The sequence below is a fragment of the Peromyscus maniculatus genome, chromosome 7 (assembly GCF_049852395.1).
Source record: "Peromyscus maniculatus bairdii isolate BWxNUB_F1_BW_parent chromosome 7, HU_Pman_BW_mat_3.1, whole genome shotgun sequence".
Classification (NCBI taxonomy): Eukaryota; Metazoa; Chordata; class Mammalia; order Rodentia; family Cricetidae; genus Peromyscus; species Peromyscus maniculatus.
This window is the reverse complement of record NC_134858.1, coordinates 68990142-69061842: the sequence shown is the minus strand read 5'-3', so window position 1 is coordinate 69061842 and position 71701 is coordinate 68990142. Positions and strand designations below refer to the sequence as shown.

General features: G+C 45.5%; 1 protein-coding gene and 1 long non-coding RNA gene across 3 annotated transcripts; one reads left to right on the top strand and one right to left on the bottom strand.

The window, feature by feature from the left end:
- Positions 1–3075: 3075 nt before the first annotated feature.
- Positions 3076–11146, top strand: Polr2m (RNA polymerase II subunit M). Of its 2 annotated transcripts, none has more exons than XM_042281224.2 (4): positions 3076–3355; positions 5406–6044; positions 8169–8373; positions 10053–11146. In XM_042281224.2, exons 1-4 carry the CDS (start codon positions 3243–3245, stop codon positions 10194–10196), a joined length of 1101 nt encoding a protein of 366 aa, XP_042137158.2. In that variant the 5' UTR covers positions 3076–3242; the 3' UTR covers positions 10197–11146. The 2 variants fall into 2 exon arrangements, with proteins under 2 accessions (XP_042137158.2, XP_076432752.1); XM_076576637.1 differs by lacking the exon at positions 3076–3355 and adding an exon at positions 3395–4382.
- Positions 11147–35702: 24556 nt separating this feature from the next.
- Positions 35703–46073, bottom strand: LOC143274274 (uncharacterized). The gene is made up of 2 exons (XR_013052811.1): positions 45924–46073; positions 35703–43995 (listed from the first exon to the last, which is right to left on the bottom strand). It is a non-coding gene; the product is annotated as an uncharacterized LOC143274274 (long non-coding RNA).
- Positions 46074–71701: the final 25628 nt, after the last annotated feature.

Genomic DNA, 71701 nt, shown 5'->3' with positions numbered 1-71701 from the left:
GGGAATCAAGTCAATCACAGAAGAAAAGTGGATTTGCTTCATGCTTGTTAATGACCTTTGGGAATTTTAGGTCCATCCTCTACCTCCACTATCCCCTCAGTCTTCATGGATTATGCCAATTGTTCCTGGAGAGAGAATTACACACACACACACACACACACACACACACACACACACACACCTTTATTCGTTACTTGTCTGGTTGCTGTAACAAATATCCGACAACAGTAAATTCAAGGAAAGGTTTACTTAGGCTCACACTTTGAAGATACAGAAGATCACGGTGGAGAAGCCATGGTAGCAGGATTGTGAGGGGGTCACTCACATTGTATTGAAATCAAGAAGCAGAGAGAGAGAGATGACTGCTGGTCCTTAGCTCAATGTATCTTTTTTATACAGCTCTAAACCCCAGCCTATGCAATGGTGCTGCCCACAGTTAATATGGATCCTACCATTTCATTTAACCCCATAAAAAAGCTCCCTCGAATGCTCAGAAGTTTGTGACAAGCCTGTCCAGTTGACAATATTAACTAAAACAATACCATAAAAATGTTTAGTGCAAATTCTGTGCTATTTCTTAAGTGTGTCCAAGCCAGGGCCCTTGGGCAAAGGGCTAATGGCTAAAATTTTAAAAACAAAATGAAACAAAAATCAATTGATGAGGAAGAGGAGGAACAACTGGGGTCATATACATTGCCTGTGGAGTGAAAAATGACAGGGACACTTTGTAAACAGTTTGGCAGCATCTTAGAAGTTAAACATTCACTTACCCCCTGGCTTCTTAAGAAGTTAAACATTCACTTACCCCATACTGAGGCAGGATAGAAAGATGGGAAAAATTATGGGGACACAGAAATGGAAAGGATCCCCTACCCTGGAGTCTGGTTGAAGTCTCTTGCCAGCTGAGAAGTAAGAACTCTTGCACATTGCTGCAAGGGCTGCTGGTAGAGATAATTAATATTCCTTTCATATGGAGAGACTTTATGTTAAAATAGCAACAAACCAGTCTTAAGTCCTAAATGTGTTAGACTTGGAGCAGGTCCTTATTTCTTCCCTACACATTTTCTGGGAATCTCAAACAAGACTATTAACTCTGTTTACAGTCAAGGTGCCCTACCTTCCCGCATCCCTCTGGTCTATATTTTTACCTGATCGGTTGTAATCCTGTCAGTACATGTGAGGGGGCACAATAAAGAAACTTTCAACATTACTGCTCCATTATTAGAGGCAGGGTTTTTTTTATTGTGAATAATCGAGAGAGAGAAACCATTTGGAAGAGTCCAGAACCAAGAGAAAAAGCAGACTGGACATGTCGAGGGTTAGGGAGGGGAGCAGGGGAGAATAATGGAAATAGCAAGAGACAGAGCACAGTGAAAGAGTGCTAGAGAACGTGTGTGTGTGTGGGGGGGGGGTAAATCATGCAGATTATAAATAGGACAAGTAGCTGTGGGGAGTTACTCCTTCTGGGGATAGAAAACCCAGCTCACAAGTTCTTGAAAAATTCTGGCTTTTATCTAACCACCAGAAATCCTTCTATAGTCCAGCTTGAGTTCATTTCTGGATATATGGACTTCCTGAGACATAACAAACAGGAACCATATCTGTGGCCTCTTTTAGATTTCTTAGCAATGTTACAAAGACAATAACTTCAAAAACCCTTAAGTATAAGTATTGTAAAAACAATGAATGGTGACTCTCCCTTGAGAAGCCTATGTCTACATCTGGGTATGTCATACATTCCATCAGATAGCCTCTCTTAACACTCCTAATTAAGCCTACGTTAAAAAAGTTTTTTATTAGATTCCTACTCTGCTAGTCCTGAATATTTTCTGCATTAAAGCTACAAATCCTGGGATGGCCTGAAAGTCCCTAAAAGATTAGGGGAACTTCTCAGGCTGTGGAAGGCAATGCAATGGAATGGAGCTGTTCTTCCTGTCCCCTTTGATAATATGGCCTAATAAGGCTGCTCTTAGGAGAAATGAAAGTTTATGTTGACTTGAACACCTACACAAAAATGTTGATAGTAATTTGATTTATGATCATTAATAACTGAAAACAACTCAAATGTCCTTCAGCATAAACAATCTCACACAGTGCAATACTACTTAGCAATATAAAGAAACATTGACATAGAGGAACTTCAAGACCACTACACTAAACATTAACAAAACCAGACTCGGAAATTATCAAACTATTTTCCAAAGAGGTTGTACTATTTTGCAAACCCCTCCCCCATTAGCAGTCTATAAGAATCTCAGTGGCTCTTCATTTTTTCTAACAGTTGACATGGTCAGTCTTTCTAAATCCTGATATTCTGACTTGTCCAAATATTCAAATCTTGTTGTTTTGTTTGTTTTGAGACAGGGTCTCACTATGTAGCCTTGGCTGGCCTCCAATTCACTATGTAGACCAGGCTGGTCTTGAACTCACAGAGATCAGCCTGCCTCTGCCTCCCAAGTGCTGGGACTAAAGGCACGCACCACCACACCTAGCTATATTGTCTTTATAATATGCATTTTATTACAGCTGGTTATATTGGTCATTCATTATTTTTTAAAGATTTATTTTATTATGTTTAAAATGTGTGTGTACATATGTGTATGTGTGCACACACTAACCAGGTGCCTGCAGAAGCCAGAGAAGCTTCCAGAGATGCCCTGGAGGTGCAGTTAAAGGCAACTGTGAGCTAACCAACAGGGGTGCTGGTACCCAAGTTCTGGTCCTCTACAAGAACACTATGCACTCGTAACCACTGAGCCATTTCTGCAACCCCCTGTCATTTATTTTTATTGTGATTATTGTTCATTCAGGAATGCCTGTGAAATATTTGTCCAAATTTTGTATTTCTTAATTTTAGATGCGACACTATTACATCTGCCATATTTCACTTATTAGAAGTGAGTCAGGAAGTCTTTGACATGAGTGTCCTACACTTACTCAAAGCGCAGGCGAATAGCTGGGAAAGCAAAGGACCCACATCCCGAGAAAGCGCGCCAAAGCCAGACACTTCTGCGGTGATATCACTTCCGCCCCTGCGCGCTTCCTCGGGCGCCCCCTGCTCCTGGGCTCTGTCCGTTTCCGGCCTTTCCCTGAAGCTCCGCTCGGCTGGAAGAAGCCGTTCTCTTCCGGGAAAATGGCGACTCCCGCTCGCGCGCCAGAGTCGCCGCCGGCCGCCGAGCCTGCGCCCGCCGTGGGCCCCGCTGGGGAGCCCTGCCCGCCGCGCCAGCCGCAGCCCGTGCACAATGTTCTCGCTGCCCCGCGGCTTCGAGCCCCCAGCTCCCGAGGACTTGGGGCAGCGGAGTTCGGCGGAGCTGCGGGAGAGGTTGAGGCGCCAGGAGAGACTTTTGCGCAACGAGTAAGCTGGGGGGCTCGGGGGCGGGGGGTCGCGGTTGCCGGGGACGGGGGATCGAGGAATAGGCCCTCGGGGGTCGGGATCCGGGACCAGCCTCCCGCGCCCCAGCGCGGCCTTTCGGGCGAAGGTGACCTTGCGTGGGCAGGCCTCCTGGGCAGGCCCGGGCTGCGCGCGCCATGCCTCCATGCTGCCTGGCCCTCACTGGGCAGCGGCGCCCGCCCGCTCCGTTCCACGTTCCCACAACGGCTTGGAGAGAGTCTGGGTACCAAATCCTCTTCACCAGAACGTGTCGATCCCCTCTCCTCGATCTAGAGCCCCACTCTTCCCCAAACCAAAGGAGATGGGGAGAGGAGCTCTCAAGAGTGGCCAATCGGGCCTAGAAAGTTTCGCGCCCCCGTAGTAGGGTAGATGATGATAGCTGATTTTTTTCTTAAGGCAGCTTTGTTTAAGATGGGATTGAAGTAATAAGAGGCAGAAGACACCAAAAGGATATTTTCCGAGAGATTTTCAGCGGGGGGGGGGGGAATGAAGGCAGTCGAGGGACTGGAAAACTTAAATACTGGTGAACTAATTTGGAGATAAATATATAGTTGTTTTATTCACATATATGTATATATGTATGTATATATATATTCATAGTTAACAGGTGGCTGAAATTTCTGGAGAGCCACAAAGGATAATGAGAAAATTGGGAGAGAGGAATGGATTCAAGGTTAACTCTTTATTTCGGGTGTATGTAATTGAAGGGAGTAATGACTGGCGTTTAGTTAGTTAAAAGCCAACTGATTAAACCCTGAGAAATGGTACTAGGCTCGAGAGAGGGCCGAAAAAGCAGAGGAAGCTGCAATGCAGAGAGATGTTGGTACTGTTGAAAACCTGCAAATGAATGAATGTGGTGTGGTGGTAGGAAAAATAGGGACCTAAGAGGTCTCCATTTGTTATGTAACCATGGAAAAGAACCAGAAAGGGAATTTCACTGAGAGAAAGGAGCCAGTGACCACTTTGCAGGAGGGGTTCCTACTGGAGACAGGTAGGTGTTTTGATTTTTCCAGAATGGGTTGTTAATATTAGCAATAAATTAATGTTTTGATCTCAGGACATTTTTAGATTCTTTAAGAATTACTAGGCATCCCTAAGAGCTCTTGTTTATGTATGCTGAACCTAGAAATATTACTGATTTATCAGAAACAACTAAGAATTCTTTCAAACACAAAAACACATAAGTCCCCTTCCTTTGTAAGATGGTGATGTCATCCCATTATGTGACCTCTGGTAAACCTGTGGTACTACCTGTTGTACTCACCTTCTATGACAGAGATAGCAAATAGTGCCTTTGACCCAACAGAGCCATTCTTCAGCCCCAGGGGTTCAGAGACAACATTTTAAAGACCACTGGTCTTTGACAATGTGTTTATTGTACAGGTTGAGTATCTGTTTTCCTAAATGTTTAAGACCAGAATTTCATATTTTTTTTTTTTTGGTTTTTCGAGACAGGGTTTCTCTGCGTAGTTTTGCGCCTTTCCTGGAGCTCACTTGGTAGCCCAGGCTGGCCTCGAACTCACAGCGATCCGCCTGGCTCTGCCTCCCGAGTGCTGGGATTAAAGGCGTGCGCCACCACCGCCCGGCTCAGAATTTCATATTTTTAAGGGACTTGGAATATACGTGTGAGTGTATATAGAGACAGTGTAGAGTTAAGACCCAAATCCAAACATGAACTTCGGTTGTTTTTATACATGGCTTGAAGGTAATTTTGTACTGTGTTCTTTATAGCTTGGGTTTGACTGCATTTCATGATGTGGTCAGGTGTGAAATTTTCCATGGGGCAGTCAATTGCAGATTTTAGATTAGGAAGATACAACTTTTATTCCTGAAATTCTGATTCAATGAAATAATTCCCCAATCAAAGCACTCCCTTGATGGGGGGGGGAGATTAAAAAAAATTAAAAGCCAGCTTTTCTTCAAGGGTTACATTTTGCCTTTTGAATACTGTGTTTTCATGTGTCAAAACATGGCTCTAATGTGTACCTGTTGGTTTCTTTTTTGCATTCGACAGAAAATTCATTTGCAAATTGCCCGACAAAGGTAAAAAGATTTCAGACACCGTTGCCAAACTGAAAGCTGCCATTGCAGAACGTGAAGAAGAGGTTAGAAGGAGACGTGAACTGTTTGATCCTGTTAGTGTAGACTGTAAGCTAAGGCAAAAAGCAACCACAAGAGTTGATACCGACATAGACAAAGCCCAGAATTCTGACCTGATGCTTGATACTTCATTAGTTCTTGACTGTTCCTCTGTAGACGTCAAATCATCTAAAACCACCTCAGAAACACAAGGACCTGTCCACCTCACTCACCAAGGCGATGAAGAGACTTTGGAGGCTGGCTGCACAGTGAACACAGGCGCAGCTCCCGGCAGCAGAGCCAGGGCACCCTCATCTGAAGTTGACAAACATCCCCCCCAAAGCCCTGTTTCAAGTCAAGCGGAAGACATTTCCAGCAGCATTGACAGTCTGTTTATCACTAAGCTGCAGAAGATCACGATCACAGACCAGAGTGAACCCTCAGAAGAAAACACCAGCGCTGAGAACGTGCCAGGGCTCCAGACTGAGACTCCTAAGAGGCCTCATTACATGGAGGTGCTAGAAATGCGAGCTAAAAACCCAGTGCCGCCACCACCTAAGTTTAAGACCAATGTGTAAGTGTCGAGGAACAGGCTTGTCCTAAGGCTGTTATGTGGTGATGTCAGTTCAGAGAGTGCTGTGAGGAGCTTGTAAGCAGGAGTGAGCATACTGTGAAAATAGACCAGCACGGCTAGACTGGAGAACTGCTTTTGAAAGAAATGAAGTTAGTTTTGAAGGAAGTCCTAGAAGGAGTTTTAAATAGCAGCCGGGGAGCAGTGTGCTTCAAGATACTTGGCCAGTGTTTCGTCATAAACACAGCGGGAGGGCGGATGTATCGTGACTTTTTTCAGTACCGTTTGCTAGTGTGCAGCTCCCCCTCAATTGCTGTGTAAGCCCAGAGAAGCAACTGCAGGAACTCATGGGCTGTTCATCAGGAAACAAAACAAAACAAACTGTGTTCACTACAAGTGGGCAGCAGAGCTCTGGGCACACAGGGAGGTAAAGATTTGCTCCTTAAAGAGCCTGGAATCTAGAGGACCACTCAGGGTTTCCAAACTTGAAGAAATGTTAGACTAGGTGATAGTAGTTTCCAGAAAAGGGACACTAAAAGGATTTTTTAAAGATTTAACTGAAAATAGATTTGGGGAGAATGCGGGGGGATCTTGCTTTTGAGTTCTTTGCTATAATGTTTCTGAGATCAGCAGGAAAACAAAGAGCTCTGTGAGGAGAAGAGAGTTGTAGTAGTACTTAGGCCGTCTGCAGGAGTACCGCTGGGTAACGGCCATCTTTACGTGGTGATGTCAGACACAGGGAGACCATCTGCTTAGGGAAGCTTCAAAAACCCCACATCATGTTTGTTCTTGCAGAGACTTTAAACCTACTCCACTGGGGTTGGGGACTTAGCTCAGTGGTAGAGTGCTTGCTAGGCCTCAGCTCTGAAAAAAAAAAAACCTACTCCACTAATGATTATTTTAACCTTAAATGGTTTCTTGTGTTTAGAAAACCAGGTCCTAGTACATTGATTTTCAGCTAGAAAAGTAACCTTTGAGGAAGGTGTCTTGTGAAGGGGTCTCATCTTCTCTGCCAAGCATTCTCTTCACTTCTAGGAGGTCACATTGGAAGACCAGGTGTGTCAGAAAGAGGAAGGTGGCCCAGTCACGGCCATGTGGCCAGGAATAGGGAGGGTGAGGAATGAGCAGTGAGGGCCGCCAACATTAGTGAGCTTGAGAGAGAAGGGGCAGCGAGTGCATGAGACCAGGAGAGGCTGCAGCTGGCCACAGATATGTGGTATTGGGCTTGTGGGTGAGCGGAGCTTTGAGCACAGTAAAAGGTGTGCTGGTGGCACTTTTCAACCTGTGGGTCATGACCCCTTGGGGGTTGAATGACCCTTTGACAGGGGTCACATCAGATATCCTGCATATTATATTTATGAGTCATAACAGCAAAATGACAGTTATGAAGTAACAATGAAATAATGTTATGGTTGGGGTCCCCACAACCTGAGGGACTGTATTAAAGGGTTGCAGCATTAGGAAGGTTGATGACCTCTGCTAGTTCCTCTGACCTTACCTTTCCTGATTTGTATACTATCTGGGTACTGGAGACTACCTCATCTGCTCATGGCTGACTTTGCAGAACTTCATATGTACATGGTCAGTTAGCTGTGAAACAGGACCACCTGGGGGTTCATTTCCAGTGCAGAATGCCAGTTCCTTCTGAGACATACACATTCATGAAGTGACTAATGACAGCACTGTATCATGTACCACCACCCTACCCCATCCATCCTGTTCTGCCCATGACTGTACGTGGTGTTTCCTTGATATCACCATCATCCTTGAAGGAGAAGGTTCTCATCTCTGGGGCTGTAATTGTCAATTCCACCCTCTAGCCTCAACTTCCAATGCCTCCCTTTCCTTCAGAACTGGTCAGGTTGTCAGTGCCTGTATTATATTCCACCGAAGCAGTATCATGTTTACTTCCTTTTACTGGGCATTAAGCTCTTTTACAAGCGTTCTCTGAGTGAGTGGAGGGAGTATAAGGTGTGAGGAGGAAAGCAGTGTTTGTATCTGTATGTGCGACCATTGTCAGCATCGAGCATGGGCAGACTTCATGCTATTACCCTGTAGAAGCAGTAGGCTCCTGGGCTAGGGACTGTCTTTGTGTATGGTTTGATGTGCCTGCTTTTCCTTTCTCAGGTTACCCACCCAACAGAGTGACTCACCGAGTCACTGTCAGAGGGATGAGTCTCCTGCTTCCTCAGAAGAGCGGCGACGCAGGGCTAGGCAGCATCTTGATGACATCACAGCAGCGCGCCTTCTTCCGCTCCACCACCTGCCTGCGCAGCTGCTCTCCATAGAAGAGTCGCTGGCCCTGCAGAGAGAGCAGAAGCAGAATTATGAGGTAATTCTGGAGTCTTGGGTTTTTCTTGTCTGTGTGGTGGCTGCTGCTTTGGGAGTCAGAATTAACTTTGGCTGACTAGACGGGTCACGTTTTAGAAATGTGCACTAGTTTTCAGTCACAAAGTTGTTAGAATTATAGGGACCCCAGTAATAATTCCCCAGTGGATGAGGGCGAGGATTGGAGTGACATGGAGCAGCTGTTTGCTGCTGCTGGGACAGCATATGTCTCTCTCCCGTGTGGCAGCTTCTCAGTGGTAAGAGCTCCCTCAGGGACCTTCTTAGGGGCACGGTTCCCAGTTCCATCTCCTGCAGTGCAGGGGCCAGCCCAGAAGGACAGGAGATCATGCTGGGTTGCCAGCCGCTGATGGGGTGCTTGAGACCATTACTCATGACCCTTGTGAATAGAGGCCTTTGTACTTTGGGTCTAAATCAGTTGTATATAGCACTGTGTTTTGCATAGAATTTTTAAAAATGGATATTAAGGTGTTGGTGGCACACACCTTTAATCCTACCACTTTAATTCCAGCAGTTGGGAGGTAAAGGCAGTCAGATCTCTTTGAGTTTGAGGCTAGCCTGGTCTGCACAGCTAATAAACGGTGAGACCCTGTCTATAAATAGAATGTATAACATTGTTGAAGTTTGTGTTCAGATTAGCAGGATGGGAGAAGTAAGCATGGAGATTAGTTATGGTTAGATTGTAACATTGTGAGTTTCTGGGAAAAGGCCATCCCCTCTCCTAAATTGCTTAGTTGGATTTTAGTCAGGTGCCTGCATCTGTTAAAGTCAAACTAGCTTTTACTCTGCTTGGCTTTTCCTAAGCATTCAGCTGGCATGGACTGGTATCTTTATGGCCCTTTGTGTTTCTTCCTCTTAGTGCATTAGAATTAGCATCAGATCCAACTGCTATGCTGGAGAAGTGACCTTTGAATTGTCTCTAGGGGGTTTTTAAATACCTGTCTTGAGACATTTTTAGGCTAAACCCTCTGAAATGGGTTGCCTTGACAGAATAGTAATAGTACGTACCAATTATTATGCCTACCCATAATGTTCATGGGCTGAGGTAAGGAGCTGCTGAAGTTGAGGAATGTATGGAGCTTGGGTGAATCAGAGATGAATCCTGAAGTCTACCAGCAGTTGGGTAATCTTGATGTGTGGAAAAGTCCCCTGACACTCCGAAATTTACTTGGACCTTTTGAGTGTTAATTTCTGAGACTTTACTTACTAAGGAACAGTCAGCATGCAGCATTAATGTCTTCACTCTTTTTGTACCATTGAGGTATACTCCTCAGACTTAGAAAATAAGATTTAATCTAGAGAAGGAAGTCTTTGTCTGTTGGAGACATTGGCACCACATTGATGATTTCTAATACAGACAGGTGGTTCTGTGTGCATGCAACACTTAGTGTATCTGTTTATAGCTGCCGTGGTGCTCAGCTGATTTCTCAGTTTCTTGTGCAGAGGTAAGCTGTTCCGATTGCAGCATTGCTTGCTAATGGAAGTCACTAGCAACTGCAGCAAGCGGACAGCTCTCAGATACATCACCTGTGTCTAACAGGACACAGCTGTCAATCTTCTGTGTTGCCAGAGACGGTGGGAATTATGCTCGTTTATCCCGGGTCTTGTTGAATATTGTAAGGGGAGCAGTACTGTGTAACTTGGGCTTTGTTCTTTGTTTTGAAGGAGATGCAGGCAAAGCTCGCAGCACAGAAACTGGCCGAGAGACTGAATATTAAAATGCAGAGCTACAATCCAGAAGGGGAGTCTTCAGGGAGATACCGAGAAGTGAGGGACGAAGATGATGCCCAGTCCTCGGATGAATTCTGAAGATGAGCACTGGGAGGATCTCTCTAAAGCTGACTGTATATCTCTATAAGCTATCATTGCCTCAGTGAACTTCCCAACAAGTATCAAGATCAGTGTCAGACTTTGTTGAGGGACAGCAGTTTTTAAAGTTACACAAAGGTAGCTACAAACTAAGAGCCCAGTTTGTCTTTCAGAAGATGATCTTCATGTGCTTGAACAGTTTAATATTTGAACATTGTGTTTGACCGTATTGTATTCCAGTTTTGCAGTATGTTGTGCATTGGTCTGATATTTTAGTGTGAGTAGAACACACTTTTTCTTTAAGATAGCTGCTTTTTCCTTATTCTTACTCTTATCAAATAGCATTGCTTATATCCTTTCTGGTGAAATACTTTGTTATCCCAGGCACCTAAATCAATTAGGAAGACCTGGTTCCCTTTCTTGAGATGTGAAGGGAGCAGTCTAGAGAATGGTACGCATGCTTGCATGGAGTTCCTGATGGTGGGTGTGAAGCACTGGAGGACACTCAAGTTGTCGGGGTTATTTGCTGCTCCTGTCTTCTCTGGGGGTGACTGCTACCTTTCTGTGGTGAAGCTAGGAGCACCTTGAGGAGGTGCTGCGTGGGGGAGGTCTTCTGAGCTGGTGTGGGGAGCTGCGCTTGGTTTCCCCTGACTTGACTCATTGCTCTCTTGGGTGATAGGTCCATATACAGGGCGCTCCTGTTTGGTAAGGAAACCGGTGTTTTTCTAAGAGTTACGGTTGAATTGTCAGCATACTGCTTTTTCCCTTTTTAAACCCAAAGAGGTGTTTATAGGCTGCAGAAACCACAGTCTCATGTATGTACACATTTGTGTTGTTTAAAATGATCATATGATCATCTCCAGCAAAGATAACAATATGTTATCAGAAAACCTTTGTCTATTATGTGGAACCTGTAAAAGAGAAATAAAATACCAATCAGAGCAACTTCACATGCTAATGGTTATATTTTTGTGGTACTTGTTTGAATTGGACTTCTTTAAAAGCAGTGTTTGCACATGACATTGGACTGCAAACATTTAGGTCGGATACCCATGTGAAGGTTCCATAGTGGATGCTTTTAGCTAACAGAAACAAGCACTTTCCATATCCCTCCCACTAAGCTGCTGTAAGAACCATATGGAACCTGTGGTTTTAAAACTACTAATAGATGATTTCAAAACAGATTGATATTCTCTACCTGTAGAATGAACTAGCGGTTCTGGGAGGTTGGTAAAGGAGAGCTCATGCACATGGCATGAGGTTGTACAGTCAGTCCCCTGTGAACTGACCACTCCATCTGTTAATATTGTATATATATTCTCAGTGTGCTTTGCTTTGCAAACATTTTCCTGTATTAAATGTTTCAAATCTCAGCCACAAAATGCTTTTCATGGCTGCTCCATAGCTTTTTAAACAATTGCGTATTTCACTAAATGATGATAGTATAATCAGTGAATGGCGATGTGACCACACCTCGAAAGGTTGTCACATCTTGCTTATTCCCAGACCTGTTCTAAAAATGAACGTGTTTTGTTCTTTCTCACGATGCTGGGGCTTGCACCTAGGGCCCGGTACAGACTGAGCCTGTGCTCTACCACTGACCTACATCACCAGCCTCAATAGACTTGACTTTTTTTTTTTTTTTTTTTTTTTTTTGGATTTTCGAGACAGGGTTTCTCTGCGTAGCTTTGCGCCTTTCCTGGAGCTCACTTGGTAGCCCAGGCTGGCCTCGAACTCACAGAGATCCTCCTGGCTCTGCCTCCCGAGTGCTGGGATTAAAGGCGTGCGCCACCACCGCCCGGCCAGACTTGACTTTTGAGACAAGGTCTCACCACGTTACCCAGGTTGGCTTTGCATTTGCTTTTCTCCTGCTTCAACCTCCAGGGTAGGTGGGGTTGCAGGCCTGCACCATCAGGCTCAGCTTAGAAGTGGGATTTCTAAGTGAGGATGCAGGTAAGTTTGAGGATCTTGGTGTATGTTACTCATGGCAGAGGTTATTTATAGTCCTTCTAGAAATAAACAATTTGAAGTTAATACTTAAAAGACATTTGCAGATTGCAAAGGGCGACAGTTCAAACACATGTTTCTTAATGAAGGTTGGGTTTGTTCATGTTAATGGCTTACTAGGGTAGTGGCGGCTCCTCTCTGAAGAACTTGTTTGAGAATGGCGTTGTCCATGTTTGCAGTCTTGGAGAGTTTGCCCCTTTCCTTGGCTTACCAGTTCTGATGAATGAAGACTGCCTTTTCACCCTTTGTCAGGCGATTCTTCTTCAGTGGGCCATTTGCCTTTCAATACAGTTTATGATGTTTATCTTGGCTTTATCCAAGAGTCTGCCTTTGCTTGTGTGCCTCAAAGAATTTTTTGTTTTGTTATCACCCCCCTTCTATTATGTGTCCATTGTGGTGTCCCCACCCCTGTCCCATCCCCTGTCCTTTGTGTGTTATGTCCATATTATTGCCCTCCCCCTCCCCCGACGATATAGCTCTGACTATTTTGGAACTCACTATGTAGACCAGACTGGCCTCAAACTCAAGAGACAGTTGTGGGTATTGGGAATAGAACTGGCATCTTTTGCAAGAGCAGTGTGGGGTCTTAACTGCTGGGCCATCTGTCCAGTCCCTTTATTCATGTTTTATGGTTAACCTTTCACTGGGAAGGAATTTTAATTTTTGTTTCCATACATCAGCTCATTTAGTCTGTACAGCCTTGGGGTGAAAGAGCAGTGTTTGCTCCATAACAGATTTCATCTACCTGGACACTGGCTGAGGGAAGAGCTGCATGTCATTTCCTGCAGAATGTGTAACAGTTGGTTCAGTATCAGAAGCCGCCATGCCTTCTGCTTTGTAAGGCTGTTTTAATGGGATAGTACAGGCCTATAAAAGTGCCTTTTATGTCTTGGGCCTATTTCTGGGCCCTTAATATTTTTAAACTGTTAATCATTATGGCTTTAATGGGTATTAATACTCAGTAGAACGAGTCCTCTTTAAGTTTTGTGACACACAACCTACAAAAAAGTATATAAAATCCGACCAGTTTAATGGATAAAGGCAGCAGCTGTTGGATCAAAGCAGACGCAGAGAAGCTGCTGGCAGCCCTCCCTCCGTATCCATGTGTGTGTCCCCTCTTGGCACACTCTCTTCCCCAAAGGAGTCGCCGCTGTCCTGACAGTGGCAGCATCTCCTGAATCCTCTTTTGTTATTTACCATGCATGCATGTCCACTTCGGACTTCTACAAAGATTCTGTTTAGGGGATTCATGTCAGGTTGATTAATTTTCATTGGGACTAATATATCATGTGCTGTCCATTAGTATGTGGTTTCTTCAGTGATTGACATCATTTGGGTTTAGGGCATGGAAAGCAGTGAGACAGTCTCTGTGCACATCTGAACATTTTTGGTTTTGTTTTGAGACAAGAGTCTCACTTTAGCCTGGCTGGCCTGGAACTCACTGTATAGACCAGACTTGAACTCACAGAGATAGGCCTGCCTTTGCCCTCCCACGGCTGGGATTAGAAGTGTGTGCCACCATGCCTGACTTCGAACGCATTTTATAGAATGTAGTCCAGGAGTGGAGTTGCTGGGTAACGCTGTCTGTCTGCCATTACATTTTATGCTCCCATCACCTCTTGATGGTATAAGAAGTTCATTCGGCCACATGTGGCATTGCCAGACTGTAGGTTCTTTAAGTATTCCTTGTGGCTGTATTTGTTATTTTCTGCTGTGGCGCTAGAAAACTGACAAAAAGCAACTTGGGGAGAAAAGGTTTACTTGGTTCACAGTTCCAGAGGGGATGCATTCCGTCATGGGGACAGGGGCCCAGGTAGCAGGAATGTGAGGCCCGGCAATCACATGTCATGTGCCAGAAGTAGAGTCAGGATGCAGAACATTAAAACCCACCTACAGGTTCTCCCTTCCAAACAGTGCCCCAGCCTGGGATGAGCGGTCAAACACATGGACCTGTGTGGGCATTTCATACCCAATACTGGTTTTCTTTTGCATCCCCTAATTAGGAATGACATTGAGGTGACATCACATACTTAGCTCTTTTCAGAAGAGCTTTTTACATACAGTCTATTTGCATATCCTTTTTATTGTGTTTTGTTAGCGCTCTACTTCCTTACTGGTGCATACATAGATGCATAGATTTAATTAATTTTTGGTACTCAAAGAACTTAATATTTGTTTAGTTATATTTGCTGTAAATATCCTCTGCATTTTTTGGTATTTCATCCTTTTTATGGTGTATTGATAAAAATACTTAATGGCAAATCTATCTAAATTTTTCTTGAAAGGGATCTTTTCCTGTCCTGAACTTATCAATTTTTAGTCTTTTGTAATGATTTATTTTTATCTTACGTGTATGGGTGTTCTGTCCGCATGTATGTTGGCACCACATGTGTGCATTGTCCACAGAAGTCAGAAGAGAGCGTTGGTTCCTCTAGTTACTTTTCTGTTTCTGTGATAAACACCAGGGCCAGGGCAGCCTAAAGAAGAATTTATTTGGGGTTGATTGCAGCGAGCAAAGAGTCCATCCTGGTGGGGAAGTGTGGCAGCAAGTGGCAGGCATGGTGGCCAGAGCAGGATGCTGAGCTCACATACTTAACTGCAGGCACGAAGTTAGGGAACTGGACAAAGCCTGCCTAGTGATGCATTCCCTCCAGCAAGACCACACTTAAGCCTCCCTAAACACTGCCACCAACTGGGATCAAGCATTCAAATATCTGAGCTTATGGGATCCCTGCTTACTCTACATGTTGGACCACATGGTGACTACCAACCATCTGTAACTCCATTTCCAGAGAGTTATGTGTGTGTGTAGGTGTGTGCTTGTGCGTCGGCATATGTGTGTGATGTCCTCATGAGGGTGACATGTCCTCCTCTATGACACTCTACCTTGTTCCTTTGAAATAGGGTCTCTCCCTGAATCCAGAGTTCATGTTTTTCAGCTAGGCTGGCATTCAATAGGCCTTTCCTGTCTCTGGCTCCTCAGTGCTGGAATTACAAGCATGCATGAGACTACATCCAGTGTTCTGTGGTCCTGGGATCTGAATTCTGGTCCTTACATTTGTGCAGCATGCACTCTAACCACTGGGCCCTCTTGCCAACAGAATCTTTATGTTTATCAAAACATAACAAAAAAGCTTTATCAAAAGCTTTATCCTTTTGCCTTTCGCATTAGATCAGTATGTCACCTGGAATACTGTCAGCACTGTGTGAGGGGGAGGGCAGGGCTTAGGTAACCTCTTGCCCTGGCATTGTGGGATGCAAATACAGTCCTCCCCTGCTCCCCTGCACACTTGTGCTACGTATGTCTGGCACTTTGGGCATTTTCTCTCCAGACTCATTAGCCTATTTGTGTTAACAATATATTGCCTTAATTGCTGGAGCAAGGCCTCCTTTTCTTCAAGTTGATTAGCTTTTTAAAAAGCTTTATTTTATGTATATGAATGTTTTGCCTGAATGTGTATATATGCACCATGAATGTGACTGGTGCTTGAGGAGGCCAGAAGAGGGCATCAGATTCATTGGAATTGGAGTTTGACGATTGTAAACTGCCATATGGGTGCTGGGTATTGAACCAGAATCTTGTAAGAGCAGCCAGTGCTTTTAACCAGGGAGCCACCTCTCCAGCCCCTGCTTTGTTATTTTTAAATGGCTCTCCATTTTCACAAAGATGCAGCTTGTCATGTTCCACAAACAATGACTTGGGAATACAAATTCACTCATTAAAAAAAAAAAAATTTATTCCTCACATTCTGTTCTGAAATTCAGGAGATGGGATTTGACACCACATTAACTACTGAAGTATGCTTTCATTTTCATGAGGATGCCTTCTATTTTCTGTAATCTAGATAGGAATTTCAGAATGCTGCATTTGTGTTAATATCTAGTGTAGTTTGGGCTAAGAAGAGGTAACAGTGAAACTATTTTAAAAAGTCAATTAGAGGCTTAAAACTGAAAAATGGAGTCTGCATCAGTCTCCATTTTTAAGTGATTACGTCAAGAAAAGGAAGTGAATGCTAAAGCTTGGACTTAAATCTGAACCACGGAAGGCACAAGAGTAATCTCTTTATGTAACAGTTGTCATTGGTACTAATTTTTCATTTTCACAGGCCTCTCTGTAATCCGCACTGCATTCCCAGGGGAGTCGGGGTGATGGCTGCAAGCCGAGGGAGAAGCAGAGGAGAGCTGGTGGGCTAGCTCTCTTTCCTGTAGAGGTGGTGAGGTGATTTGCTCAGGGCGACTCAGAAGCCACCAAGAAAGGAAACCAGCACTCAGGAATGTGGGGACCTGGGCTGCATGGTGTTGCAGCTGAATACCTGCAGTGGGCTTTGAAAGTGTGACTCCTTGGTAAGGTCTTGAGATAACCTGAGGTCATTTGCCTGTGACACTACAGAGACTTTTCATTCTATGGATTTTTCCGTTTAGAATGTTTTCTTATGTGGCACGTGCACATTCATGCCAGAGGTTGATGCTGAGTGTCTCTCTCAATTACTCTCCACTTTCTCTTTTGAGACAGTGTTTAGAGCTTACCCATTCTGCTAGAGCAGCTGGCCAGAGAGCCCCAGGGACTTTCTCTGACTCAGTGGGATCACAGACACCCTGCTGTCCCTGGCTTCACCTAGCTGCTGAGGACCCGAGGCGCCCCACGCTACTGTCTCAGTGGAGCTCTCTCCCAGCCTTCTAGGATACTTTCTTTTCAATCATACCTTCACTGATCATTTTAGCTACTGCTGGCATCTTTTTCTTCCCCCTTAATAATTCGCCACCACCCAGAACGATTCCAAAGAGCACTGAGGAATGGCGTGGGCATCGTAGACTTTGTTCAACCAGGTGGACCTGACAGTTTTACTCCCTGTGGGCTCAGTGACACAGTTCGTAATATTACAGGAGAGGAGGCTGTTAGAAAATAGAAAAAGATTTGTCTTTATGCAGGAAGAGTTGAGTGCCTGTGCTCAATAAAAGGATTATATTTCTAGCTTTTTATGGGGAGCATGAAAAATCATTTTTTAAAGCACGGCAAGCCTCATTATTGACCAGCTGCCTGACAGCAGGGAGAAACTTAAAGCTATTATTTTAATTTCTGGCTAAAGTGAGGAAGCTTTGATACTGGGCCGATGAAATAACCCTCGCGTTGGATAATACTGAACTAGAGCCAGACCACAAATCAGACCTGATTCTGAAAGCACAGCACAAAAGCCTGAACGATTAACTATGATCTATTACTTCCCAGATGACTTTAGAAAACTGGAATTTAAAAAAAAAAAAAAAGGCGAAAAAGAGAGAGAGCCACTGGAATAGCTGGGCTATTAGCTCCAGGATTTAAATACCACTGTTGCCTTTAACCCTATGGGAAGGCATGGGCTCTCCCAACTCCAGGCTGTAAGATGACGTCAGCACCCCTTATCTAATACATGGGCTATGTTTGGGGAGGACACAGCTTCAAAGTGCGGTCTTTATGGAACCCTTTGAAGGCAGGAAAGTAGATAAAGACCTTACTGTATCCATGCTAACAATTATGACTGAAGCATGTTAGAAGGTACCTGAGGCTGTATGAAGCAATATTTTCTGAAATGACCACCGCACGAAACTTTAAATAAGATGGCTCTGGGGCGTGGGGTAGAAACTTTAAATAAGATGGCTCTGGGGCGTGGGGTAGAAACTTTAAATAAGATGGCTCTGGGGCGTGGGGTAGAAACTTTAAATAAGATGGCTCTGGGGCGTGGTGGTAAAGCTGACTAGACTGCCAGCCCCGGAACCCACATGCTGGAAGGAGAGATCCCACTCCCACAATGTGTCCTCTGACCTCTGATGCATACATGTATGTGTGCTCTTGCATGCACAGACACACAAAGACATAAATAGGCAAATAATCGGTGCAAAAATTTAAAATAGAAACTGCCAATTTAAAGAAAAAAAGTAAACTTAAATTTAGTGTTAAAGTCAATTGAGAACTGGGAAGGTCTCATGAGGCTTCACCCCTCCCTGATCGTATATAGGCAGTTAGTAGTTGATGGGGGAGGGGAAGCTACTTTGTTTAGTAATGTAGTCATGAGCAAGGTGCCCCCATATTCCTGTAAGCAACCTTACGAAACTGCATGGGTCATAAAAGACAGACATGAAATAAAAGAGTTCGCGGTGATGTGAATGGCAAGTGTCCCCCATAGGCTCATATATTTGAACTCTTGGTCGCTGGCTGGGGGTCCTGTTATGGAGGTTTAGATGGTGGAACCTCAGAGGATGTGTGTCACTGAAGGAGGTGGCTTGGAGAGTTTGTAGCCTTTGCCTACTCCAGAGTGCTGCTTCCTGTCGGTGGCTGAGATGTGATCTGAGCTTCCTGCTCCTCCAGCCATGCCTGCCACTGTATCATGCCTCCCCCATCATGATGGACCCTCCCAGGAACTCTGAAGTCCAAATAAACACTTCCTTCTATAAGTTGTCTTGGTCATGGTCTTTTATCACAGCAACAGAAAAGTAACTAATGCAGGGCTCTATTTGGGAGGAGGAGGGTGATCAGTGGGAGTGGGGGGTGTACAAAAGGGGGTGGGGTGGGGGGGATGTGATCAAACTACATTATATACATGCGTGAAAATGTCATCATGAGACCCATTATGTAGGATAGTTTATGCTGACAAAAACAGTTGAGAACAATGGAGAGTTATTTAACAGCCATTTGGACGAGCATTGAGGTACGGAGAGCCGCTGCTTCATGTGGAAAAAAATCACAGTAAGTCAAAATAGAGGCATGCAATATTTTGAGCACTTGGGCACATTCCTTAAAGGGTGTGGAGGTGTTAACTCTGGGCATGCGTACTTTGTCTGAAAACATTGCTAGCAAATGTATGTCTTCTTTTTCAGTGCCATATGTGTGTTCCACACTGCAAATGGGGAAACTGAGGCACAAAGAATGAAGCCTTGCTTATGACTGTGAAGCTATGTCCAAGAGCACCAACTCTTTGTCCTGTGCCCTTACCTACTGAATCACCTTAGAATTAATTTCTCAACACATTTTTTTTACAATTACAGAAAAATTACAGTGTCAGAAGCCGCCTTTCTAATTTAAAAACCACAGAAAACATAGCTTTACCTATTGCAGGTAAATCCAATTACTAACAAAACAAGCTTTCTGTCTGGAGGGTGTGCTACCCATATTATCATTTATAAATACTTTCCCATTCTTTTCATTGCCTCACTTGGTGTTTTGAATGAGCCCAGCTTCACAACATCTCCTCCTGGAGATGGAGCTAAAATGGGAATAGAAACTAAGTTTTATAGGAATAGATGGGTGGTAGGAGAAACAAAGGAGAAATAGAAACTGGAGGGTAGAGAAGGGTAATGATGTCATTGTCTTAGTTTTAATCATCAACTTGACCCAGCCAGCTATCATCGTCTGAGAGAAGTCTCAAGTGAGGAATTGCCTACATCAGATTGGCCTAGGGGTGTTGGCACTTGGATTGCTAATAGCTGTAAAAGTCCCTAGTCCACTGTGGGCAGCACCATCCCTAGGCAGGTGGTCCTGGGAGGAATAAGAAAGCTAGCTGAGCATGAGCTAGCAAGTGGTGTTCCTCCATGGTTTCTGCTTCAATTCCTCTTTAAACTCTTACCCAGTTTTCCTCAATAATGGACTGTAAACTAGAATTGTGTGCTAAAATAAGCCCCTCGACACACAAATTGCTCTCGGTTGCAACAGAATGAAACTCGGATAGGGTTTGTGCTAAACCTGAAATGAGATTTGGCTACACAGGCCAGGCAGCAAGGCCAAGGGTCCTCCTGTCTCTGCCTCCCCAGAGCTGGGATCTAGGCACAAGCCACTGTGACTAGCTTTTTACTTGGGCTTTGGGGATTGAACTCAGGTCCTTGTGTTTCTGTGGCAAGCGTGAAAATGTCACATGTCATCATGAAACCCGTTATGTAGGATGAGAGATGAGTCATCCATCCAGTCCCCAAAGTCTTTTTTTTTTTAATATCTGAATAAAATATTGATGTTCCAGGGTACCAAAATGCATGCTGATCACACACAGAGAGAAGTGTGGAGGATGTTTGTTAGGGAGTGGACCTGGGAGAATGAGGAGGAGAGAAGTGGACATGAAGGGAGATGGCAGGGCTGTGAGGAGGTCTCTGCAAAGGCCTCAGGTGATCTCGTGGAGATGGGACACTGCTTCAGCTCAGGTTCCCTGTGGGGACTGGAAAGGACTGACTAACGGCCCTAGTGCTGACCCTCAGTGCCTGTGACGGTAGCATCAGGACACTGGATCTCATTTCCAGATAGAACCACTCTGTTTAGAGGAAGTCTTAAACACAGTGGCTGTGGTCCTAGGAGAGAGGAGGGGGAGGCGTCTCAGTGGGTAAAATGCTTGCTGTGAAAACATGAGGCCCTGAGTGTGGATCCCCAGCCCCCATGGAAAAGCAGAGTGTGCTCCTGGAATTCAAGAGCTGGGAAGGCGAAGTCAGGAGATCCCTGGAGTTCACCGGCCAGCCTGTCTAGGTAATCGGGGAGCTCCAGCTTCGGGGAGAACCCTGTCTCCAGAGGAGAGTGAGTGAGGAAGACACTGGATTTGACCTCTGGTCTCCACGTGCACACTTGCACACACATATACACACATGAACTAGTACACGTGAGACAGACAGACAGACACACACGCGCGCGCGCGCGCGCGTGCGCGCGTTCACACACACACACACACACACACACACACACACACACACACACACACACACACACACAACGGGTACATGGGGAGGGGGAAGGAGATTGGACACCCCTCAGGCTGGCATGAAGGTCAAAAGAAGTCAGAAGCAGAGGGGAAGGAAGCATCTCCCAGAGCAGCTGGGGTGTCAAGGATGACCTGCTGGCCCCAAGAGTTTTGAAGAGGCAAGGACTAATTCATCCAGAGCCTCCGGAAGGAGCCGGCCTGCCAGCAACTGGACTTAGGCCTTGGTGCCCACGGCTCTGAGGAAATACCTTTCTGCTGTCTTAAGCCACCCAGTGTGTGGTAATTTGTTATGGCAGCTCCGGGAAACTAATACAGGAAGCCAGGCCTTTTACCGTGTCTGACCAATCACTGGGTGTAGAAAGCATGATCCTGGCAGAAAGCATGACCTTGAGTGAGCCGGCCTTCTTCAGCTGATGGCAGTCTCCGAAGACGGTTGACAGGGTCTTGGTCTGGCAGCATTCCCAGCAGCTGTGGGAATGTACTCTATTCTGGAAGGGGTCTGGGCGGGGTAGTAGACCAGCCACCCCTCTGTCCCCCCAGTTCTCCCCACCTACGCAATGGGAATAAGACCTTTGGCACAGCCACCAGGAGATTAAATTAGTTGATCGTACAGATAGCATGTATGGAGCACATAATATAATAATGTGCCAGGCATGCCAGCATGTGAATGTATTCAGACATGCCAAATGCCCAGTATGTAAACAATAGCTCCTATTTGAGAGACTTCCCAGGTCACTCACCCACCAGAGCCACGACAGAATTCACATCTTCCAACTCTTAGGCAGTTGCTTCCGTAACAGACCCTTCCCTGTGTGTGCCTACACATGGCTGTATTTCACGGAAATATCTGTATGCAGTTGAAATTTGTGCTTCACCGAAGAAATGTGATTTTGCCTCATTATCTAAAGGGAAGATTGGAGTTGTATACAGCTCACTTGAGTTCTTTCCAGCAGACCCTGGGTGACCAAAGGCATTGATTTGTGGGACAGGCTGGGGCAGGAGGGCAGCTGGGGCCGGGCACAGCTCCCGGCTGCCTACAGCCACTTGGCCATTGGCACTCCACATCCCCAGCCTCTGCTGACATGGCATTCCTGAGAAGTGGGGAAAGGCCAGATCCTATCATTTTAAAGAGGACAAAGTGAAGGACAGATTAGCCAAGTCGCCCCTTAATTATGTGGTGAGCTAGAGATGGAGCCCGGAATTGGATCCAGATTTCTGAGGTCCCAGATGGGATTTCTCATCAGGAGGCCCTGCCACATTCCTTCCCTGGGATCCTTTCCTACTCTGGGTCCCAGGATACACACCTGGGCTGAGTTCATGGGTGGCTGCTCTTGTGTGTCCCCGGGTTACTGCTTCCTTTGCGTTCCACTGATTCCTAAAAAAAGAAGAAACTAAATTTCTCACCCTTAGAAAACAGTCATTTTATTGAGAATAACACAGATGCGATGCAGCTTGCTTAAATGTTCTTAAACACATTTATTTTGTCAGGAATTTTTGGCATGGCACATTCAGAACCAAGAGAGAAGTCTTTCAGACTGAACCTACACATTTCTTTTCAGAAGAATATGCATACAGAAGCATTTGCCAAATTATTAATGTTAAAAGGAATTTCTGTTCTGAGCAAAACTCTTAGATAAAATTTACATTGACACCATCTGGGGAACAGAAAGGGCCATGGGCATCCAGAAATTTCTATAGGCAACTCTTTTACTAAAGCATACTTTGGGAAACACGCTGTGAGTTTGCACCACTAGAGTGCTAGATCCAATTACATACTTGATGTCCCAAATGCAGTCATTAATAATTTTCAGGTTTGTAGGCAAAACTGTTTTCCTAACAGGGTACCTTATCTTAAGACTGTTGCCACTGTTGACCTTAGATACACGTCCCAGTTATGTGCTTTCAGTTCTATTCCATATTTTAAAAGAATGAGTGATACAAAAAGCTAGTTTGCAAACTTCTTTTATAATAAAGATTCATTTGATTTTATGTGTATGAGTGTTTGCCTGCATGTATGTGCCCTATGTGTGCAGGGCCTGTAGAAGCCAGAAGATGGCAATGGATGTGGTTTCTGAGATCTGAATCCATGTCCCCTACAAGAACAGCTCCTGTGCTCTTAGCCATCTCTCCAGCCTCATGTTTACAAATTTTTGTTTAGTGGGTACCGACTGCATTGTTCCTATTTAGCTTTCTTTGTGAAATCTCCAAGGTCAGTACTGTTTAGCCATCGGCCTTCTCGGTGTCCAGGCCTAGTCCCTGTAGCACAGCCCGATCATCAATGGAGACAGAAATCACTCTCTTCCTCCATCATCTGGAACTGTGGTGCCGGGTCTTCTTCAAAAGGCTGGAAAGCTCTCTTGCTGGCAGTCTCTCCACTCCCCTCTCTCCCTGTGCTCCCCAACCCCACTCCTATGCCCCTGGAGAAAGGGTTTGTTTTGGCTTATAATTCCAGAGGGGATGGGGAAGGCACGGCAGCAAGAGGTGAGGCTGGCCTGTCACATTGTATCAGCAGCCTGGAAGAGAGTGAGACCTTTGAGGCCTTCTTTAAAGAAAGACACTGCATGTTGGCTTACTTAGTTGGAGCCATCCATCCATGCAAGCAACCTGGTTTGCTTGGTTGGCCATCCACCCATCCACCCATCCACCCACCCACCCATCCACCCACCCACCCATCCACCCACCCACCCATCCACCCACCCACCCATCCACCCATCCATCCATCCATCCATCCATCCATCCATCCATCCATCCATCCATCCATCCACCCACCCATCCATGCATCCATCCACCCACCCACCCATCCACCCATCCACCCACCCATCCATCCATCTATCCACCCATCCATCCATCTACCCATCCATTTATCCATCCACCCATCCACCCATCCATCCACCCATCCATCCATCCACCCATCTATCCATCCATCCTGCCCGCCTGCCTGTCCACTGGTGCTCACCAACATCCATTACATGCCACATAATAAACTATAACTTTTCTTCTTAAAAATCAATAGACCAGTGAAAAGTGCAATGGAAATGTGCAATGGAAACAGGAATTCTACTCAACTCCCCTCCAAATGCTTTTGTTCACTTTCTTCCATATTCCAAGTACTGAAGTCATTCTAAGGTTCCTAATCACAGTGCTAAGGCACATCATCAGCTCATGCTGTGTCACCCCAAGTGCTGCTTTTTAAAGTGTGCTCCTTGGCTGTTGAGACGGCTTAGCAGGTGTAAGTCTGGAGCCTGCATAAAGGTGGAAGGAGAAATCTGACTTTCCCATTGTACTGAGGCACACATGCCCCTCCCCACCACCCCGCATCATGCACATACACTAATAATAAAATTTAAAGTAAATAAATAAAGTATGTTCTATATGGGCTCAACCTGAAGTGAAAATGAATCTGTTAGCAAGAGAGCAAAAACAGTGCTCCCAGGAAGAATTCTGGGCTCTCAGGGACAAATGGGGACAAACTGAGTGATGGAGGGAAGGGAAGGGTGAGGGGTAAGGGAAGGGGGGTAAGGGTGGGGGGGTAAGGGTGAGGTGGGGGTGAGGTAAGGGGGAGGGGGAGGTAAGGGTGGGGGGATAAGGGTAGGGTGGGGGATAAGGGTAGGGTGGGAGGTAAGGGGGAGGGGGAGGTAAGGGTGGGGTGGAGGAGGTAAGGGTGAGGGGGATTAAGGGTAGGGGAAGATAAGGGTAGGGTGGGAGGTAAGGGTAGGGAGGAGATAAGGGTTGGGGGAGGTAAGGTGGGGGTGGTGGATGGTGGAATCCTGGGTTTTCTGTTAACAGTGCTTGGTCAAGTCAGTGAATTTCTGGGGATCTGAATCATCATTTGCTAAATGGAAGACCTGGGCCTGATCACATGTCTCTGTATGTGTCTCTCAGAGCAGAAACACAGAGACAATTGAAATTTGGTGGGGAAATGCGTTTAGGAAACAGCTTCCCTCCTCTCCCTGTGGTAGCTCAAAATCACTTTAACATAGTAGAAGGTTCGAGAGCTTTGGGATAAAGAGCTCATTTAACTGTATTTAAGGCAGCATTTCACAGAGACATTTACCTACAGAGCCAGTTTTACATAACAGTTACTAATACAGAAATGCTGGGCTACATGTTCAGTGAGAAGCCAATAAACATTTATTGACTGTGTTGTACTAGGATGCTACTTCTTGGGCTTTGAGTTTATGGCAATTTAATCACGTTTTCTAATTAAGCTTCCTACAGAAGTGACCCCCTTCTTTCCAGGGGACATTGTTTAGTGCTGTTCGTGCCAAAATGCCATTCTTTTTAACCAGAGATGATGAGTGGTGGAGAAATTGAGTTTACCTCATGGTTTTCCACCTCAGCCTAGTGTAGGAGAATGGACCAGCCTTCAGGGGCACTGGGCTCTTTTGAGAGTTCATGCAAATTCGTTTACTCATTTTCTTCAGGTTTTAGGTGCTTCGACAATTTGCATAAAATTCAGTTCATTTTGGGAAAGGGAACTGGAAGTACGCATTCTCATCTGGTCACCCTACAGACAGACGCTCTTTGTCTTTTGAAGCCTCATACCAAGGGAAGGGACACCCACAATACGTCTTTAAAACATGCTCCCAGGTGTCGTGTTCTGTAGTCGCCTATGGGAAGTGAGCTGAGACAGAGTCTGGTTTCCTCTATTTTAATTTTTTTTCAGAGAAGACATGGTGTGTGAGAGTGAAGGAAAGTTTGCACCAAGGCTGAGGGTGAGGAATCCCATCATCGCATGACGCTGGGGAAAAGATTATGAATGCCCTTAGACACCTAGGCATTCGTAAGTCTTGGTTCTGAACTCTTTTTCCTTCTGAAGCTGACCCTCCATGGCTGATGGTGGTTCCTGAGTGATAACCACTGATATATATTATCTTTACGGAGGATGCCAAAACAGCGGACTAATTTTTTATGCAAGCTCAGCAGATTTTTGTGGATCTAGGCCAGGAATTTTAATGAAAGAAAACATCAAAGATGCAGGAGAAATGAGAATATTAGTCAGGGAAGATACACAGCGATGCTCTCTGATAACCCCTGGTATTGACATTAGAACTCTGTGGGAGCAACTTAAATAAACATCTGGACACTGAGTTTAGACATTTTCGGTGACAAACCCCAGACAGATCTTTCGACTTGCAATAATAAATATTTCAGAGGCTATATGAATCAACCGAAAAATCCTGTTTTCAATTACTCTGCTTTTATAAATAGAGCGTAGTTAATTATTCAAGTATAGAATTTCTTTTGAAGATTAGGTGAATTCTATATTTCCTTTGTCCATGGTATACTTGTTTTATTATTCATATCAAATTTATGTCTGTGTGTTCAAAAATAATATAGTTAGCCTGCCAGATGCTGTTAAATCAGAACCCAGCTGAGCTTGATTTTTTTTTTGTTATTATTATTAGTATTTTATTTTTTGGAGGAGACTCTTACAACTCTGAGCATTCTGTGTACTTGTCAGACATGGCTATTCCCAGCCCGGGACCCTCAGGTGCTAGTAAAAGGGGGACAATCTATTCCCTAGCTCTTCTCACCTGGCTCTGATTGGTGGAGAGCTTTGGGTCTCAGTTAGTCAGAAAAAGAGCAGAACCATGGTGGACCCACCCTGAGTGGGCCAGGCTTCATCACAAACTCGGCGGAAAGGACACAGCTGTGTAAGTGGCCAGCGCTCCCTGGCTGATCCTGTCGATGGCTGCTGTCAATTTCAAAATTTAGGCTGGGAAGCGAGCTCAGTCACTGCTTGCCTTGCAACCGTGAGGACCTGAGTTTGGCTCCCCAGAACATGAGAAGCCACAGAAGACAGAAGCAAAACAGTGGGCATGTAGCTCATTTCAATTCTAGTGCTGGGGTGGCTGGGGGAGGGAGCCCCTGGGCCTTTCCTGCCGGTGTAGCCAGTGAGCTCCAGTCCAGTGAGAGGCCCTGTCTGGAGACTTCATGAGGAAGCACCTGTGCTTGTCCTCCGGCTTTCATATGCATGTATACACATGTGCACATGCGCCCTCCTCAACACACACACATGCACACACACACACACACACACACAAAAAGTTTAAAATGCGAATATAGGATTTCCACTTAAATTGAAAACAAGAGGAAAATATGATTAATTGCATATATTACTCCCAGAGAGCCCAAGGATTCATTGATTAAACATTAGCAATATTTATGCCCCACTCTGGCCTTGAGGTTATGATGTGAACGGAACATCTTGTTCCTAAACCAGACTACTGGGACCTTGTTACCGGGAACTTGATGAAGTTACTCGGTAAAATAGTTGTGTTCTGGCTCCTCTCCCCCTGAGCAGATTGCACACCCATGCACAGGTGTACCTCACCTCCAGGTCTAACCCAGATGTGCTCTGATGGTGCTCTGGATACAGAAGACCTAGTTCTGCCTCAGAGAATTCTGGGAGGACTCTTTAGGCAAGTCACAATGCCTCCCTTTGTACAAGTATCAATCCAGGACATGACATGGGTTGAGCGGTCATTTAATTGTCTGTGTTCTATGCTTACCCATGTTTCTGTTTGTGTGTTTGGGTTCATTTGTGTGCACATGCGTGTGAAGGTCAAAGGTTGATCTTAGGTGTTGTTTCTCAGGATGGCTGTCCACCTTGTTTATTGAGATAGTCTCTCCATAGCCTGGAGAGATGAGCAAGCCCCAGAGATCTCCCTGTCTCTGCCTCCTCAGCTCTGGGATGACAGCACACACTCCTGAGCCCACCTTTTTCTATATTTCTTTTCTGGGGACAGGGTTTCACTGTGTAGCCATGACTGGCCTGGAGTCTCTTCGTAGACCCCGTTGGTCTACGAGATCTACCTGCTTCTTCCCACTGAATGTGGGAATTAAAGGTGTACACCACCACATCCAGGGAGTGCTCCTCCTCCTCCTCCTGCTTTTAAATCATAGTTTCTAGGGACCAAACTGAAGTCCACCTTCTTGCCCAGCAGTCCCCTTACTAACAGAGCTGTGTCCCCAGCTCAGGCTAAGCTCAGGCATTCCAGATGCTCAAGTGTAGAGTCTTTGGTACTCCCTTATTTGAAATGAGCAACAAGCCGCAACACACCCTAAACTTCTATTTCATGCACAAGATTATTAAGTACTGTATGAAATGCCTTCACCTGTGGTGTAAGGTCTATATGAAACACGAGTGATTCAATGTTTACACTTGAATTCCATCCCCCTTGAATTCTCTTTCATGATATGGAAATATTCAAAAATCCCAACAAAAGTCCTGCATTTGAAACACTTTTTGATTCCAAGCATGTCAGGTAAGGGATCCTCCAGAACACATTTAAAAAAAGGGGCGGGGGCTGGAGAGATGTCTCAGTAACTAAAAGCACTGGTTGCTCCTGCAGAGGACCTGGGCTCAGGTCCTAGCTCCCACAGAGCAGCTCACACTCATCTGTAACTACAGTTCCGAGGGATACAACACCCTCTTTTGGACTCTGGATACCTGAGGGCAAAACAACCATACACATAATAAATTTTTAAAAATGTGCATGGAGGTACACACATGTAAAACCAGCACTGAGACAAGAAGTTCCCTGGGACTTGCTGGCCAATCAGTCTAGCCAAACTAGCAAGCTACAGGTTCAGTGAGACCCTGTCTCAAAAAATGTAGTGAAGAATGATTGAGAAGACACCTGCCATCAACTTCTGACTTCTACATGCATTCACACATACACACACACACACACACACACACACACACACACACACACACACACACACACACGCCTCCACATGCACATACAGACATCTCAGAATGAATAGCTGATTTTTATTTTTAAAGCTGAGGAAGTCCCTAGAGTGGAGGGTCATGCAGACTTTGAGAAATTGATTTCCCCAACACATCCTCTGCCTGTCTTGCAGGTTCTTCTGCCTTGGGGATGTGTTCCTCATTCAGCCTGCAATCTTTCATGTCATCTTCCTGTTTTGATAAATTGCTTTGTCCTCTCCACTGTGCATCTAGAGTGATTTCCTTGAGAGTCAACCGAATGTTCTGGAGTTCATCACACCCTTGTGTTTTGCCCTATCTGATGCAGGGAATGGGAGAGGGTGTCTGAGGGAGGGAGGGGTCTTTCCACTCCTCACGCACACCACCAGTGACTCCTCTAGGCTTAGCCCTCCTCTTAGGACGACGGTAGAGCATTCCTATGCTTCTGTTTCTGAACCTCGCTGGGGTTCTGTGATGTCAACCTGCTGGCACGATACGTCGCCTTGGAAGACTGAACTTTAGAGTCCCCCAAGCAGTGGCCCTCCTGTGGCTGATATTAGACTCAGCATCAGTTTGGTGAAATTTGTGAAATGCAGACTGAGAATTAGCTGAAATTTCTCAGATACCGACAGAATCTAAAACAATGAAAGCCCATTAAAAGTCTTCAGTGATTCATCCAGCTCTCTTCACATAGTCAGTACATATAGAAAATGACACTAAATAAACATTTATTGATTTGTAAAAATAATGTAATTAGTTTGACAGTGTATTTTTTTTTAATGTGTGTGTGCTAATTTGAGGTGGGGCTACCAGGGAGGTTCTGGCATGCACTTTGGATTGAGAGTTTGTATTTGGATTTTTCCAGAATGTTCTATTACTTCTTTTTTATTTTACAGTATGGTAGTTTAGGTCTGTGACTCTCCTTGGACCCCTTCCTTCATAGCCTTCTCTTTGCCTTTATTGGCTTTTCTCAGCTCTCTTTGGCTAAAATTGTCAGAATTAGCAAATAAAAATATAGACAATGAGTCAAATTTGAATTTCATATAAAAAAGCAGATTTTTTAGTATGTCCCATTAGCATTTATGATGTATCTCTATGAGAAGGTTATTTGCAGTTCTTTAACATTCCAGCTCAACTAAATGTCTGCATTTAATCTGGACACCATCTATCCAAGGGTCCCGAACACTTGGGGTCAGCACAACTTTGATCAGGAAGCAGCCACTCTTCAGATCCTCTGTCTCCTGGTTCGTCTTGACATAGCATGGAGCGACTGGTTGTAGAGAGGCTGATCCCACCTGCCAGCTCTTCCTTCAGCAGACATTCTCATCCTCCCAGTCTGGGACCTCCGAGGGTGAGTGACTCCTGAATTGGACGCCCCAGTCTCTGGCTTGCGTCATTTTAGTTTGGCCCTGCCTTTGGCTGAGAGGGTTAGTGAGCATCGAAGTTTGACACAGGCTTTAGATCACCCAAGTAGGAAGTTTTAGGAAGTCTCACAAGCCTCAAATAGTTGCTTTTGTCCATTTGCCTCATCCACAGCGCTTGGTGCAGAAATCTTTTTTCTGGGGCCACTAGGGCATTGCCAACAGAGAAGGATGTGAAACACAGACTTGAGGTGCATAAAAGATTCCCCAAGACATGCCAAAGTGGGTAGACAGGTATCCATAGACCCTGAAAACACGGTACTGAATGGGAGAAATGACTTTTGTCCTGAGGAGTTTAGGATGTGTGTCTCTTGTGTATTATTGTGGGGCAGGAGCAGAGGTCAACACTGGCTGTTTTCTTCAATTGCTCTCCATCTTATGTTTTTAAAACAAGGCTTCTCACTGGACCCATAGCTAACAGATTTGACTAGACTGGCTGGATAGTAAAGCTCAGAGAGACTCCTGTTTCCACCTCCTCAGGGCCAGTTACAGTTGTACACCATGGTGTAGGCCTTTTTATGTGGGGGATTGAACTCATGTTTCTTCAGCAGGCACTCTAGTGATGCAGCAATCTCCCCAACCCATGGCATGTGTCTTAACTTTAAATTGTGTGTGTGTGTGTGTGTGTGTGTGTGTGTGTGTGTGAAATTTATTTTCTCTCCAAAAAGAAAAAAAAATCACAAACATTTTTGCATTATCTTTAGTACAAAGAGGGTCATTGGTGCCACTGACTGATGGTTTCTGTAGCAGCCCTTGATCTTGAAGACTGGAATCCTGTCGTTTGTAAGATGATGGGACTCTGATGCAATAACCCCTAGGACCCTCTGGATTTTAAGACTTCTGTCATTCCTCCATCTTAGTGTTTAATTTCCTATTAAACTGGCAATTACCTCCTACATAGTATCAAATATATTTCTATTTTGGATATCTCTCTGGGTTCATCACTTTAAAAAGTCTCTGCTCCACATCTTGCTGGACTGCTTTGTCTAAAACCCATATTTTAATTTTTAAAGCAATTTATCCTTTATAACTCTTTTTCACATCCCATAAAAATGACGGATGAGGGAAGGTAGATAAAACTACAGATCAATCTTAGAGTCTGATAATCTAATAAATGCTTTGAGCACCAATCTTGCAGTTTACGACCTCTTGCCAATTGATTTACGGCCCTGTAGTAAATTTTCTCTCCCACTTATCCAGTATTTATTGGAACATCTTGTTCTTCACAGACAAAGTACTGTATAAAACATCTGTCAAAACAAAAGCCAATTCAATTAAATATCTTTTATTTCCAAATTGACTCTGCTTCTCCCCAGCATCCAGATTGCAAAACAACACACCATGTTCCGTCCAACCTCCTGGAAGGCTTAGGAGCATAAAATATACTTGAAATGCACTGAAGAAAAAGAAAAACATTAATCTGAATGGAGTGATAGATCCCTACTAACTCCACATGGAGGGCTGGCTCTGCTCACGTCAGTGCAGCCCACCCAGTGTTCTGTTCTCTTCCTCAGCGACGGCTCTGGTACTCACCCCCCCACACACACACCCCCCAGCTCAGATTTTCTTCAGAAACAGTCTTTACTTGGTATTAATTGGCTTTGTTATGCACTCAAAGACATGTTACTACCAGCTCCCCTCGTTGTGACATCCATACTCACTTAGGGAATGGACATTCTAGTCCATACAGAGACAATAAATGTGTGTGCCGTTTCATTAGGCATCTTGAACTATTAAAAATAACAAAGGGGTGCATCTGTCTACTGCCATCTTTGAAGGAACCACCAAGCAAATGCAAACTGAGAAAATTTTCACCCATTTGTACCCTGTTTTTCCTCCTCTATAGTCCTACCTAATTCTCTTTGTATTTTGTTTGTTTGTTCATTCAATTTATTTAATCTCTGCTCTGGTCTTAGCTGTTTCTTCCATCTACTGCTTTTGGGGTTGGATTGTTCTTGTTTGTCTGATGCCCAGATGTGCATCGTGCATCATTAGGTTGTTTGTTTGAGATCTCTCCACTTTTTTTTTTCAGTGTAGGCATTTAGAGCTGTAAACTTTCTTCTTAGAATGTCCTCATTGTCTTCCATAGGTTTGGATATTTTCTCTAAGAACTGCAGTGGTGAGAGGGAGCTGAGGCGAGTCCCCGCCCCTCATTTTTTAACATTTCTTTTGTGTGAGAGTGAGAAATGCTCAGATTAGTATCTCTGACCCCTCTTTTTCACCTTCAAACCTCCGAGATTTGCTTTGAAGGTCAGTTTATGGAAGCTGTGATGTGTGGCTTAGGGAACCCTGACTCACAACATTCCCAGACATTTTTTCAAGTTCAAGGTTCCAGTTTTGTGGTTGTTGCTAAACATTCTCCAAATGTCACACGGATGAATGGCATATTGGAAGCATATGTGCGCTTGCCTCCACATTCACGTCATTTCTGATATCACCGGGAATTACACGTGTAGGGAGGTAGAGTACAAGTCGGGGGACCTGAGCAGTAGAGGCAAATGATAAATGTATCCCAGGAGATGTCTCTAGGATACTTGATGGTCAAGTTGCTCATCCTAAGGGGATAAGAGTTTCTGCCGAAGGACATCAAGAGTGCATGAGCTATTTTCTCTTCTTTTTCAAACCTAATTCTTTATTGGTTCTTTGGAAATTTCACATCATGCACCCCAGTCCCGCTCACCTCCCAGTTCCTCCGAATCCTCCCCTCACTCCTCCAGCTTCCCCCAACAGCCCCCCCCAAGTCAATTAAAAACAAAACACACACACACAACCTACCTCAGTCCCCTGTCTTTCCAACACCCCTTTACTCATCTGAGTGGCATTAGTTGCTGTGGTGTGTCATGCAGTATACCCTTTTGTCCAATCAGTCTCACCCACAAAATGGCCAATGCAATGAGTCATTGGTCTGATTCAAGTCTTCTGGCACATCACCATCACTGGACCTCACCAAAATTCTCAGACATCCTGCTGTTGCCCCAAGTCATGGTAATCCTATGGTTAGCGCTCCACAGGAACAGTCCCTTCACCCACCCGAGGAGGTCAAAGATGTGGTAGATGTTAGGGTGGGCCAATGGAAGACCCAGGACGTGGGTCTGGGTGATAGCTGAGCTGGTCGGTCCAGGCCACTGGGACTGTCACCTTCAGGCGAGGTGCAGAGCCAGCTCTCCTAGGCCCGTGCCATAGGGGCCAGCTCTTCCTTGCCTGCCTGTTGTGGGGTGGGATCATCTCTACCAAGTGTGAGGACCATCTCTACCAAGTGTGAGGGCCAGCTCTCCCATGGAGGGGGGGCAGGGCCAGCTCTCCTGCTCTGAGCTATTTCCTTATCCATATATGAAAAATCTCATTTTCCTAGAAAGTTTTAGAAACGGCGTTAAGTGAAGACTCACAGTGACTGTGGCTTCAGTGGCTACTTTTTCACCTGGATGTAACCCTTCGATTGAGACTTTCCCACATTCACAGTGAGTGGGCTAGGATGGATAGCTTTCATCAACAGAACTTCAAGCTTGTCCCTTTCTGGGCCTTGTACATAAGTTTACATCTTGATAGTCGAAGAAAAAAAAAAAGAAGAAAAAAATCTAGGTTATACTAATAATGGAGTGACATTTTGAGATTGCTTGAGTTTTGCCCTCACTGGCCTGGGTTCTCCTAGCTCCTTTACATATTAAGACTGTTCTACAAAACTCAGCCAGAGATGGCCTAATGTTTTGTTTTGTTTTTTTAAACATAAAAAAGTGTGTGTGTGTGTGTGTGTGTGTGTGTGTGTGTGTGTGTGTGTGTGTGTGTACACGAGTGCTTGTGTGCCCTTGAGCACATTCACATGCATGTATGTGAGGAGAGAGGACACCTTGCAGTAGTTGGCTCCGTCTTTCCACCGTGTGGGTTCTGGGGGTGGAACCCAGGTTGGCAGCAAAGTGCCTCCCTACCCACTGGCCCCCAAAGTGGATTTTTTTAATCTTACAGATTACTCATGGACAGCTGTACCCAAGACCCTGTCTCCTGCTGTGGCCTCGGCTGCATGTACCAGCAGCTCCCCTGCCCCTCCCTGCCCCTGCCCAGGTCTTCCCAGAAAAAATGCACTAGCATTTGGTATTTGTTGGGTGAACTAGGCAGACGAGTCAGGCTCTGCACACCTCAGTGTCCTTATCAGTAAGATCCAGTTTGTAGAGATAAGACTTACAGAGCCTCCAGAGCCAAGGACTGGCTTTGGTTACTGCTGGAGGAAGTCAGCATGTGCCATAACTACAAGACCTGTCTAACCCTTTCAATCCCGGGACCACGGCATGCCAAGATGTGAGGTCGGACGCTCACTGTGAAAGCCAAGTCTTCTAGGCAGCCGGAGCACGGAAGGCCACAAGATGGCGGTGAACGACACCAAAGAGGGCTTGGGAAGCGCCCTCCCTGCAGCTCTTGCTAAATGCAGAGCTTTAGTGGGGGCAAGGCAGAGCCTACCCTGCCTCTGCGGAGTTAGGACAGTGGCTGCCTGGGGTGGGGTACTTTTTCCCCCTCCTGCCTCCCTCTCCTCCCTCCTTTCTTGCTCCTCCCTTTCTTTTTCCTCTCTTCCCACCTCTCTCCCCTCCATAGGACCTCATGTAGCCCAGGCTCACCTCACCTTCACTCTGTAACCTCGGATAACCTTGAATCTCTGATTCTCAGGATTACACACCTGGCTAAGGCAGTACTGGGGATCAAACCCAGGGATTCACGGATGCTCGCAAGTGCTCTACCAACTGAGCTACACACCAGCCCTCTCCACCCCATCCCCCACTCTTCCCACTCTGCTTTCTACGTGTACTGCCTTCTCTCTGCGCTGGAACTTCAGGCCGTGTCTCTCTTCACGCCTCCCTGTCCTAGGTCCCCACTCACTCTTTAGGCTGGTCCTTGAGTTCACAGTCCTACTTGATTAAACTTGGCTCATGCCACTGTGGCTGAACCAGCCCAGGCCACTCAGGTACCAAGAGCAGAGAGAATCCGCTTAGCTGGCTGATTCTTAATGTCTCAGTGTAGATGCCTCAGTTTTTTCGAGTCATAACCAATGGGGATGGATCCTAGAAAACTCCGTCTCTAGTGTTCCTGCAGGTTCGGTAACTCAGAATGTGATGATCAAACTCTCAACATGAAAGGCACCATGTGGGTGTGCATGGTCCCAGCTTGTTCCCTAATCAGCCTTTGACATCCACACTACAAGTACCCTGGTCTCGTTACTCAGGTTAAAGAATGCCAGGAGACCAGTGTTTGAGTTGCAACAGGGATCTGAATGGTTTATGTTCTAACTCTCATGCTATCCGGCTTCCACGGGGCACACAAATGCTTCTTTTTTCCTCTTTCTTCCCTCCTTCCCTCCCTCTCTGCTTGCCTGCCTTGCTTGCTTTCATGCTGGGCTTTTCTGGCGTTCAACCTCTAATCCATCCAAAGCCTTGTTCCTTCAAGTGATATTCAAGGCCTTCCTCACCCAGGGGCCAGTCAGCCCTCAGCAGTCACTTGATTCCTGTGCTGTACCCCTCACCTGTCCCTGACTTCTCTCCCACTGTTGGCCTCGGGCGGGAGACCCTGGTTCTATCTGTAGCAGTAGCGCCTGCGTTACCACCAACCGTTCACCATGTCTGAGCGAAGGGCTGCGGATTAAAAAATAGAGACAAGAGACAGCGAGTCATTCGTACGTTTGGATGTCGAATGCCGTTTATTGAAAGAGGGAGGAAACCTTAAATACAGGCTTACAACACAAATGGAGGATCCCCTGAGGGCAGAAGTTCGCTACCAATGGTCTACATTCTAGACCCAAAGTTCTGCATTCTTGCATCTAAGTTGTTTACACCAAATACAGGATGCACCTAAGTTGTTTACATCACAAGCAGGATGTAGGAACAAAGAACCTCCGGTAAGCTCTCCGATGATCCTAAGCCGAGAAGGACACCGGCAGGGAATCTGAATAGGAAGGACACCTGGTCAGGCAAGCAAGGCAGCAGCCACTCACAGTCGGGGGTCAGGGCCCATGGCGCCCACAGGTCCCCCCTTTTTATTAAATGAGCTTCTGACTTAGGTTGCGTGGGACCAGCAGACCACCTTACCCGTCATAGAAACACTTGCCCAGGCCACACAAGTGCTCTGTCTTAGGTTGGAGGCAGCGGCCCAAGCATTACCCGTCTCTGAATACTCATTATCATACAGACTCAACCATGTGAGCTGTAGAGTGACTGCCGCCAAAGATCTCAAAGTGGCACTGGGCTTGCAATCTGTGCGACACAGAAAAGACCAGCAGGAGTCCTAACCCACCCATAGCCAGAGGGCTACAGGCAATTGAACCATTCCCTATTTAAACGAGCCTTACCGCAAATAGGAGTCCTGTAAGGTGGTATCCTGAGCAAATGGAACTTGAGTTTTAAATAATTTACAACTTACAAAGCCAATTATAATGTATAAAAGTGGAATTAAATTTATCATGCCCAATAAGAAGAAAGATTAACTAACTGTGGTAGCTACTTTTGCTGCCAGGGTCTCCATTGTGCTAGCTGTAGTAACCAATTATGAAATAGCAATCCCAGAAACAATAGCAGCAGTGGCAACAGCGATGTCAGTGTCTCTTCTGGAGCGTGTGAGCATCATCTGTGTCTAGCTGCCACGGTCCACTGGCATGGACACGGCTCCAGGAACACGAACCACCAAGGCCCATTTTTCTTGATCCCAGCACTACTTAGGCTGGCAGGTCTGCAAGAGAACAACTGAGAGACATAAAGAAAACAGAAAACAAAAACAGCAAACAAGGAGCAGAACTAATGGCCTCAGTAATGGCTACATTCAGGCTCACAAATTTTGAGGTATCTTCAGAAAGGCTAGATGAATTTCAGGAGGCAAATAAATGTTGCACAGAGCCATTCCTGAAAAGTAGGTACTACACCAGCTTGAGGGGGGTTGCAAAATGCGAAAAGCTTAGCTGGCATGCTACTGTTAGCAAATGAAGTTCATTGACCTTCAGAGTTATCCTTGATCTCCAAGGTGTGATACATTCTCAATGTTTTTTGAAAAAAGTTACCATACATTACCTTCTGAAGAATCCAACCACATGGCTACAGTTCCTAGGCTTACAATAATGTTTGCCAAGGCTGGCCATATTGGGCTCTCAATCCCCATTGGCATCAGAAGGGGAGAGTTTTTTACGAAGGCCCAATAGGTCTCTGCCATGTTGGGATTCAGCAGCAGCCACAGAGCGTACACAGCGTTCAGGAACCCACAGAGGAATTTCATTGTCCTGCGGAAAGACACAAACAGATCCCCGGGCCCACACCAACACTGGATCGGGTCCCCTCCAAGTGCCAGTAGAAAGATCTTTCCATCGCACCAGAGGATGATTTGCAACAGGAGCCCTCCAGTGCTTATCTGCAGCAGATACTCCAGCAGAATCCACCGATAAAAAATTTAAAATATATAAAACAAGGGAAAGAATAGAATGTGGAGAGGAGAGATGAGCCCCTAACTCCCCCCTTTTTACTTTAGCAATATAAGTTTTTAAGGTACGATGGCAGCGTTCTACTATAGCCTGCCCTTGAGGATTATAAGGAATACCAGTCTTATTAACAATAGAAAAATCTTGGCAGAATTTTGAAAATCCCGTACTACTGTAGGCAGGACCATTATCAGTCTTTATGCATTTTGGCACTCCCATGTAAGCAAAAGCATGAAAACAATGATTTTTTACATCCTTAACCTTTTCCCCTGAATGGACAGAAGCAAAAATTAGAGAAGAATATGTATCAATAGACACATGGACATATTGTAATTTTCCAAAGGAAGGCACGTGTGTGACGTCCATCTGCCACACATGATTAGGTAAAAGTCCTCGAGGATTAACTCCCAAATGAGGAACAGGTAAAAATTCCACACAAGTAGGGCATGATTTAACTATCTGGATGGCTTGTTCCCGGGTTATGCCTGTATGATAACGGAGAGATCCAGCATTAAGATGATAACGCTGATGTAACTGAGTAGCCTTATCAAAGGCAGAACAGACTAATGTGACAGCCATACGAGTAATGGCGTCAGCCCTCTGATTACCTTCACTTAGAGGTCCAGGCAATTGAGTATGAGCTCTGATGTGGCCCACATAAAGGTTATGAGAGCGAGACCATATAAGTCCTTGCACTTGCAATAAGTATTCATGAATGGAAGAAATGGATGGTATGTAGGCTGTTGTTTCCAAAGGCATAATGGCATGTGCCACATATTGACTATCGGTATAAATATTTACACTCTCATTAGAAAACATCTGTAAAGCAAGCAACAGCGCCTGTACCTCTGCCACCTGGGCAGAAGTGCCCTGGACTTTTATTCTCTTTACTATGTTACCAGAAACCACCACAGCAAAACCACGTGAAGTGCCATCAGTAAATACCACACGGGCCTGAGGAATAGGAGTCATTTGTACTATCTTGGGAAATATAACAGGATGCAATTTAAAAAATTGACACACATCATTGGAGGGGTAGTGAGTATCAAACTGACCCTGCATGGAGCATGTCAATATGGCCCAATCATTATCATTAGCTTGCAACCATGCTACTTGAGACTGGGTGTATGGGGTCACCACAATATCTGGCTCCTTACCAAAAGTTTGAACACTGATCTTGATTCCCTTAAATATAATCTGAGCAACAGCTTGTGGATAAGGAGTGATGATTTTTGCTGGAGAAGCTGGGGAATGTACCCATAAAATAGGACCTGTTTGCCAAAACACTCCAGTAGGTGAATGAGTAAAACAAAATATCAAATACAATAAGGGAGAATTAAGATCTATATACTGTACGTGAGCCTGTTCCAGGGCCTCTTGCACACGTTGTAGGGCTACACGTCCTTCAGCTGTTAATTTACGGGGAGATGAAGGGTCAGGGTCGCCCTTTAAGACATCATACAAGGGGCGAAGCTGACCTGTTGGAATTTTTAAAGTGGGCCGAAGCCATTGAATATCTCCCAGAAAGGTTTGGAAATCATTAAGTGTGCGTAGCTGATCCATACGCAGAGTAATCTTTTGTGGGCGTATGCCCGTGCGTAACAATTCATGACCTAAATAATGATAGGGAAAAGATACCTGTACCTTTTCTGGGGCTATCTGTAAATTAGCCAAGCTAAGAACCTCTTGTAAATAAGAAAAGGCATCAAAAACAAGTTTTTTATCTTTAGCAGCCATTAGTATATCATCCATATAGTGAATTATATAAACACCTGGAAAAGCTTTTCGAACTGGAGCTAGGGCCAAAGACACATAAATTTGACATATAGTAGGACTATTGGCCATTCCTTGAGGCAATACCACCCACTGATATCTCTGATAAGGTTCCTTAAGATTCTCTGAAGGAACACTGAAAGCAAAGCGAGGACTGTCCTCGGGATGCAAAGGAATGGTGAAGAAACAATCCCTCAAGTCAACCACAATTAACTGCCAATGCTTAGGAATTGCCACAGGGGCAGGCAGGCCAGGCTGTGTTGCTCCCATGAGAAGCATGGTTTTATTTACAGCTCTAAGATCCTGTAACAGCCTCCATTTTCCTGATTTCTTTTTAATAACAAATATAGGTGAGTTCCAAGGTGAAGTGGAAGGAATGATATGTCCAGCATCTAACTGCTCCTTAACCAATGCATACGCAGCCTCCAATTTTTCCTTAGCAAGGGGCCACTGCTCCACCCATACAGGGTCATCACTCTTCCAAGTGATTTTTATCGATTGTATTATTGAAGGCTGCTGTGCAGTGACCCCTACGGAAAAGATCCTAATCCTCTAGTATCGCCAGGACCCCTAGTGACACAGTTTTTGTCTGCCGCAGGGAGCGGGTCTCCTTGCAACATTTTCCCTAAGCCTTTGCCCGGGCAGTAGCCCTGACTCTTCAGCATCTGTTGTACAGGCTGTGTAGTAAGCACCGCTCCCATGCCATCCAACACATCCCGTCCCCACAAGTTCACTGGAATGTCAGGTAGCACAAAGGGTTGAAAAGTTCCTGCATGACCTTCCTCATCCTTCCAATTTAAAAGTAGCTTGCTCTGTAATGGCGACTGAGCTGTGCCGATACCTTGTAGGTGAGAGGTAGAATCTTTAAGGGGCCAAGCTTCGGGCCAATGTTTTAAAGAAATAACTGAAGTGTCAGCGCCAGTATCTAAAAGACCCTGAAAATTGTGATCATTAACTTTTAAATTTAGCATGGGTCTTTGTTCTAAGGTGGAAACCCAGCACGCTAGAGGGCCCGTAGAGCCAAATCCACCCTCACCTCTGTGTGGTTTAAGAAAAGGATTATTAGTATGAAAGCGGGGCATCAAAAGCAGTTGTGCTATGCGAGCACCCTGGGGAATAATAGTCACCCCTTTACCAGCCTCAACCATGATTCTAATTTCCCCTTCAGAGTCTTCATCTATCACTCCTGGAATTACTCTAATACCTTGCATAAGAGCGCTACTCCTGCCCAGAATCAGTCCTAAAGACCCTGCAGGTAGTGGACCCATAACTCCAGTACCGAGAGCCTGGGGACCCATCTGAGGTGTTAATACTGTTCTGGTGGAGGAGCAGAGGTCCAATCCTGCGCTTCCAGGGGTGCCTCTGATAAGGTCTTGGACAAAAAGGGGTTCCTTCGAGGAACAAACTGGATGGGATGGTGGGAAACTGGGGATGGGACAGGTGTATCCAGGGCTCCGTACACCTGGCTTTGGGGGGTCCGGAGCGGACCCCGCTGCCCGTTTCCCGACGGCGGTAACCTATTTCCCTGAGCATCAACCTTAGATCGGCACTCATTACTCCAGTGATCCCCCTTTTTACATCGCGGGCAAAGTCCCGGTGTCTTTGCCGTTGCTTGGGCTCCAGGACAATTTTTCTTAACATGACCTTGCTGGCCGCATCCAAAACAGGTTTTTGGGCGGTTTCCTCCAGAATTAATCCCCCTCATGGCTGAGGCCATTACCTGTCCCATGATGTGATGCCCATCTATATCTCTACATAGTTTAAGATAATCATTTAAGCTCTTATTTTTATGAGGCCTAATGGCCTCCTTGCAATATTTATTGGCATTTTCAAAGGCCAGTTGCTTTACTATGGGCATGGCTTGATCAACATCCCCAAACACTCTCCCTGCTAGTTGAAGCAGGCGATCTACAAATTCTGCAAATGGTTCTGACGGCCCTTGAATGACTTTAGATAGTTGTTCACCAGCAGCTTTATTAGGTAGCCCTTTCCACGCTCTGGTAGCGGCCACACTAATCTGTGCATAAACTGCAGGATCATACAAAATCTGTGCTTGTAAAGTGGCATACTGCCCTGAACCCGTGAGCATCTCAAGATTACGAGCCGGGAAGCCTGCAGCAGCATTTCTATTAGCTGTAGTTTGACAATGTTCTTGAAACTCACTCCTCCAAATTAAATAATCCCCCCCAGAGAGAGCGGCGCGACACAGCTGCATCCAATCGCTAGGGGTGCAATTTGAGGCAGAAAAAGATTCAAGTATAGCGATGGTAAAAGGAGCATGGGGCCCATATGACATCACAGCTTCCTTGAGCTGTTTGATGCTTTTAAAATCTAGAGGATTGTGCTCCCTTTGTCTCTGCCCTTGAGCATTTTGAGTCTCTATAACCGGGTAAGCAACTCCCCCCGTCAATCCCTCCATGGGTGCGGAAGGAAGGACCTCCGTGTTGCAAAAGTCAGGATTATAGGTTGGAGGTCTATCCTTGCGAGAAATCTGTGATTTCCCTCTTAGGCATCTAGCATCCTTTTCTGATCTGACTTCTACATCATCACCCTCTAAAGATGACTCTGCAGAATCGGAAGACGACTCTGCCGAATCAGAAACATCAGAAGTTTGAAGGGTTCTGAGAGCCTCCTCTATCTGAGACTCCTCCAACACAGTTTTAGCTTCATTTAAATGTTCTTGGACTTCAATATCATCACTAAGCAATGCATCCTTAACCAAGCGCCACAAAGAAAAAGTAGCTAAGGATACGGAATCCGGTCCTTCTTTATGCAAATATTTCTGTAAGTCAACCTTGACCTGTTCCCAATCTGGTATATTAAATCCTCCGGAGACCAGAAACCAAGGACTAGCATTCTGGAGGATTTGAACAAAATCTTTAGCCGTCTTGCTCTTAATGATAGTGCCTTGCCGCCTCAACAGTCCAATTAATTGTTCCTCGAGGAGCGACTGTGAGCTAGTAGCACCCATTCCAATCCACTCTTACCGTAAAATGCCGGCCGGCCTTCCAAGAGTGTCCGTCAGCTGGTCCTTTCTTTCTCAGATCTCGGTAGGAACCTCCATTTGTAGCAGTAGCGCCTGCGTTACCACCAACCGTTCACCATGTCTGAGCGAAGGGCTGCGGATTAAAAAATAGAGACAAGAGACAGCGAGTCATTCGTACGTTTGGATGTCGAATGCCGTTTATTGAAAGAGGGAGGAAACCTTAAATACAGGCTTACAACACAAATGGAGGATCCCCTGAGGGCAGAAGTTCGCTACCAATGGTCTACATTCTAGACCCAAAGTTCTGCATTCTTGCATCTAAGTTGTTTACACCAAATACAGGATGCACCTAAGTTGTTTACATCACAAGCAGGATGTAGGAACAAAGAACCTCCGGTAAGCTCTCCGATGATCCTAAGCCGAGAAGGACACCGGCAGGGAATCTGAATAGGAAGGACACCTGGTCAGGCAAGCAAGGCAGCAGCCACTCACAGTCGGGGGTCAGGGCCCATGGCGCCCACACTATCTCCACCAAAGATCTCTGCGTCTCTAAGAGGTGACTCCAATGGCTCTTCTTCCATTAGGCTCTGCAGGATGGGACCTCCATGTCCATCGGGGTCCCGATGTCATGCAACATTGAGATCTATACAGGTGTCACTCCTCATCTGAGGGGCCAGGTTTTAGCTCTTCCTCTCATGACTCCTGGCACTGAGGAACCTCCATGGGCCTGGAGTCTGCCTTTCCATTTAGTGGACAGGCTAGAAATGCTTAGTCATATGTAGACAGTTAATTGGGTCATAGTGAGTTCTAACCACTTGCTTGCTTGGGTCTTCTTGTTGGCATGTTGACCCGTCAGCGAATAAACACGGGGAATTGGCTGACAGACCAATTCTACCCCTGGCAGATCCCGCTTTGGCCAAGTTACCAAATATTCAGTCTCTGCTGCTCGCCTGACCTCCTGTCATCGTGCCTTTGTGAGCCTAGTGACGACCTGATCCTTATCTTTGGACTCTGCTCCAAAACCTGCTTGCAGAGACTCCGTTCACTCTGGTGTGGTGTAACTCACCTATGGTGTTCTTCTTGGGCAGTACGACCTGTTCTAACCGGAACAGAGCCCAAGAAGGATGGAGGCATGCATCCTTAGGCAAGGGGGGGCTTTGCAAAGTTTCTCAAAACGACCCCAGGCTCTCCCAAGTTCAGGCTCATCTTGACTCTCTGTTATTCCCTCAGGGAGACTTTTCTGCAGAGAGCTCTTGTGACGGGGTGGGGGTTGGGCCTCTGGCTGTGAAAGTTCCTGTCCCAGCTGATAAGAACGTCTGTCAGCTCCAAAGAAGGGGCTGCCCTCTAGCCTGCCCTCCTTTCTTCTCCCCGTACCTCCTGGACCACTCCTGCCCAGACTCCTCTCCTCCTCCTTTGTCTTCTCCAACAAAGGGCTTCTTTCAGGCCCCGCCCCTTCTCACCGCCATTTGCCTCTCTCTGAGCTCGTCCATTCTCATGGTTTCATTAACACCTCCTTGTAGATGACCTCTACAGCCATGACCTTTTCCCGTGCCCCAGACAACAGTTTCAATCGCTGACAGGACATCTCCCCTCCTGTACCCTGCCGGCCCCTCCACCTCCGAGGCCTCTGGCTCCTTCACTCTCTGCCAGGTGGCTTGCTCTTCTGGGTGTTCGCGTCTCTGTAGGGCTCCTGTCTTGTTTCCGGGTGTTTCCAGCTAGACGCTTGGGCTCCATCCCGTGTTTGCTCTGTGTGGGGAAGCAAGCTTGGTCTCAGGGCAAGAAGGATCGAGAGAGCCATCCAGAGAACGTCAGGAACTCACTCCAAAGAAGAGAGACACATCAACAGCTCAAGGCAAGCAGGAGAGTGATGTGTGGGCTGCGGCGCCCAGCAGCCTTTGGGCTTCCGGCAGAGCTCTGGGTTAGTCTGCCCCTCCACCCCCACCCCTCCATATCGCCACCGTGCAGTTTCATGAACTGTTTATCATAGCTAGATCACCACCGTGGTCTCCTCTGTTTCTTTGGTTGTGAGTCTCCGTCCATCACTACCTCACCCCCCCCCCATAACTACTCTCACCAGGTTACACTAGCTCTTTTTTCTTTTTCTTTTTCTTTTTCCTTTCTTTCTTCTTCCTTTCTTCCTTTCTTTCCTTTTTTTTTTTTTTTTTTTTTTTTTTGTAGTTTTGGTGCCTGTCCTGGATCTCGCTCTGTAGAACAGGCTGGCCTCGAACTCACAGAGATCCGCCTGGCTCTGCCTCCCGAGTGCTGGGATTAAAGGCGTGCGCCACCGCCGCCCGGCACACTAGCTCTTAAGAAAACAAAAATTCATCTGGTGCCCTATCTTGCTTGATGGGCATGCTCTCTCAACACCATGGTTAGAACGTAGCATCAGGCTCACTCTGCTGGACTCTGCATGACGTTAGGCAAGCTGTTGAACCTTGGTGCCTCATCTGCAACATGAAGCTGCTGTTGTGAGGACAGAATGAATTAATAAGGGTGCAAATTCTAACCAGCACCCAGGAAGTGGTAGCTATTATCACTGACCTGGTGGGTTTGGGGCTCCGTGTTCCTCTGAGGCTGACTCACAGGCCTCGGGGAGTTCTTCCCACTTGGTGATGAACCCTTACCAAGGACACTTTGGTTTCTCAGGTTACGCAACTCCAGCTCAGCTGTCAGGACCACCTTAGTTCCCTTACCCTGCACTGACTGTATCTTGGGTGCCCCAGCTCCTTGTCACCCTCTCTCATTAGACCTTGGATCACAGACAGAATAGAGAATGATAAATGCATTTCTTCATAGCTCTTTCCTCCCGGAATATACTGCCCTTCTTTCAAGCAGGTAAAGACACAGGACAGCTAAAATTGGCAGCATCCAACAGGACTGTCTACTTAAGAACAATCTCCTGCATGCTTCTGTTTTCTCTCTGGCCTTTTCCTGCAAAGAACCAAAGACATTTAAGGTGGTATAGGCCACATGCCCATAACTCATTTCTGCAAAAGCCATTCCCTGTCCTGAGGTGGCTATGGAGCTCCTGAAGAACTTTCCAGAATCTCCCGATGACTGCAGTTTGCAGTAGACAAGACCCACTGCCCAGTGGTGGGTGTCCCTGACTTTTCCTCTAATGATCAGTCCAAGCCTTTGCTGCAGGGACTTGGGATCACCTCAGCAAAGGTTCAAGTGGCCCGGGGTACACAGGTGAATGAGCCCCCAGATCTGACAGCTTTGTTCCTGAGATCAGCCAGAGCGAGGGAGGATGAGACCCAGGGGGCTGGAGCCGTTTAAGAAAAAGAAAAGCAGATTTTCCCCTCATCCCCTTCTTCCTCTCTAACCCATAGCACGTTCACATGACCCTCAGCCCTCGTCCCAGAGGTAAATAAATACACATTTTATAACCACCTTGGACAGATTTTTGTTATTAAGGAAGGAAATTAAAAGTCTCTTAAGTGTAGATAATGTGGAGCTTGCTAGACAAATTGACAATAGCCAGGAAATTTGAAACACAGGGCTGCACCCTCCTCTGCTGGAGTGTCTGCTGTGAGCTCTATCGCCTAGCTTCAGGGCGTGGCAAGGTAGCCCAGAAAGTCCTATCCGTAGACTGGGGGGTATCTCTGTGGGAATCACATCTGTGGGTCATTTGGTGTCACCAAGTATCAATTTGGCCATTGTGAGGCTCTTACCTGCTTTTAACCTGTGTCCCTCTATTTGTGTTTTGAGGGGCATCAGACGGGAAGGGCAGTAGGAATCCCACCCATGAGTCCCAGGTGACCCTCTCTTAATGGGATCCGCCTTTCACGGAGAGAGAAACATTTCTGTCTGGGGACTGTCCCGCTTGCTGGCCTCCCTAACCCTGCTGGCTGTCACCGGGGGAGTAATTATGATGTAAATGGGTGGGTGCTGGAGGGAAGGTGAACTCTTTGCCCTCCCCCAGCACTTGAGGACAATGAAAGGTGACTTTGTTTATTTATTGAGCTATTACGGCTTAGTGCTAAGAGGAGCTCCTGCCAAGAATGAAACCGCCATTTTTTTTTTTTTGATTATATCTTTAAGCACAAATTGCTTTGTTACTGGTCAATATTTGTGGGGGAAAAAAAATCCAGCAAAAGCCACATTCGTTTGATATTGCATACATTCTTCCTGTATCTCACTGGGTATGCCGAAAGTAAACCCCTTCTCCGATATTTCCCACATCTGGTCTTAATATTACAAAGTCTTTGTCTCATGTACTTTTGATAGACAACATCTTTGTGGAGCATTTTGTTATTAGACTCTATGAAATGTTGATATTAATCTGAGCTGCCCTGATCTTCATGGAACACGAGGCTAGTCGGAAACTATCCTTGGAAGCATCTTTGGGGGAGGAGTATGTGGGGATCAAGAGATGTATTTTGACATCCTTCCAAGAGTGTTTGACTGTGTTTCGTGGGAACGCTGCATGCGTTTAACCCAGAGGACCTCCAGGCAAGGTTGCTGCTTGATCCAATTCTCCCCAACCAATGTCTGCTGCCCTCCATGTCAGGAGCCTTGGAAGGGAAAAGGACGGATGTCAGGTTTACCCCCTCCACTCTGGGACTAAAGAAATTGAAGCTCTGTGCATAGAGTGCCAAGAGACCGCCAATCCTTTCTGGATCTGAGTGGACTTAAAAGCTGGAGCTGGAGGGATGGCTTGCCACAGGGCCATGAGAACCTGAGTTGGGTGGCTAACACCCACATAAAGCTTGGTGTGACCGTGTGTGCCATAATCCCAGCACCAGGAGGGAGAGACAGGAGGATCACTTGGGCTTTTTAGCCTAGGCAGTCAAACTGATGAGCTCCAGGTTCAGTGAGAGATCCTGTCTCAAAACAATAACATGAAGAGTCACTGAGGAAAAACACTCGACACTAACTTCTGCCACACACACAGATGTCCACACACACAGATGTCCACACACACAGATGTCCACACACACAGATGTCCACACAGATGTCCACGCAGACACACAGACACACAGACAGACAGACACACACACACACACACATGCCCACACACTTGTGCATGCACACACACACACACACACACACACACACACACACCTGATTTTTCCTAGATCCACGCTTTTTTTTTTTCTTCGAGTCAGGGTTTCTCCGTCTAACAGCTCTGGCTGTCCTGGAACTCATTCTATAGAACAGGCTGGCCTAGAACTCACAGAGATCCCTTTGCCTCTGCCTCCCTGCTGGGATTAAAGGTGTGCACCACCACTGCCTGGCTTTAGAATGCCCGTTCTTAAAAAGGCTGGCCCATATTGCTCTCTGAGGGGATGCTATTCCCTAGATTTGGCCAGGCCTAATTACAAAGGGCCTTAGCTGAGTTCTAGGCCAACAAAAGGTCCTGTCTCAAAGTGGACATGAGGAATGATGGCTTAAGTTGTCCTCTGACCTACACATGTATGCACATGTACACATGCATACTTAAGAACACATGCAGATACACATACACAGCTTAAGAGGAACCAAGTCCAGCATGTTGAGGCACTCAGGGATTAGTCCTGTGTTGTCCTCTGCAGACTGGGTCCCCAGACCTGACCTCTGCTCACCCTTCCTCCATAGCACCTGCTGCTTGCTTTTAAATGAAGCCTCGCCAAATTCTCCTTGGAACCAAACTCAAATCAAGATGCTCTCTTCTTAAAGGAGAAAAGTCCACTGAAGAAGAAAATTAAACTGAAATGTATATAGGTGACATGTGTCAGCCAGTCTCATACACGAAGGTAAGATTAGAAGCTGCATTTCCAGACATGCTTTGGAGGCACCTCCAAAGAGGAAAAGATCTTTTAATCCCAAGAATGAGCAATCATCTGCTTCCAAGGTTATAACGTTACAGGGTGCTCTCGGAGGTGCAGCGCACTGGTCCTCCTTGTTTCAATTCTACGTATGGATAGGAGGCACTCTGAGATGTGTGGCTGAAATAGAGGGGTGATGTATAGAACAGGCTGTTTAGTATGCTCTGCGGTTAAAAACTGAAAAGAAGTACTGTGGGGAAGCATAGAAAATATCCCAAAGGATAAAAGCTGGCAAGGCTGTATCAGGCTGATGAGCCAGGTGGCCCAGGTCCAGAGTAGAAGGATGTACTTTCTACTGTAAAGTCTTTTTTCTCTTTTGAAATGTATACCGTGTACCTCCATCATCCATTCAAGAAATTAGCTAAAACCAAACACACACTGAGTCCTCTATTTATTCTGTGTAGTCTTTTGAAACTCTGCTAAATTTCTCTCCCTCTCCTCTCTCTCTCTCTCTCTCTCTCTCTCTCTCTCTCTCTCTCTCTCTCTCTCTCTGGTCTTTCCCTCCCTCCCTCCTTTCCTACTTCCCCCTATCTTTCAGACAGGGTCTCATGTAGTCCAGACTAGCCCCCAACTCTGTGTATAGTTGAGGATGATCTCTAGCTCCTGATTCCTCTGCTTCTATCTTCTGAGTGCTGGGACTGCAGATGAGCACCAGCACTCCAGGTTCCTGTGATGCTGGGAATGGGACCCGGGCTTTGTGAATGAATATCAGGCAAGTGCTCTGTCAAAGGAGCTACACCCCCACCTCGGGAACTCAACTTTGTAAAATAAGGCAAAACCTAAGGACTTACAGAAGCGTGCATCCTCTCCTCTAGGTCTATTCTGATCAGTCACCATCAGTCAGAACAGATTTTGATTAAAAAAAAAAAAAGTAAAATCTCTCATAAGTCTATCCCAACTTCCCTTTTATTTAAGCAGCCTGGACTCAGAAAAGGGCCCACAGCATGCCAGATCTCGAAAACAGTTTCGAATTTGGGCTGGTGGCTTCTACAAACACGCTCCAAGTGTGGCAAGAGTCAGGCTCCATCATTTGGGGTCCATCTGCTGAGAGACAAGCTTGCTTATAGATAGCTGTGCTCAGACAGAGTTAGCACTGAAGACCAGGGTTGAAATATGTGTCTAAATGATAAAATAAATGAACGTGACTTTTTAAAACTGTCACGGGGAGAAGGGAACAGAGGTGAAGGAAAACTGCCCTCATAATCCTTCGCTCTTCCACGTATAATTGCCGGCGGACTCAGGTCTTCCCAAAGGTTAGCATGCACAGGCTACTTTTTAGTGGCATGTCTTTGTCATTAAATAAATAATAACTTGGAGGAAATGATTTCACCTCAGAGTTTAAATTCCTCGGCGACTGTCTCATTTTCTTCTGTAGATCCCTAGGGAAACTCCTGGGAAGTGGAGCCAGTGCATTTCCTAGGTTCGTCAGATGGGGGCGGACGTGGTTTGTATCTGCTGGCGTTGCTCTCTCGGGAACAGTAAATAAGGAGCGGGCCAGGAAACACAGAACTTGTCTGTTCATGTCTCGTTCCTGTTCAGCCCCTACTGCTTCAGACGAGCCAGAGAACACTTGTGACTTGTATTTTTCTCACCTGTATAATGGGGTTTCTGATACTGAGCGGGAAGGGCTACTGTGGTGTGCCTTAACGGCCTGCAATCAGCTCCCAGAAGAACCCTTGTCCCCTCTGTGGAGAGCTCAGTGGCTGGGGATCGCGGTTCCCATGCTGGCTGCATTCTTAAGTTTGATCCAAGCTGCCTGGGTGAGTCTTCCAGCATCAGCTTCAACTCCCGCGGAAACGGAAACGCTTAATGAAGCATCCATCGTGCCCCCAGAGGGCCTCCGTTACCTGTCAGGCAGCTTTCTCAGAGGGCCTAGAGCTTTCTTTACTTTTAGAAAAGCCTGCGCAGTTTCGCAGTCTCTCAATAGCCCAGCAAACACGCCTGGACCGTGGGGAGAACAGAGAAGTTTAAAAACAACTTTCCTCTTTAAAAAAAAAAAAGCAAAATGGATAAATGGATTTTCCTTTTGCAATTCTCTTGGAAATCTCAGAATTAAAATAGCGAGCTCTCCCACCCCAGGACTACCTGGAGATTCTTGAGAGAGTTGCTAAGGTGTGTCTGTCTGCATTTAAAAACTGACCTGGTATTGTCTGTAAATGAAAACATCATCCGAGAGACTCTGGGGATTAAAGCAGCTTTTTTAGAATTTTCTGCAAGTTTATCTCTCATTTACCCTCCAGGCAAGAGTGAAAGCATAGAAGATGGCCAATGTTTTGCTTCCTTCTGTAAATCAAAACCGTGGGAATGCTTCCTCCTAACTTAATATACCGCTGTCTCCTCAAATCTATCTCTGATTTTGTTCAATTAACCCTCTGATGGCCACCACAGACAACCATGACAAGGTCAAAGAATAAGGCAGGGTTTTCCTGTGAGGGTGCCGGGAGCCGGGAGCCCAGGAATGTTCTGGCGTGGCCATCTACCACGTTTAATACCTCAGATGACTCCTTCCCGTCCTTGTCCTTCCGGCCTGCCCACTCTCAGGGTCATGCAAGCTAGCACAGCTTTGCTGAGATGTGGGGGTGTCTCTACTTACATACTCTTTTGTCCTCAAAAATACATAGTTTTGTTGTAAAACCTTATTTTCAAAGTAGGTTGGTTCTTGGCTTTTATACTTGCTATGTTTTTTTTTTTTTTTTTTTTTTTTTTTTTTTTGTCCTTCAGCTTGCCGTGGAGGTCGGTCCACACCGTTTCCCGCCATCCTTTGAACAGTGTTTTTGGTTAGAGGGAAATGTGGCAGGGGCTATTGGTAGTCATCTGTGGGTTCATGGGGGTATGGTTCCCGGCACAGGCAAAGAAGACAGAGACAAGGGACAGCAACAGCTGTACCCCTCAGGAGGGGACAGGCCTGAGGCTGGGAGTCCCTAACCAGAGGCTGGCTTGAGTGTTTGATAGGGCCATTCGGTGTCTGTCCCGTCCCCCATTGATGCAGTTTAGAAGCCTGATCCAGGCCTTCCAGCCATTTTCCCCCCAGTGTCCGCCCAGAACAAGTAGCCACCATCTCTGGGAATCTGCTTTCATTTCCCATATCTACCTATATCCCTTTAGCTGTTTCAGGAAAATAGATGGTTTCCAGGATTGGGGGACGCACAGCCGATTCCTTGAAAATGTTTATTCACCATGGGTCTCTGTCAGGCCTTCACATGGAAAAACAGAATTCAAGGGGCCATCACCCTGTGGTGGTAATCTAATTGTATTGAAATATTATTTTGATTTGTACTGAAATATTAATTTGATTGTATGTTAATAAATAAAGTTGTCTGGGGGTCAGAGCTATTAGAGCCATAGCAAGAGTGTGGCGGTGGTGGCACACGCCTTTAATCCCATAGATATCTGTGTGTTCAGGGTCAGAGCTATTAGAGCCATAGCAAGAGTGTGGCGGTGGTGGCACACGCCTTTAATCCCATAAGATCTCTGTGTGTTCAGGGATACAGCCAGCATTGGAGACATATGCCTTTAAGACCTAGGGGGCTGTACATTCAGACAGTGACGAGGCAGTCATGTGTTTGGGTTTACAACCAATGAGAAGGCAGAACAACATACTTTAAAAATACGAACCGAGAGGAAGTAGGTCTCTTTTCTTCAGTTGTCTCATTTGTCCAGTGTTCTTCAGATTCCTTAACCTTCATTCTCCTAAAAGACAAAAACAAAAACTTTTCCCCAAGACTAATTTTGGGGATGTTCCTTTTTGGCAAGTTATTATCTGATGAAATGAAAAGGCATGTTTTATTGATACAAGTTAGTTTAAATTGGATGTTCATGCTGGTTGATGAACTATCACCTCCTCTAATTAAGAGGTCTCTCTTGTTCAAATCGAACCTTTATCAATTTTGATGGTACCCACAGCTTATCTTCTCCTGTAGAAACAAAAGCAAAACCACGTCCCCAATGTAATACATACCCTGGTTTCCATTCTGAGGTCAGCACATCCTTAAAGTATATAGGCTGATTTAATTCTGTAGTTTTTTCTATTATCCAATGTCTCTCTGCAGCTGTTGTTCCTTTCTCATTGGCATTCAGAAAATTCAAAGTTAGAAGAGCATTATGCAGTCTATTTCTGGGGGTTTTTGTTACCCATTTCTGTTTATTTAGCATATCCTTTAGAGTTCTGTTTGATCTTTCTATAACTGCTTGACCTGTAGGATTATGTGGTATGCCTGTAATATGCTTTATATTGTAATAAGCAAAAAACTGTTTCATTTTAACAGAGACATATGATGGAGCATTGTCAGTTTTGATTTGTGCAGGTATACCCATGATGGCCATAACTTCTAGCAAATGAGTGATTACAGAATCAGCTTTTTCAGAACTCAAAGCAGTTGCCCATTGAAATCCTGAATAAGTATCGATAGTGTGGTGTACATATTTCAATTTTCCAAATTCTGCAAAGTGAAACACGTCCATCTGCCAGATTTCATTTCTCTGAGTACCCTTTGGGTTACATCCTGCTGGTAATGGCGTCTGATTGTAGAAGGAACAAGTAGGACATTTCTTTATTATTTCTTTGGCTTGTTGCCAGGTTATGGAAAAATCCTTTTTTAAACCTTTACTATTAACGTGATGTTTTTTATGAAATTCTGAGGCCTCCAGCACATTTCCTATCAATAATTTATCAATCTCTTCATTGCCTTGTGCTAGAGGGCCTGGCAGACCAGTATGGGATCGAATGTGAGTTATATATAAAGGATGATTCCTTTTCCTGATTGTATCTTGTAATTGAATAAATAGTGAAGTTAATTCTGAAGCATCAGGGATAAATTCTGCAGTCTCAATATGTAACACCACTCTTTCAGCATACTGAGAGTCAGTTACTATGTTGAGAGGTTCTGAAAAATCCATTAATACCAACAGAATAGCATACAATTCTGATTTTTGTACTGAATTATACGGACTTTGAACCACTTTACTTAAATTTTCTGATTTGTAACCTGCCTTTCCTTCTTTGTTGGCATCTGTATAAAATGTACGAACTCCAGATATGGGTTTTTGCCGTACAATTCGAGGCAAGATCCATTCAGCTCTCTTTATAAGATCAATTCTATTGCTTTTGGGATATTTGCTGTTAATTTCTCCCAAAAAATTACTGCAAGCTCTTTGCCAAGGTTCACTTTCTGTCCATAATTTTTCAATGTCCTCCTTAGTTAATGGTACGACAATTTCTGCTGGGTCTATGCCTGCTAATTGACGAAGTCTCAATTTTCCTTTGTAAATCAAGTCAGAGATTTTTTCCACATAAGTTTTTAATTTTTTATTTGGTTTATTTGGTAAAAATATCCATTCCAATATAATATCTTCCCTCTGCATTAATATTCCAGTAGGAGAACGCCTAGAAGGTAAGATAACCAAAATGCAATCCAGCTTTGGATCAATACGATTCACGTGTCCTTCATGCACTTTCTTTTCTACCAAGGCTAATTCTTTCTCAGCTTCAGGTGATAATTCTCTTGGACTATTTAAGTCCTTGTCACCTTCTAAGGTTTTGAACAAATTAGTCAGTTCATCATTTTTTACCCCAACAATAGTTCGTAGATGAGAAATATCTCCAAATAATCTTTGAAAGTCATTAAGAGTCTGTAGTCTATCTCTCCGAATTTGCACCTTTTGGGGTCTAATTTTTTGTAGCTCTATTTTATATCCTAAATAATTAATAGAATCTCCTCTTTGTATCTTTTCAGGAGCAATTTGTAATCCCCAGCGAGGCAAAATTTTCTTTACTTCTTCAAACATTATTTCTAAAGTATCTGCATTTGAGTCAGCTAGTAAAATATCGTCCATATAATGATAAATTATAGATTTAGGAAATTTTTTACGTATCACTTCCAATGGCTGTTGTACAAAATATTGGCACAGAGTTGGGCTATTCAACATTCCCTGTGGGAGGACCCTCCATTGAAATCTTTTAACCGGTTGAGAATTATTATAAGTAGGCACTGTAAAAGCAAATCTTTCTCTGTCTTTTTCTTGTAAGGGTATTGAAAAGAAACAGTCTTTTAAATCAATAACTATGAGAGGCCATCCTTTTGGTAACAGAGTAGGCAAAGGCATCCCAGATTGTAGAGAACCCATTGGCTGAATTACTTTGTTAATTGCCCTAAGGTCTGTTACCATTCTCCATTTACCAGATTTCTTTTTAATAACAAATACAGGAGAATTCCAAGGGCTGGTTGATTCTTCAATATGCTGAGCATTTAACTGTTCTTCTACCAGCTCTTCTAAAGCCTGGAGTTTCTCTGTTGTTAAAGGCCATTGCTGGACCCATACAGGCTTGTCTGTTAACCATTTTAAAGGTAGAGCTGTTGGTGTCTTTGGAAGATCATCAGTTATTGTGCCCTGTTCTTGTATAATATGGATGGCTGGTGACCACTCATTAGAACAATATCTTCTAATATTTCTCTCAGTAACATGTGCTAGTTTATGATTTGTTTCTGAGATTGGAGGGATGTTAATCTGAGTATTCCATTGTTGCAACAAGTCTCGACCCCACAGGTTCATAGTTATGTTAGCCACATATGGTTTTAATTTTCCTCTCTGTCCTTCTGGACCTATACATTCGAGCCATCTTGCACTCTGTTTCACCTGAGATAATGTCCCAATTCCTAACAGTTGAACGTTTACCTCCTGAAGAGGCCAAGTTGGATGCCAAAATTCTGGTGCAATTATGGTAACGTCCGCACCTGTGTCTACCAGACCAGACAACAAAACACCATTTATTTTTATCGTTAATTTTGGTCTTTGTTCATTAATAGAAGTTTGCCAAAAAATTTTCTTTATGTTTTCTCCTGAATTTTCTATTCTCTCTGTTTCATCATTCTGACCAGCATGATTTATTCCAATAGGCATTTGGTTGTTTAATCGCTCTCCAGAGCAGGCATTTCCTCTATGGCTGCCGGAAAGGTTTGAACTGGATTTGCACTGGGGGCCTGCCTGAGGCCCCTCTGGGAGTTTCCCGAAGACTGAGGCAAAGGATTACCCTGTCTGTCCTTTGTTGATCTACATTCGTTGGTCCAGTGTTTTCCCTTACCACACCTTCTGCATACTCCAGAAGGAAGGGGCATTCTGTTGCCATTGTTCCTTGAAGAAACATTGTTTCTGGAAATGACCTGTCTACAGTCCCTTTTCAAATGTCCTTGCTTTCCACATCCAAAACATCTAACACTCCTCAAACCTTTTGAAATTACTTCTCCTACCCATGTATCATCATGCTCATCAGCTTCAACATTAATTGTTTCTCTAATCCAATCTTCCATAGGTGCAGATCTTGCCCTTAATGGCCTGATTATTCTTTTGCATGCTGCATTCGCATTCTCAAAGGCCAAAGATTCAATTATTGCCTTACCAGCTTCTGAATCCGAGACTGTTCTCTTTACTGCTGAAGCCAGTCTTTGTAAAAAATCTGTAAAAGACTCTTTTGGGCCTTGCTTCACCTTTGTAAATGACTCAGATTTTTTTCCTGGTTCCTCAACTTTGTCCCATGCATTCAAGGCTGCCGTTCGACATAAAATTAGGGTTTGGACATCATATAAACATTGTGCTTGTGCTGAAGCATATTGGCCTTCGCCCATAAGCTGATCCTGGCAAACTTGTACTCCTTTATCCCTCCATTGTTTTTCTATGTTTTTAGCCTCCTCCTTAAACCAAGTCAGAAATTGAAGTCTCTGGCTGGGTTCCAGAACACCTTGTGCGAGGTCCCGCCAGTCCTGTGGTACTATCCTATTATATGTTGACCAAGTGTTTAACATTTGCTTTACATATGGGGAATGCATGCCATAAGATACTATTGCCTCCTTAAACCTTTTTAAATCCAACATTTCAATTGGAGCCCAAGTATTTTGTGTAGCCATTTGATCAGGCATCTGCTGTACTGTTACAGGATAAATTAAGGGTGACTGTGTGAAAACAGGCTTTCTTTCTGCAACCTTATGATCCCGACTTGAAACAACTTCACTGTTAATTTCTTCTGTCTGAATTTTTACAGGTTTAACAAGTTCTTCTAACGCTGTTATCCTGGCACTTAAATTGACTATCTTTTTAAATATTAAAATGTGGATTATTATAGTGATGAGGTGCATAATTCCACCAATACTAATATTATATAGTTGTTCCATTGCAAGACTGCCTAAAATTTCGAACAAAAACCAATTTTCTTCCAATGTACACATAAAACCCATTTGTTTTTTTTTTTTTTTTTTTTTTTTTTTTTTTTTTTTTTTTGGTTTTTCGAGACAGGGTTTCTCTGTGTAGCTTTGCGCCTTTCCTGGAGCTCACTTGGTAGCCCAGGCTGGCCTCGAACTCACAGAGATCCGCCTGCCTCTGCCTCCCGAGTGCTGGGATTAAAGGCGTGCGCCACCAACGCCCGGCCCCCATTTGTTTTTTAATGTGGAAAAAAATTCTCTTTTAGATAGTTTCCTTTAAAATATCTGATATATTATGACTTACCAAATCTGCGTAGAACAGTAGAAATCCGAGGGGATTTTCAAAGCAGCCACCTAGTGTCCCAGGTGTAAATCCAGAGAGAGAGAGAGAGAGAGAGAGAGAGAGAGAGAGAGAGAGAGAGAGAGAGGAAAGAGAGAACGCACAAGAAAGCGTAGCCGGCTAAAGCTTAAATGCAGCCACGTGTTCCCTCTTGTGCCGAGTCAAGGCTTGGGTCTGGCTTCCTTAAGCTCCGACCACGTGCGTTGGCTTTACGGGCAGGTCTGAGTTGTTTGTAGCACCGGCTTTAGGCAAGCTGCTCACAGACCTAGGCCCGGGCTAGAAGTTGCTACCCGGACTAGGACGCCAGCAGCTCGGACTAAGAAGCCGATCGCCGCCAGCCGCCGTGTGCCGCCGCTGCCGCCGCCGCCGCCGCCGCCGCCGCGGGCTGCCTGCCGCCCTTGCGGGAAAGCGGACCTGCCGCCAAGCCAAGCAGTTTTTAATGGATTCTTGTCACGTTGGGCGCCAGATGTAGATGTAACCAACCGTCTTATTAAATAAGAAACACAGAAACAATGTAAAAGAGAAAGCCGAGAGGTCAGAGCTCAGAGCTAAAATCTCACCCTTCCTCCTGCTGTCCCAGCTTCGCGAAAAGAGACCTACTTCCTCTCGGTTCGTATTTTTAAAGTATGTTGTTCTGCCTTCTCATTGGTTGTAAACCCAAACACATGACTGCCTCGTCACTGTCTGAATGTACAGCCCCCTAGGTCTTAAAGGCATATGTCTCCAATGCTGGCTGTATCCCTGAACACACAGAGATCTTATGGGATTAAAGGCGTGTGCCACCACCGCCACACTCTTGCTATGGCTCTAATAGCTCTGACCCTGAACACACAGATATCTATGGGATTAAAGGCGTGTGCCACCACCGCCACACTCTTGCTATGGCTCTAATAGCTCTGACCCCCAGACAACTTTATTTATTAACATACAATCAAATTAATATTTCAGTACAAATCAAAATAATATTTCAATACAATTAGATTACCACCACATCACCCCAAATTGCTCTGGACTGTCTCAGCTTTAAGTAGTGAAAATCCCATGTTCTGGGTCACATTTTTTTTTTTTTCCCCTTTGGGGGCAAACTAAGACGCATTGCCATTTCCAGATGCTAGATTCAACTTCTGGGAGCTGGGTTCAACTTCCAGGTTCTGGGTTCCAATTCCAGATACCAAATCCCACTTCCAGATGCTGGTGAAGTGAGTGTTGGGATTTTTTTTTTTTTTTTTTTTTTAGATAGGGTTTCTCTGCATAGCCCTGGCTGTCCTAGAACTACCTCTGTAGACCAGACTAGCCTCAAACTCAGAGATTCTGCATCCTGAGTGTGGTGGTATTGTTTTCCCCAAAATATTGTATACTCTAATAAATTTATCTGGGGTCAGGGAACAGACAGCCACTAAATACAAAGGCTAGAAAATGGTGGCACTCACACCTTTAATCCTAGCATTCCAGAGATAGAAATCCCTCTGGATCTCTGTGAGTTCAAGGCCACATTGGAAATAGTCAAGCATTAATCCCAGAAAGCCAGCCTTTAATCCCAGGGAGTGGTGGTAGAAAGCACAAAGATATATAAGGCGTGAGGACCAGAAACTAGAAGCATTTGGCTGGTTAAGATTTTGGCTGGTTAAGCTTCAGGCTTTCGAGCAGCAGTTCAGCTGAGACCCATTCCGGATGAGGACTCAGAGGCCTCCAGTCTGAGGAGACAAGACCAGATGAGGATCCGGCGAGGTGAGATAGCTGTGGCTTGTTCTGTCTCTCTGATCTACCAGCATGGACCCCAATAACTTGCCTTGGGTTTGATTTTATTAATAAGAACTTTTAAGATTCCTGCTACACCTGAGTGCTGAGATTAAAGGCCTGCCCTACGACACCCAGCTCAGTGTTGGGATTCTTCATGCTTTTCTGGTGTTTCCTGCTTCTAGCCAAGGTTAGACCCACCTTGAGGCCAAATGACTGTGGGCAGAAGTGCTGGCTGTAGAAGGGCCCTGTTGGGTGACTTTAGGGACAGGTGGCGTGCTTTCTGTTACTGTTCTGCACTTGCTCAGGGATGAGACAGGACTCTCGGCACCCCTGTGTCACTTGGCCGTGGTCAGAACGAGCCTGGGACAAGAGTAGCTCTTGTCTCCTGCATTAAGCACAAGGGCCCCCCAAAACTTCAGTAACTGAAATAGGTATTCTAATAAATTAAAATAAAAAAATCAAATTCAGTGCAAAAACTCCATCCTGGTGCCGTGAGCCGTCCTGACATGTGAATGGGCGCGTGTGAAAATCAGTGGGCAGCTTTGTGGACTCGGAGAAGAATCAAGACTGCCCATTTGCCTCTAATTTTGTGCATTAATGTCCATGTTGCATGTAAGTCCTATGTGCCTTGACGACCGGGTTCTTCCATGTGCCCTTAAAAGTTAGCTCTCTGGCCTTCCCTCAGCCCCGGACCTAGGAAGGATGCTTCTCCAGGGTCCTTGAACTTCTCAGAGGCCCCATGGGCTCACTTGTGCCTCCTTCCACAGCAGCCAGAATTAAGTGGCTTTCTTAGGACAAGGCTGTAGTGCTCGTGGGACTCGCTGCAATTCACAGAGCCCCGGGGGTGGGGGTTGGGGGGTGGGGTGAGAGTGAGGATGGTGGACTAAGGGAATAAGGGAGTAGGGGTGGGGGATGGGGTCAGCGAGTGCTGGAGTCCTCTCTGGTCCACAGGCACGGTTACTTGAATCACCCATCTAAGGGAATGCCAGGTGACTTGTCCGTTTAAACTGGCACAAATGCCTATATCCTTTTGGGTGAGAAGCCAGGAAAAAAAAAACGGTTTCTCTATTGCCAAGATTAAGATTAAGCAAATCCAGGGCTTTCCTTTCCTTCTTCAAGTACCACAGCGAGTGTAAGATGGTGTAAGAAGAGTCTGCCTGACATTAACCGAAGGAGGCAGGGCAGAGGGGGCTGGACCAGTCCTGGTTACACGGCCCAGCCGGTAGTCATTCTCCAGCCCGGGGTCAAGATTGGCAGTAATGGCTGGGTGGTGGCGCACGCCTTTAATCCCAGCACTCGAGAGGCAGAGCCAGGCGGATCTCTGTGAGTTCGAGGCCAACCTGGGCTACAGAGTGAGATCCAGGAAAGGCGCAAAGCTACACAGAGAAACCCTGTCTGGAAAACCAAAAACAAACAAACAAACAAACAAAAAGAAGGATGAGTCAGTACATAGCATTTGGTGGTGGCTTTAAAGATCACACTGGACAAGAGACTGGGCAGTGGGGCCACCTCCTGCTCTACTCTCTTGATCTTTTGGACCAAGAACTGCAGGTCGGCTGTGCAGTGGTGCAAACCTTTAATCCAGTGCTCAGGGGGCGGAGGCAGGTGGTTATCTGTGAGTTTGAGGTGAGCCTGGTCTACAGAGCAAGACAGCAAGTTGCAGGCCAGCTAGGGCTACACAGCGAGACTCCTCCGTCTCCCCACCGTCCAAAATAGACTACAGATAGGAGCCAGGAAATGGCTAAGTGGGTTATGAAGGTGCTGTTCTATCCCATGTAAACTGGGAAGCAGTGAAAGGAGAGAACCAAGCCACGAAGTTGTGCCCTTCACACATATGTATACACACAATGATAATAATATCAACAGTATTTTATTATTTTATTTTTTATGTGTATGGATGTTGTGCCTGCATTGTATGTCCGTGCACCACTTGTGTGCCTGGTGCCTACGGAGGCCAGAAGAGGCCATCAGATCCCGTGGGACTGGAGTTACAGACAGCTGTGAGCTGCCACGTGGGTGCTGAGAATTGAACCCAGGTCCTCTGGGAGAGTAATCAGTGCTCTTAACTGATTCACCACCTCTACACAAGTGGAGGGAGGCCCTAAAAAATAAGCATATGGATTGTGCTGGAAGCGGTACCACTTGTTGCAGAATATTTGTGCACTGGGCAGATGTGTCTTTGCCAAGGCGCCTTCTGATTGGTTTAATAAAGAACTGAATGGCTAATTGCTAGGCAGGAGAGGGTAGGTGGGATTTCCAAGGAGAGAGAGAGGAAGAAGAGGAGGAGGAATTTCGGCAAGTGGATTATGCCAGCAAGGTGCCGGGGAGACTCTGATGACGTCAGACATACAGTACAGAGCAGAGGTAACCAAGCCATGCAGCAGAATGTAGATGAATAGAAACAGGTTAATTTGAGTTATAAGAGCTAGATGGGGACTAGCTTAAGCTAAAGGCCAAATTTCATAATTAATACTAAGTCTCCATGTTGCTATGTGTGGGCTGGTGGTCCCATGACTACAGCCATCCTAGCCGGCTCTTCCCTCTAAAGAGTGCAGCCACCACCGGACACCAATCTGCAATGCAGGTAATCTTGGACTTTGAGTCTCCAGAACTCTGTGAAACGAATTTATTCTTCATAACTTTCTCAGTTTGTAGCATTGTGGCACAGTACCACAAAAGATGAAGACACAGGAAAATGGTGGACCCTGAAGCTCTGTTTTTTTAGCCACAAAGCAGGGGTAATTTTACCTGCGTTATCCTATGGGATCACTGTAGAAAGCCAATGGGACCGTGTATGCACAATGTGTGGCACACAGTAGGTGCTCGTCATGGCAGTCATTACTCATTACACTGGGCTGCTTCAAGCTTTCTTGCTCACTTGCTGAGAAGGAGGGGTCACGTACATGTAACTCTGAAGTGGCTTTTCAGTGTGAGGATGTCAGTGAAACAGAGACATTTAGAAAAGTGTTGGGAAGGGGCCATGCAGGGCAGTAGCTGGTGCAGCTCTTGTCTGCTCTGTGTTCTCTGGAAACTCAAACCCTCAGACAGTTTCCTTTTCTGAAAGAACGGGGAATTTAAAAAAATGATATACAGGCACCGGGTAGATGGCTCACTTGGAAATGCACAAGAATCCGAGTCTAATCTCCAGAACCCACGTGATAAAGCCAGAGCGCCTCAAACTCACCATCTCAGTGATGGGCACAGAGGCAGGCCGGCCCCTGGGGCTCCTGGCTAGGCAGTTTGTTAACCTAATTGGTGAGCTCCAGATGTGAATAGACGATATCTCAGAAAAACAAGGCTGGAGAGACAGCTCGGTGGCCGAGGGCACTTGCTTCTCTTTCACAGGACCGAAGGTTGGTTCCAGAACCCACATGACAGCTCACAACTGCCTGTAACTCCAGCTCCAGTGGGATCCAACACCCTCTCCTGGCCTTCAAGGGCACCTCCGCACACATGCGCATACATAAATAATTAAGTGAAACAGAAAAGCAAGACTTAAGGTAGGCAGCTCCTGAAGAATGCTACCCAAGGTCATCCTCTAGCTTCCATGTGCATGGACACACATGTGCCTACACACACACACACACACACACACACACACACACACACACACACACATTCATGCATGCACACACAGTGGTATTGGTACATCAATGTGATAGCTAATTTTGGCTGTGTGTAATTAGCTAAAACCCAAACCTCTGGGTACACTGTGAGGGATTTTTCTTGGATGGATTATTTGGGGCAAGAAGACCCATCCTAAATCTGAACCATACCTTCTGGTGGCAGTGTGAGTACAAGAATGAGGAAGAAGGAAGCTTTTGCTTTTTGACCTGCTTGCCCTCTCCCTGGCTGGCAAGTTTGTCTCTCCTGTTCCGGAGATGCCCCCTTGCTGGTGTTGGAACCTGCTTCCTGAAGATGCCAGCACCACTGAACCAGCCAGCAGCTCTCTAGGAATCCTCGGGACTCCAGCACCAGATCGGGACGGGTGAGACATCCAGCTTTGGGAACTGAGCAACTATGGGATCCTTGGCCTTTCTGTCAGGAGCCAGCCATTGTTGGACGTCTTGGACCACAGCCTGTAAGCCACTCTAATAAATGCATGTGTATCTTCCTATGGGTTCTGTTCCTTTAGAGAACCCAGACTAATGAAACCACACTGTGAAAATTTGTTCCACTGGATCTCTTATCTTTCATGGACCTGTCAAAACTTTGCTCCCTGCAGCCCTCATCATCGTGTCGGGCTCTCAGGGCCAGGAGAGGGTCTTTTCCACCTCCTCCATCCCTTCTGCTCTCTCTCCTCCCTTTCTCCCAACCCAGCACTTTCCTAGCCCGAAGGATCTGACACAGGCACGATGGTGCCAGTAATCATCTTGTTCCCACAGATATCCATTAAGTGAAAAAGTCTTTTCTTCATCCTCTCCATTTACTCTGAACTCAACCAAGTACAGATCTTTCCTAAAGGGGGATCAGTTTTGTTTTGGCTAAGATGATTCTGGAAATGTATACACAGCCTGACCCTCCAGGAGGAAATGTCAGCATGTTCCTAATACTATTCAAAATATATGCTGTCACACAGATTTTTCCAACTTATAATAGTGTGTGTCAGTTTACTGAATTGCTGGGTGGCACCTGGGATCATGTCTCTCCATGAATTCTTTTGACAGTATTGCAGTCAGGATGAATTATAACTGAAGACTGGTGGTCATTTTTGGTTGTGATGCTAAACCAAAGCTGGCCTATGAAGAGATTATATATGTATATGTATGTATATATATATATATGTGTGTGTGTGTATGTGTGTGTGTGTGTGTGTGTGTGTGTGTGTGTGTCTGTCTGTCTGTCTGTCTGTCGTCTGTGTGTCTGTGTACAGGTATGTGCATTATGAGTGCAGTACCTGAAGAAGCCAGAAGAGGGCACTTGATCTCCTGCAACTGGAGTTACAGGAGGTTGTGAGCTGCCTGATGTGGGTTCTGGGAACTGAACTTTGCAGGGGAAGTTTCTCTCCCACCTGCCTGTTCCCCAATACCTGGCAGCCACTTCTTAAATAATTGACCCTGAGGCTTATGTTAATTATAAATGCCCAGCCCTATTACTAACTAGCTCTCACACTTAACCCATAATTCTTATCTATGTTTAGCCACATGGTTTGGTACCTTTTCTCAGTATGACATTCTCATCTTGCTTCCTCTGCATCTGGCTGGTGACTTCTGACTCCACCCTTCTGCTTCCCAGGATTCTTCTAGTCTGGTTGCCCTGCCTATACTTCCGGCATTTTATTAAACCGATTCGTGTGACAAATCTTTACAGTGAACAAGGGCATCACCCCACAGCAGAACTCTGGTCCTCCTCCCTAAGAGCAGCAGGGACTCTGACAGCTGCAGCATCTTCTCAGCTGCAGTGTTCCTGCTTATGTGGACGTTTCAGAATGAATGATGCTGATCAGTATTAATGATCAAGATTTAGCACCAGACTAAACCGTAGCTGTTATAGATAGCCGCTCTACTTGTAAGATATCAATGAGAAATAAGAGACAGAGAGTTATATTATGCAAAAAAAATGGCTCAAAATTGCTGGGCAGGGGAAGCCACAAGAATGGAGTCCATAGGGTCTGGAATCCTAGGCTAGATAGGGAAGCAAAAAGAATGAATGAAGTGAGGGCACTTCGACTTGTATATTTTAAAATTTGACACAATTTTGGTTTACAAAGTGTGTTGGGGAAAAAGTCCATGTTTGTAAAGGACTAGGCATGTGCACATTTCTCTGAACATGGTGTAGTAGCTACTCTTCTGTTGCTGTGATAAAAACACCATGACCAAGGCAACTCAGAATAGAATTTGTTATGGCTGATGGTTCCAGAAGGTCAGAGTCCAGCAAGGTGGGGCCAGCATGGCAGCAGTTGGCAGAAGCAGGAAGCAGAGAGAGAGCTCACATTCTCAATGGCGGGTGGAGAGAGCAAACTGGGAAATGGTGGGAGGCATGGGAACCTCCAAAACCATTCCCAGTGACGTACTTCCTCCAGGAAGGCCGAACTTCCTAGATGTCCCCAAATAGCGCCCCCAACTGGGGCCAAGTGTTCCCATGCTAGAGCCTAAAGGGGATGCCTCTCCTTCTACTGCACACAGCTTTTGTGAACTCTATGTTCAGCTCCTGACAGAGGCAAATAGAAATATCTGTCGACTGTAAGAAAAAAACTATAGCGTACATGGGGGTAAGCTCTTAGTTCAGGGTCAGGCAGACCCGAGAGAGTGGTGGGAACTGCGTCTGACTACGCCATTCATACTCTCTTCCCAAGGGGGTCTGCTTCTGTGTAGATCCACTTGATGTTGCTGGGCTAGAGGAATGCAAACCCACAGAGACAGGTCTGATATTTTTATTTTTATTTTTTTTTTGTTTGTCGGCTTGAATCTGGGCCACCAATGAATCTGCTATATATCCAGGGATAACCTGGAATTTCTAATCTTCCTATTTCTGCCTCCTAAGTGCCAGGATTGCAGATCTGTGCATGCCACTATACCCTGTTTATTTTATTGCATTTTTGGACAGGTTCTTGTTCTGTGGCTCAGGCTGGCTTTGAACTTATGGTCCCTCTTAGCCTCTTGAGCAGGTCTGAATTTTTGAGACACATCAGAAACTTGCTTTTGGTACAAATCTCTCATTTGGTATGTTAGACCAACAAATGAACAAATGTGAAACACAGAGGCATAGTTTGGCTGTGAAGTGCCCCCCAAAGGCTGCTGTGTTGAAAGTTTGCTTCCTAGTTTGCTTCCTAGTTGGTGGCACTGTTGGGAAGCAGCTGGGACTTGAGGGTGCTAACCACATCCATGAGTTAATTCACTGATGGATGGCTGTTAGGGGTGGGGCCCTGGTTGGAGAGTGGGACCGTGCCTTTGAAGTGTACATCTTGTTCGTTCTCAATATCCCTCCCTCCCCCTCCTGTATCCCTTCTTTTCTCCCCTCTCCTCTTCCTCCTTCCCCCATCCCCCAGTCTCCAACCTTCGCTGGCTGCCAGTGCCCTATGGTAGGAAGAATGTTCACGTACCACGGGTCCAAAAGTTAGATGTGGTCACCGGTTCTGACGGATTTCAGGAAGTATAAGAGACAGCTTAGTACAAAGTTGGAGCCAGGATCAGATGCCTGACAGAAAGACGGTTAATGGGATGAGGGATGAAATTTGAAAAATCCCTGTCATTTAGTTAGTGTTGCATGAGAGGTTGACCGTTTACACTTTTGTGGGGGGTGGGGGTGGGGAAGGGGTAAGCCTAGCTTACTTCAAGTAGAGAAGTTTAAAACTGGGAGAACTCTGAAATGACAGAATCCTATGCAGGTGACCATAATGATTACCCCCTCCGCATCAAGGCCCGGTCAGGAGGGTGTGCAGGTGGAGGGTGCTGGGAGGGTGCTGGGAAAGAGAATCAGTCTGGTCGTGAATCCTTGTTACTGTGATATTTCCTAAAGGACTTTGGCTTACATCAAATGACCCATGGAAGTATAGTTTTGCTGTGATTCAGTTTCTACTTTGAAGGCTACCAGGAGAACCCGTCCTTGGATCCGTGGCCGGGGAGGAGAGGGCAGATACAGGGAGGCCTTGGCGCTGGCCGTGAGAGTTCAAGTGGTCTGGGTCAAGTGTTTCTGGCTCAAATGGTTAATGCAATGTACAACCCACTGCTCACCAGGTCGCAGCCAGATCCCAGATTTACAGAGGTCAAAGACAAGGTAACGTACACAGTCCAAGCCACCTTTAGTGATCTGGAAGGCCTTGAGGATGTGGAAGGATCAGCTGTAACAGGCATCAGAGGTCATTAATAATGGACACCTGGAAGTCTTGGCTTTCATCCCTATCTAGAAAGAACAAAATGTCTTGATTCCCTCTTATCTCCTCTCCTTCCCCCTCTCTCCCTCTCCTCCTCTCTCCCTCTCCCCTCTCCCCCTCTTCCCTCTCCCTCTGTGTGTGTGTTTATGTCTGTCTGTCTGTAGGTGCCTATGCAATTGGGTGTCTTCCTCAACTGCGCTCCACTCTGCTTATTTATTTATTTATTTATTGTTTGTCTGTTTGTTTGTTTGAGACAGGGTCCCTCGCTGAACCCGAAGCTTGAGAATTAGTCTAGACCAGCCATCTAGTGGGCTTCCTGATCCTCCTTACTCCACTCCCCCAGCACTGGGGTTACAAGGGTCTCCATGGTGTGTATCTTCTATGTTGGTTCTGGATAGCAAACTTGGGTCTTCATGCTGGGGCAGCAGGCATTTTACTGACTGAACTATCGTCCCCCGGGCCCCTGTCAGATCGATTTTCATCCTGGGGGAGGGTTCTGGTTCATTTTACACAGGACGGGGGAAGATGAGTCAAACGCACAGCCTGCCCAAGGGAGGGAGAAGAGACCCCCTGCTCCGTGTGCCACTGGCCACGGGGCCTCTGCTCTCGCTCAGACTCACACGTTCTCTGGACCACAGTCCTTGACTCGCTAACCTAACTTACAGCAGAGTGCTCGAGGCGGGCTCTCTTGTTCTTATTTCGTTCCTGTCTCGGTAGACTACAGTTCTCTCCGACTCTGCCCCTCAAACTCTCGACGCAGGTTGACTCTTATCCAGACATAAGCAGGCCTTGGCGCCTCAGTACCCCACAGGCAAAACCTCTGAATGTCTGCTGTGTGACCTAGAAAATTCTGCCTTGTCATGGAGAAGGTTCCCTCCCTTCATTTGTTGAGTTCAAATTTGCGAAGCAATGAGTAAATTTTTTTTTTTAAATTTACAATCCAAAAATCTAATAAAATGAACATTGTCCTCATTCTTGGAGCCCATTAAAAGTCTTTTCAGTTAATTATATTTTTTATTTTAGTAAAACCAAGGTACAATTTACTGTTTTAACCACAATGCTCAGGGGTATTAAAGTATACTTAACATGGTTGTGTACCCATCACTGCTCACCCTCAAAACTCTTTTCAGTTTTCCAAAGGAGGCACTTGGGCCCTTGGGCCTCCTTGGTCCCTCCAGTTCCCAGTGGCTTCTATTCTACTTTCTATTTAATGAAATTGACTAGTCTGGGTACCTCGCCAAAGTGGAATCTTACCGTGTCTGCTCTTTGACGAGCCGATTACTGGCATAATGTCCTACGAGTTCATCTGCACAGTAGCATGTATTGGGGTGCTGGCTGGTTTTAAGTGTGAACTCCACACAACCTAGAGTCCCCCGGCAATGGGGAATCTCAGTAAAGAATTATCTAGATCATAGATCATATTGGTCTGTGGGGGGTTGCCGTGACTGTTAATGGGGGAGAGAGGATTCTCTTTGAACGTGGGTGGCACCATTTCATGGGTTGAACTATAAACTATAAGCATGAAGAAATGTAGCCAAGCTAAACAGCAGCAAGCGAGCATCACAGGGAGAGGTGTTGCTCTGTGCTCTTGGCTGCTGATGGGACGGGATTGGCTGCCTCAAGCTCCTGTCTCCAGACTAACCTGTGAAGGTGAACTGTAACCTGGAACTGTAAGCCAGACAAACACTTAACTCCTAAGTTTCTTTTTGTCAGAATATTTTATCTCAGGGATGGAAGTGACCCCAGAACAGCCAGGCTCTCTCTCTTTAAGGCTGGACGAGATTCCACTGTATGGCTCTCGCATGATTGTTTAGTCACTCGTGTATTAATGGATATTTCAGTTGCTTTTGATTTTTGTCTGTTATGAATAATATTTATAATTTAAAATTTTTAGTAGCCACTAAAATATAAAGTGAGACATGAAGTTATTTTTAAAAATTTGTTATTCAACCTATTATAGCCACAATTTTTTAAAATTACTTCAGTAGGTAAGCATTGTAAACATTTATTAAGATATTTAAAGTTCTTTTCTGCATAGGACACCCATGATATCTAGTGTATATTTCACACTGATATAGCATATCTGTGTTTGGCTTGCCACATTTCAAGTGCCTAAGAGCCACACGCAGCCACTGGTTTCCCTGTTAGCTAAGGCGCACAGGTCTTACTTCAGTTCAGGGTGGAGTGTGGGGAGACCAGCGATGCCCTGTTCCTATGTCATTGGAACTGTGTCAGTCATCATGATCTGGGACAGGCAGTGTCTCAGAGAGGTCTTTGGCAGGGTATAGATTGCAGTAAGTTCTTGGCTAACTTCTCAAGCAAGTATCTGGAGTTTCAGATTTTAATGGCTCCAAATGTAGCTTCATGTTCCAACAGTCAAGCTGATGTTTTTATTTTTGATGATGATGATGATGATGATGACTGTGTGTGTAGTAGGTGTGACTATGGATATGTGTATGTCATAGCACACACAGAGGCCAGAGAACAACTGTCAGAAGTTGGCTCTCCCCTTCTGCCCTCTTGAGGTTACGGCCCTCATGTTACCTCTGCGACACTGTGTACTCCAGGCTAGCTGGCCCACCTGCTTCTGGGTGGTTCTTTTTTTCTCTGCCTCTGATTTCTAGGTAGAAGCTCAGAGACTGCAGATGCATGCCATGACAACCCCTGCCCCCATTTTTTTTTTAAAAATATGGATGTGAAGATTGAACTCAGGTTATTAGGATTGTGTGCCAAGGCTCTTACCTGCTGAGACATCTCACTGACCCTCAAACTGACGCAGCATTTTCAAAAAGGAGACTGGTTTGCATTGTCCCTAAGAAAAACTTCAAATACATCTGCACTCAACACCAGTAAGGTGACAGATCATACTTCATGTGGCCATGCATGGGTCTCTGAGAACAAAATTATACCAACTCCTTTGTTTATTTATGAACTCAGTGATGACTTACTGTGGTGGTTTGAAGAAAAATGGCCTCCATGGGCCCATAGCAAGTGTCACTCTTAGGAGGTATGGACTTGTTTAGAGTAGATATGGCTTTCTTGGAGGAAGTGTGTCATTGGGGATGGGCTTTGATGTGTCATATGCTCAAGCCAGACCCAGTGTCTCACTTTCTTCCTGGTGCCTTGGATCCAGAGATAGAAATCTCAGCTACCTCTCCAGCACCATGTCTGCCTACATCCCACCAGGCTTCCCATCCTGGCAATGATGGTCTGAACCTCTGAACTGTAAGCTAGCCTCAATTACATGTTTTTCTTTCTAAGAGTTGCTGTGGTCATGGTGTCTCTTCACAGCAGCAACAGAAACCCTAACTAAGATACTTACTGAGATGTTTTGTGGGTCAGGCACATTGTGAACACTGGAGGTCGATCTACTATAGGAAGAATATGCTTCCCATCACAAGGGTTTGAGCTGCTGCAGCTTGGAGTCCCTGCCAGCAATGACCTTGACATTGGCTGATATGATAACAGCATATTTCATCTTTCACAGCCCACGCAAGTGTTACCAGCTCTTTCCTCCCCTCTAAACTGAGAGAGGATTCTAGTTTCCTGATTGTCCACCTTGGTAGAAAGAGTAACCTGGCCAGGTGGTAGTGGTGCACACCTTTAATCCCAGCACTCGGGGTGGGGGTGGGGGCGGGGGTGGGGTGGGGGGCAGAGGCAGATGGATCTCTGTGAGTTTGATGCCAGCCTGAGCTACAGAGTGAGTTCCAGGAAAGGTGCCAAAACTACACAGAGAAACCCTGTCTCAAAAAAAAAAAAAAAAAAAAAAAAAAAAAAAGAAAAAAAAGAAAAAGAAAAAGAAAACAGTAATCTGTATCCACTGGAACTTCATGAATTCTGAAGTCATGTCAACCATGTAGAAATTTTTGGCTTGCTTTGTCAAATACAAATGTGAATTTCAACAAAATTTCCAAAAAGTCTTGAAGCTCACAAAATGACAGCTGAGGTGGTCAGGGAAATTTTTCTTCACATGTCTACCTCTCCCACAGGGCCACTGGTTTCACTGGACACAAGTCTTCCTTTCCTGGCTGATGAGGCCCCTATGGTAACAGTGTGTGTCATGGTAAGGTGGTTCCAGCAGAGAAGAGCCATCATCTGTGAATGGGGTGAAGGTACCAGTGGGGTCTGAGCCCGATTTCTTCCTTCTGTTTATTCAAAACACATATACACGACACCCCAAAACATAGCCATCCTTTTTTGGGCCCCCCTTTTGATTTTCTTTCACACACACACACACACACACACACACACACACACACACACACACACACACACAAATCAGACTGTTAGGAGATTATGTATTGGGCAGCTTCTCAAACTCCTGCAAGTGGATTCTCAGATGTGCCCTTTGAATTGAGCGACAGCCACATTTCCCTGGGGACAGTTCCCTGATGATAGATTCTTCCTGAGGCCCCATGTGCCAGAAATGCTCCCATTCAGCAGGTTTCTAGAACAGTAGGTTTTGCTCTATAGATCTAGATGGAGTAAGTTTTCTTCCTTTGAGGCTAAGTTTCTGGGTCCTTCAGGTAAATATTTAATAGGAACTCCTGCCAGTTCCTGTGGTATCCGAGAGGACAGTAAGCAGACACCCTCGAGCAGATGATTCAGGGATTGTTAGTTCAGCCACACAATTGAGCAGTCATTTGCCACTATCTAATTCCAACACAGTCCATCATCCTGGAAAGAAAGCCGGTATTCATTTCCAGTCTCTATCAGTTCCCTTAAAAAATGTTTTATTACATTTATTTTGTGTGTGTGTGTGTGTGTGTGTGTGTGTGTGTGTGTGTGTGTGTGTGTGTACATGTGCTTGTCATGGTGTGCATCTGGAGGTCAGAGAACAACTTTCCTGAATTGGTTCTTTCTACCACAGAGGTTGTCAAACTTGGGGGGCAAATGCCTTTACCTACGAAGCCATGTCCCTGGTCCCCAGGTCCCCACTTCCCCTCCTCTCCTGACAGTCACTAATCTACTTTCCTCATGTGTGGATTTGTCTAGTCTAGGCATTTCAGTTATGAATGGAATCACGTGATGCTTGGGCCCCTGAGTCTGTCTTCTTCCACTTAGAGTCAAGGTCCATTCATGTGGCGCTGGCCGCTGCTTTCTACTTGTTAGAAAAGTAGAAGAGTCTTAGGCCGGGCGGTGGTGGCGCACGCCTTTGATCCCAGCACTCGGGAGGCAGAGGCAGGCGGATCTCTGTGAGTTCGAGGCCAGCCTGGGCTACCAAGTGAGCTCCAGGAAAGGCGCAAAGCTACACAGAGAAACCCTGTCTCGAAAAACAAAACAAAACAAACAAAAAAAAAAAAAAAAGAAAAAAGAAAAGTAGAAGAGTCTTAAGAGATGTCCCAGGTAGATCCTTGAGACACAAGGCAGAGGGAAATGGGGTCTAAAGGCCCAACTTCCGCCCTTCAGCCTGGGCCTGCGTTTGAAAGGCTCCCAAATGCATCACCTTCTTGGTTGAAAGACCTTCGGCCTTTTCTTCATGGATGTAAATCACCCAGCAGGTCCTTTACGTATGAATTAGTCTATAGCATTTCTCTCTCCAACATCCAGACAAAAGGAT

Bases quoted from the DNA above. Each gene is read 5' to 3' on its own strand.
- Polr2m (XM_042281224.2), top strand. From the start codon at position 3,243: ATGTTCTCGCTGCCCCGCGGCTTCGAGCCCCCAGCTCCCGAGGACTTG. The intron at 6,045-8,168 runs GTAAGTGTCGAG...TTCCTTTCTCAG, and splicing joins CCTAAGTTTAAGACCAATGT to GTTACCCACCCAACAGAGTG. The intron at 8,374-10,052 runs GTAATTCTGGAG...TTTGTTTTGAAG, and splicing joins AGCAGAAGCAGAATTATGAG to GAGATGCAGGCAAAGCTCGC.